The 68,737-nt window shown below is 51.3% G+C and overlaps 2 protein-coding genes across 2 annotated transcripts; both read right to left on the bottom strand.

The window, feature by feature from the left end:
• Nucleotides 1-27,912: 27,912 nt before the first annotated feature.
• On the bottom strand, nt 27,913-34,842 carry SRXN1 (sulfiredoxin 1). Its single transcript, XM_004318086.4, has 2 exons — nt 34,526-34,842; nt 27,913-30,253 (listed from the first exon to the last, which is right to left on the bottom strand). Exons 1-2 carry the CDS (start codon nt 34,733-34,735, stop codon nt 30,050-30,052), a joined length of 414 nt encoding a protein of 137 aa, XP_004318134.1. The 5' UTR covers nt 34,736-34,842; the 3' UTR covers nt 27,913-30,049.
• An 11,749-nt stretch (nt 34,843-46,591) lies between these two features.
• Nucleotides 46,592-58,265, bottom strand: SCRT2 (scratch family transcriptional repressor 2). The gene is made up of 2 exons (XM_033839036.1): nt 58,133-58,265; nt 46,592-47,382 (listed from the first exon to the last, which is right to left on the bottom strand). The coding sequence occupies exons 1-2, from the start codon at nt 58,263-58,265 to the stop codon at nt 46,592-46,594; spliced, it is 924 nt and encodes a 307-aa protein (XP_033694927.1).
• Nucleotides 58,266-68,737: the final 10,472 nt, after the last annotated feature.

Here is a 68,737-nt window from a genome sequence, read left to right as displayed (position 1 = left end):
ACAAGTTCGAATGCCCTGAGACTGCCATGCCGTGAGGAAGCCCAGGCCACATGAAGGTGCTTCTGATCGGCTGCACTATTCTTCCCATCCTCCCAGCCCAGGGGACAGATGTGTGAGTGAAAATGCCTTCGTATGATTCCATCCCCGGCTGTTGAATCACCCCCACCTTTGAGTCTTCCCAGTTGAAGCCTCAGACATCACAGAGCAGCGACGCATTCCCTGCTGTGCCCATTATTATGAATCCTGAACTATAGAATCTGTGAGCGTAATAAGAAAATGGGTGTTTTAAGACTAACTTGTAGGGTAATTTGTCCCATAGCAATGCTAATTGTCACTGCAGCTCACTGCAATGCCTCTTAAATATTATCTTCACACCTGAAAGTACCAAAATCCTGAAAATTTAATTGATTTTTTATTATTTGCTGTAATTATATTCTGTAAAGTTACCACCAACACTGAATTAGTGAATACGGAGCACAACACTCGTGGGGAAAAATAGAGGGTTAGTTTCCTGCAAGAGTCTAGTCCCATTTCCATCAACTGATCAATACATAACCTTGTTTTTATGTGTGTTTCTGTTTAAGGACACCTTATTTAATACATACTGTTGATTCTTTCACGTTAAAATTATGGACCACAGCATTATAACTCACACCTGAACAAAGCTCATCTAACACGCATGTTTTCTCTGTAAGACACCTCATAGCTTTCTTGAGCTTAGTAACACCAGACAGCCCTTCAGCAGCATGCTTGAGACCATTTTAAACAGAGAAATCACCAACGAAAAGCACAAAAATGTGCAAAGCGTGGCGCTAAATAGATCACAAACAGGACACTTGTTTACAGCATGGGAGTGGAAACAAGAAGGCATTGTCAGGGATCCACTTCAGCTGGGAATGTGGGTGTCGGTGACTCGAATTTTTCTTCGCTCTGCACATGTCCGTGAATGACCATGAAACCACTGAAGAGTATTCATTTTGCTCCCTAAATAAATTTTAGGGAGCAGGCAAATTCACAAATACGGAATCTCCAAATAATAAGGATTGACTGTATTATTTAACAAGTTTGGAGCTTGCAGTCCTGATTAATAATTGTAGAAAGTGAGGCAGTGAGCAGGTCGAGGCAAGTCCCAAGAGCCTTGCTTTTCTCATTGGTCAAATGTGGGTGATGATGCCTAACCTGTCGGGTTTGTGGAGGTAAGGGGTAGTAATAATAACAACCATTATTTACTGAGGGCCCATTTTACAGATGAGGAAACCCAGACCCAGCAAGGTGAAGGGACTTTGCCCAAGATCTTGCAAACTAGAACAGGCCAATCTGGATCTCAAACCCATTTCTGTCTGCGTCCCAAGCCCATGTTCTCTCCCACCTTGCTCCAGAGTTCTCAAGAGCCGGTGTTTACAAGACGCCTGGCATGTAGCCGATGCTTTGCTGATGAGCCTAAACTGGGGTCTGGGGCCTTTGAGGCAGTTTTGCAAAGGGAGGGGGAAAGCTGAGCCCTGGGGCAGGGTGGGGGCCAGAGTAGGAGCTGTTGAAGGAGGAAGGGAGCCAGTGTGGTAGGCAGGCAGGGCAGGCAGCTAGGAGGATCTTGAATCAGACCCCGTGGTCCCCTCCCACAGAGGGTTAAAGCAGCCCAGCCGCCTTCCGGCGGAGCGGAAATCAGATTTTGAGAGCTGAGTAGGGCTCCAGAGGGATGTTTTTCTTCTCCATTTGTCCGCTGTGGCTGGCCCATAAAATCCACCGGAACTCCATGCTGGACGGAGGAATTCCTGCTGAACAGGGACATGGAGAATGCAGGCAGCGGGGAGCCCTTATCAGGGCAGTGATCACCCCCATCTTCAAGGCTCCACCTCTGGATCAGGTGATCTCCTCTGGAGGCCTCGCGGGATTCCTTGGATGAGGGCACATACAAGGAAGAAGTGACACCTCCTCCCCCAAGTGAACTTGGGGGCTGAGGAGTAACAGCAGACAGGGAGGGATCAGGCTGTGGAAGGTCAACGGGGTGTGATCCAGATCCTCCCCTTCGATGCTGGGTGGCACTGAGCTAGTCTCTGACTGTTTCCTCTTCTGAGCACCCAGGGAGCCTGAGCAGTTGACCTCCACCTGTGGCTTCCCAGTCAGAGCTGACAGTTTGAGGTTCTTTCTATCTAGCAGGCGCCTTGCATGCATTTTCTCCCTTGAAGGCAGTGCAATTATTATCACTCCTATTTTATAATAAACGGAGGCTCAGAGAGGCAAGGTGGCCTGCCCAGTGTCACCCACTAGGAGTGGCAGTGCAAGACACAAACCCAGATCCCGTCGCTCAAGCATTCACTCTCCTGCCTCTCAATGTGAGCATCCCTAATTCTCCCTGTCCTGGGTTGCCCTCTCCTATTTCTCTTGGTTGACCCCCTCACTCTTTAAGACTCAGCTTATGCATTGCCTCCTCTAGGAAGCCTGCCATGATTTGCCAAGCTGGGTTGGGCCTCCTCTCTGGCTGCCTACACCCCTGAGAGATACCTGTTTTGGTCATTGGGCTGTGAGCCCTAGGTGAGCAAAATCACTTTTGTATAAACTTATTTATTTGTTTTTATTTTTGACTGTGTTGGGTCTTCGTTGCTGCGCGCGAATTTTCTCTAGTTGCAGCAAGCGGGGGCTACTCTTTGTTGCAGTGCGTGGGCTTCTTATTGCGGTGGCTTCTCTTGTTGGGGAGCACAGGCTCTAGGCGCGCGGGCTTCAGTAGTTGTGGCTCGTGGGCTCTAGAGCACAGGCTCAGTAGTTGTGGCGCACGGGCTTTTTTGCTCCGCGGCACGTGGTCTTCCCGGACCAGGGCTCGAACCCGTGTCCCCTGCCTTGGCAGGCGGGTTCTTAACCACTGCGCCACCAGGGAAGCCCACAAAATCACTTTTGATGTGGCTCTTCCCTGTGCTTCCTGCATCAGCCAGCACAAGAAACTTTCAATCTGCCATGAAGATGCTAAGTGATTGTGGTGGTTTTAGAATATGGCCCCATTGAGAGGTCGGGTCCATGTCCTTTCTACTTGAGTCTGGGTGGGCTTGTGACTGCTTTAACCAATAGAGCATGGCAGAAGTGGCTCTATGTGACTTCCGAGGCTGGGTCATGAAAGGCTCTGCAGCTTCAGCTTGTTTACTGGAACACCCATTCTTGGAGCCCTGAGCTGTTGAGTAAGAAGTCTGAATGCTCTGAGACCGCCATACGATGAGGAAGCCCAGCCCGCGTGAGGAGGTCACGTGCAGGTGCTCCTGCAGGCAGTCTTAGTCTTCAAGTCGTCCCAGTCCGGTGACCTCCAGATGATTCCAGCCCTCAATTGTTAATTCATATCGATCTCTGAGTCTTCCCAGCTGACGCTCAAGGTACCACACAGCAGAGACAAGCTATCCTCACCATACCTGCTCTGAATTCATGAGCATCACAAAATAGTAGTTGCTTTAAGCCACCGACTTTTGGGGCGGTTTGTTCTGCAGCAGTGGTAACTGGAATAGTGCTACCGTGCTGGGCAAGTCATCTTCATTTCTTGCCAGGATTATTGCAATGGTCCCCTCAAGAGCTGCCGGGTTCCTCCCTTTCCCCTCTGCCATGTGCTCTTGACACAGCAGCCAGGGAAGTCCTATAATGCACAAGTCAGATCGTGTCCCTCCTCTCCTCAAAACCTTCCCTTGGCTCCCAGCTCACTAGGAGCAAAAGCTGAATCTGTACAATGACCCACAGGCCCCATGTGATCTGTCCCCTCTCCTACCCTCTCTCTTACCACTGTGTCCTAACTCCTACGTTCTCCCCTCACTGACTTCTCTCCAGCCACACTGGCCTCTTGCTGCTTCTCATACACAAGACCCTCCACCTCAGTGTGTCCACATGCTGTGGACAGTGCTCCACTGCCTGGAACACTTCCTCCAGGTGCTGCCTGGTTCAGGTCTCTGCACAGATGTCACCTTCTCAGTGAGGCCTGCCCTGTTTAACACCATGACCTTCCATCCCCGCTCCCAAACCACTAGCCTTGCTCTCCTTTTTTATTTTGTCATGGTCCTTATAACTGCCAAACATACTATACATTTTACTTAGTGTGTTTTTTATTTATTGTCTTTTCTCCACCCCAGAATATCAACACTCTAGAGCAGGGATTACTGTTTACTTGTGAATGTATCCCCAGTGCCTAAAATAGTAGCTACCACTCAAGAGTGCTTTGCTGAGTGAATGAATGAGCTGCAGGAGGCCAGATATGGGGTTGTCCAGGTGGGGAAGCAGATGGGGCTCAGGAAGGAGCAGTAGTGGAGAGGCCAGGTTGAGTCAGTGTGGTCAGGCAGGAGGCCATTCCATGGAAGTGACAGCTTGCTGCCCCTCTGGGGAGTCCTGAGGATGGGAGAGTGCAGGACAAGGCTTTGAAGATGCAAATATGGGGCGTCTCCCGGGCCTCCCTCCTTCCTGGTCTGGTGTGCCTCCGGCCCTGCCAGTAAACAGGATCTCTGGGCAACTGCCTGAGAACACTGCCCAGCGCCCCAGAGGCCTTGATTTGCTCCTTCCTGCGCTATAAATCGGGTGCCTTCCAGCTGTGACATCCTGGATGCTGCTGGGGAAGTGAGGCAGGATAGATTGGCTGCAAAGAGCTGTGCGTGGCCTCGAGCAGGGCACTGCACCTCAATTTTCTTGTCAGCAAAATGGAAATGATAGGAGTATGGACTTCAGGGAGTGACCGTGAAGTCCAATGAGATGACGGCATGAAAGGCCCTGGTAGGGAATTCCTGGCGGTCCAGTGGTTAGGACTCCTCGCTTTTACTGCTGAGGGCCCGGGTTCAATCCCTGATCAGGGAACTAAGATCCCACAAGCTGTGAGGTGTGGCCAAAAAAAAAAAAAAAAAAAAGTCCCTGGTAAACAGAGGTGCTGCATGGACCCATGGTGTGTAAGAGGCACAGGGACCAAATCCCAGCTCCACCACTGAGCTCTGTCTCTTCACCTGTGAAACAGGGTTAAGTGAGTCATTAACTTGTAGGGTTTTTGAGAGATTCAAAATGTGGAGGAAATTCTAAGTGTTCAGTAGACATACAATAGTTGTTAGCTGTTATTAATGGTAATTATTCCAATAATGATAGAGATTAGAATGTTATTGAAAAGCCATTTGAGAGCCCAGAAACCTTGATTCACACCCCAGAGAGGACACAGCACAACTTCAGCCACGTGACTTTGTCTAGCCTAGGAGTGGGGTGTGGGGAGTTCAAATCCAAGCCTCACCACTCCCCAGCTATGGACATGTAGACATATTATTTAATTGTTCTAGGCCTCAGTTTCCCATCTGAGAATGGAGAATAATTGTACGTGCCTCTTACAATTGCCACAAGGATTGAGTGAGTTAAAATGTGCCCAGTACCTGGCCCTGTGCCCGGCACTTAGCAAGCAGCAAGAGGACCGTATGGGACAGTGTTATTCTGTTCATTCCACCAACGGGTAAACTGAGGCTCAGCCAGGAGAGCGCACTTGGTCCAAGTTATCAGTTGTGATGTTTATTGGGGCTGAATTGGGATTCGCTTCATGACAGCATTAGAAGCCCAAACCAGTGAACTCACTGTTTGTGAGCTATCCCCTTTAATCTCTTAGGGATTTTTTCAGTTAAATGGGAGTCCATGCCAATAACATTAGAAAAATAGATAAAGGAAAAACTCAACACTGAGAAAATCTCATCCATGAACTTCTTTCTAGAGAGCTGGGAAAACACTTAGTCCTGGTATTAAAAAGGTCTTGGGCTCCAGTTTGAGATGTACTAAGCAAGGTAATAGGGAGTCCTTGAAGATTCTTGAGCATGGGAAGAATGAACTTAAAGGATATGTATCTGGGAGTGCATTTGGATTAATTTAAGTTACTGAGGTCCGTACATTGCTGGTGGGGTGCAAACTGGCACAAATATCTATGGAGCGTGGTTGGATTCCACAAATATCCCAGATATATTTGTAGAGCTCTTCCTCAACGACAGGTGCTGAGCAGGGCTGATGACTTGCCTCTGCCCCACACGTGATCTGGAGAGGAGACAGACAATAAACGAACACACAACTTGATATACCGCACGTTGTGGAGGAAGAAATGTTATGAAGAAACCAAAGCAGGATAAAGAGAAGAGCCTGAGTGGGAGGGGTGGTGTTTGATTTGAGGCACAGATGGAGTAAGGAGGAGACATGGAGACGTGCAGGGAGAGAGCATTTCGGGTAGAGGAAAAGTTAAGTGCAAAGGCCCTGGGATGGGAGCGTGCTTGGGTGGTTCAAATTCCTGCCAGAAGTCCGGATGGGAACATGCCTAGTGTTTTCAAAACTCTGTGGGACAGAGAAGGAGAGGGGAGAAGGAACCAGGTGAGAGAGGTCATGGGATCAGACACATAGGGCTTCAGAGTCATTGCAAGAATGTTTTACTCTGAGTAATGTGGGAGACCGTCAGAGGCTTCTGAGCAAACGAGGAACAGGATCTCACTCAGGTTTTAAGGGGATGCTTCTGACTGCATGTGGAGAATGGACTGTGGGGGCCGGGGCAGAAGCTGGGAGCCCAGGGAGGAGGGTGACTGGTACCAGAATGGTGATGGTAGAGGTGGTGAGACGTGCTAAGATTCTGGGTCTGTTATGAAGAGATGGAGCTCAGGGTTGATTGAAGGGCTGGCAATATCTGTCAAAATTGCAAGTGCACATATCCTTTGACTAGCGTGTCTTCTTCTGGGACTTTTTCCTACATTCACACTTGCATATGGGGGAAGTGAACGTTAGCTGTGTGTAACAGGAGAACCGACCAGGCTGGATTCAGCCAAGTGTGGGTGGGGATGTGGAGATAGTGCTGGGGGAGTGGGTCCTGGAGCTGCCATCTGGAGAGCAATCTGTCATGGTAAATATATATCTGATATATATATATCAGAGTGTGTAAAAGATGGCCACCAATTCTTTGACATTGCTCCCATTGAGAGGTGATGTCTATGCACCTGCTCTCTGAATCTGTGCTGGCCCATGACTGTCTTCACCAGAAGAGATGTTGTGTCAGTTTTTAGGACCAGATCTTAAAAGACTAGCGGCTTCCATTTCCTCTTTCTTGGAATGATTACTTGGGGAGAAGCCAGCTGCTGTGAAAGAAGTCCAACCACTGTGAGACTGCCATGCTGCGAGGAAGTCCAGGTAGCTCTGGAGAGGTGTCCTTTAGTGTGAGATGCCAAGGGTGGGGAAGCAGAGAAAGAGAGAGAGATTGAGAGAGAGGGAAAGAGAGAGAGAGCAGCCAGGCATATGAAGGCTGCAGACATGAGACAAGATGCCATCTTGGAAGGGAACCTCCAGCCCCAGCTGTCTCAGCCGACACCATATGGTTCAGAGATGAGCTGCCTAGCCAAGCCCTTTGTGAATTCCTGACCCACAAAATCACAAACAAGACAAAGTGTTGTTTTAAGCCTCTAAGTTGAGGGTAATTTTTTTTGTGGTACAAAAGATAACCAGAATACATACACCCTATGAACGACTCCTATTTGTCCAGACAAAATTCTCATACCAGCCCATCCAAGGACATGGCAGTGCTGTTGCGGTGGTAGAGAGTTAGAAACCACCCAGGTGCTCATCACTGGAAAAGTAGAGAGGAAAATGTGGATGCAAACCAAGGAGTCTTAGTCAGCAATTAGAAGTCACAGGTCAAGCCACAAGCTGGATCGATATTAAACAGAGAATGAACACTAGAGCACAAATAAATTAAAAATGCATACACAGAAAGCAACAGTACACACGCAGGCACACTGTGTTCGTTATGTTCTACGAGAAGACTTACACCCCAAAGAACACACATGGAACCCATCAGAATGGGTCTACAGAGGTGCAGAAAATGGGAAGGGGAAATGGGATAAAAGGGAATAGAGGGAAAGAAATAAAACAAAGGAGGGGCACGTGGGGTCAAGATTGACAATCGGCCATGAACTGAGGAGTGTTTTTTTGTTTAACTCAACTCTACATTTGAAGCTTAAAATATAGTAATAAAAATAAACAAAATAAATGTCTATAAATAGGGATTGGTTGAATAAATTGCAGCACATTCACAGGATGACGAAGCCACGGAAAGGTTGGAGAAGCTTGCTATGTACTAATATTTAAAAATCACCAAAGTGGGACTTCCCTGGTGGCGCAGTGGTTAAGAATCCGCCTGCCTAATACAGCGGACACGGGTTCGATCCCTGGTCCAGGAAGATCCCACATGCCACGGAGCAACTAAGCCCGTGCGCCACAACTTCTGAGCCTGCACTCTAGAGCCTGTGAGTCACAACTGCTGAACCCACGCACCTAGAGCCCTTGCTCCACAACAAGAGAAGCCACCGCAATGAGAAGCCCGTGCACCGCCACGAAGAATAGCCTCCGTTCGCCGCAACTAGAGAAAACCCGCACGCGGCAACGAAGACCCAATGCAGCCAAAAATAAATAAATAAAATAAATAGGGCTTCCCTGGTGGCACAGTGGTTAAGAATCCGCCTGCCAACGCAGGGGACACGGGTTCAAGCCCTGGTCCAGGAAGATCCCACATGCTGTGGAGCAGCTAAGCCCGTGCGCCACAACTATTGAGCCTGCGCTCTAGAGCCCACGAGCCACAACTACTGAGCCCACGTGCTGCAACTACTGAAGCCCATGTGCCTAGAGCCTGTGCTCCGCAACAAGAGAAGCCACCACGGTGAGAAGCCGGCACACTGCAACAAAGAGTAGCGCCCGCTCGCCACAACCAGAGAAAGCCCATGCGCAGCAACAAAGACCCAATGCAGCCAAAATACATAAATAAATAAATTTTTTTAAAAAATTAAATAAATAAAAAATTTAAAAAACTTAAAAAAAAAGAATCGCCAAAGTGTATTGAATAGTGGAAAAAGTGATATAGAAGCGTGTGTATAATATGCCTCCATTTGTGGGGAGAAGTAAAAGTGTATGTATTTTCATATATGTTTATAAACGAATGGTATCTCCATGGAAGTATATTGCAGAAACTAATACAAGTGGATGCTTCTGGGGAAAAGGGCCAGGTATCAGGGGACAGGAGTGGATGACAGACTTCAGAAGAGCCGGCACCCAGGAGGTGTATTCAGAGAAAGAGTCACCACCCACACTGGAACCATCTTCTCCAGGCAGGCCTATGGCAGGTGTGGGGGCTTGGAGGGAAAGCAGAGCCCACCCTGACCTGCTCAGGGCTCTGACTCTGCCCCACCTATGACAGGACCTTGGCCAACAAGACCCTGTGTGGTTGGGCACTGCCCACCTCTGTGCCCTCACTGGCTGCCTCCCTCGCCTTCTCCACCACTCACCCGTCACTGCTCCCCTTCTCCACTCACCATCTCCAGCTCTGTTTTTATTTATTTATTTTTTCATTATTATTTTTTAAAATTTATTTATATTTGGCTGTGTTGGGTCTTCGTTGCTGTGTGCGGGCTTTCTCTAGTTGCGGCGAGCGGGGGTTACTCTTTGTCGCGGTGCACGGGCTTCTCATTGCAGTGGCTTCTCTCATTGAGGAGCATGGCTCTAGATGTGCGGACTTCAGTAGTTGTGGCTTGTGGGCTCTAGAGCACAGGCTCAGTAGTTGTGGTGCACGGGCTTAGTTGCTCCGTGGCATGTGGGATCTTCCCGGACCAGGGCTCGAACGTGTGTCCGCTGCATTGGCAGGCGGGTTCTTAACCACTGCGCCACCAGGGAAGCCCTCCAGCTGTGTTTTGAAACACTCAAAGAACTACAGAGAATAATATAACAAAACCCTACATTCTTATCACCCAGTTTAAGGAAGAAAATGTGAAACAAAATTGAGAACTGTTTTTCTTTTTCCGACTGCACCCTGTGGCTTGCAGGATCTATAGTTCCACAACGGGGGGTGGAACCCGTTTCCCTAGCAGTGGAAGCGTGGAGTCTTAACCACTGGACTGCCAGGGAAGTCCCAAGAGAGAGTAGTGGTTTTAAAATATGTCCGCGAATTCTTTGAAACTCTTTCCTTTAGAAGGGGGCACCTGATTCCCCATACCTTTGAGTGTGGGAGGGGCTTAGTGACTCCCTTCTGATGAAGAGAATGGGGTGGAAGTTGAGGCTAGGTCCTAAAAAGGATACAGCTTCAGCCCAGAGGTCTGTCTGTCAATGCTCTCTTTTGGAGTCCAGTCTCCATGCTGTGATGGCATCCAGGTCACATAGAGAGGAACCGAGTCCCTCTCTTCTCCTCTCCCTCCCACCCCTGGCCAACAACCAGCACCAACTTGCCAGCCATGCAAATGAGCCCCTTTGGCAGCAGACCCCCCAGCCCCAGTCAGGCCTTCAGATGACTGCAGCCCCAGTTGACATCCGAAGGAAAACTCCTGAGGACCAGCACCACCAGCTAAATCACTCCCCAATTCCTGACCCATGAAAGCTGTGAGATACAATAAATGACTACTGCTGTTTTAAAACGCCATGTTATGAGGTTATTTGTTACGCAGAATAGATAGCTAATACAGAAGGCCCCTGGTATCCCTTCCCAATAAAGAGGCTCCCTCTCCACTCCAAGGAAACGCCTCTATTGATATCTATTATTCCCAGGGATGTTTTAACTTTTACTATTGCATTGGTATAAATCCTTATAAAACGTGTAGGACGACTGTATTTCATTCTCAAAAGTGTCTAGAAAGTGTCCATGACATAATACGTACATTTGTATTTATAATATGTATCCTATCTCACTTGCCTTTTTTGCTTCCACGGCACGCTTTGGAGATGCATCTGTGTTGAGGCAGGCCGCTGCAAGTCCTTGTGGCTGCCGTACGGTGTTCTATTATATTAATAAACCACAGTGTATTATCCAGAGCTCCACGTCGGTAGACATTTGGGTTGTTTCTGGGTTTTGCTGTTACAAACAACAGTGTTCGTAACATCTAGTCACCCTCTACTCCTCTTCACGTAGCAACTTTTTTTTTTTTTGCGGTACGCGGGCCTCTCACTGTTGTGGCCTCTCCCATTCAGGAACACAGGCTCCGGATGCGCAGGCTCAGCGGCCATGGCTCACGGGCCCAGCCGCTCCGCGGCATGTGGGATCTTCCCGGAGCGGGGCACGAACCCGTGTCCCCTGCATCGGCAGGCGGACTCTCAACCACTGCGCCACCAGGGAAGCCCACGTGGCAACTTTTTGTTCTTTGAAATCTCAACTGTAATGTCACCTCGCTGGTCACCCCTCCTAGCTCTCGGGCTCTCTGTCCCCCCAGAGCTCCCCAAAGCTGGTCTCTATTGGTGCTCCCTCGATTTTTCCTTCTAGTACCTAGTGTGCTTGGTCAGCGTTCAGTTCTATGATCCTTTCCCTGAGCTGGAGAGCAGCTCCATGAGATGAGATTTCCTCCCCGTACCCGCACCCCCCCCCCCCACAACAAACCTAGCATAGGGCCTGAAACACAGTAGGTCCTCCGCAAAAAGTGGTGTATTAGGAATGGCTGAGAATAGCTTCCTCGCTTCGGGCCTGAGTTTCCCCATCTGCATGGTAAAAACATTAGATGAATTTTGGGGTGACTTTTATTCAGCTTTTGAGAGGGGCCTCAGTGGCCACAGCAAGGTAGAGAGGAGAGATCTTCAGCTTTCAGCAGAGCCCCTGTTCTTTCCCTATGTCCTAGCTTGGTCTCCACGGGAGATTTTGTTTGGAGGGGAATAGCTACCATTTACTGAGCCCTTACTACGTGATAGGCGTGTTCTAAGCTGGCACGTGCATTTTCTCATTTCAGCCACTCATTAACCCTCGGAAGTAGACACTATTATGCTCCTCTTGTTACAGAGAGGGTAAGCAACTTGTCGTGGGACTAGCAAATGAGGGAGTGAGATTTGAGCCAGAAGAGACTGGCTCTAGAGCCCGACTGTCTAACCACTGACCCACGCTGCCTCGGTGGTACCCCAGCTTTAGAGATGGGGTGGGGGCGGAGGAGGAGGAAGGAGAAGGACATGGAGAAAGGAAGGTAAAGGGAAGACTGACAGCCACTTTACTCTTCTGAAGGCCCTTGCCAGCGAGAGCATCCTGGTGTCCTCAGTTGCTTCCCCAGCCCCCTGTCCCTCAGCCCTGTTGGCTTTAAGACATCCTGCCTCCCCCCATGTGGCTCCCTAGCCCAGCTCCAGGCCCCAGTGGGGTCCTGCTGTGTTTCAGCAGCTCACAGCTCTCGCCCTGCATCTCCTTCCAGGTGCCTGGACACTAAACCCCGGAAGCTGAGGTCTGGAGTCACAGCCCAGCTCCAGCGAGGGACAGGAGGGTCTTTCCAAACCAGCACCTTGTACTTTCCCAGGAACATCAGAGGATGGAAATATGGTGAATTCAAAAGGGCGTCTGTCTCTCTGGACTCCTGGGCCCTGGGAGGGGTTGTAGAGCTGGGGTATGTGTTCATAGCTGCCTCAGCCTCAGGGGGTTCTGGTCCAGAATGGGTGGGCCCCTGGATCCGGATGGTACCTGCTCCCTGGAGGACAGCATCCCCAGGGACTAGGAGGGAGGTTCCTGAACGTGAGTCCTGAAGAGTCCCTGGCATCTTGAGATTCTGGTGTTCTTTTGCATGACTTCTGAGCCTGTCCGCCTAGCTGTCTTCCTTCTCTTCCTCCCTTTTTTCATTTATTTCCAAACTGTACGTGGTTCCAGGCACTGAACCTTCCTTTTATTCATTCAACAAATCTTTATTGAGGGCCTACTGTGTGCCAGGCACTGTTCAGGCACTGGGGAAACAGCCATGAGCAAAAGTGACAAATATCCTGACACCTAGGAAATGTGCCCTCTCTTTGTAACAGACAAATAAGAAAAGTAAGTAAGTCAGGAGAAAAGAAGAGAAGAAGGTACAAACCTTTGGGTAGGGTGGCCAGGAGAAGCCTCGGTGAGAAGTTGACAATTGAGAACAGACTTGAAGGAAGAGGAATCCAGGCAAAAGGAGTGGCCAGTGCAAAGGCCCTGAGGTGGCAGAGTGCCTGGGAGGCACAGCAAAGAGGCAGGTGTTGCTGCGGTGGAGTGAATGAGGGGAAGGGGAGGAGGGAACAAGGAGAAGGAAGTGGAGGAACAGATCTCTGAGGGCCTGGTGGTCCCTGAAAGGAGCGGGCATTTATTTTAACATTTTCCCCCAGTGGCACTTACATACTGGGAGTTTTGAGCAGAGACACAATCGGATTTAGACTTTGAGACAATCCTTCTGGCTACTGAGTGGAGGAGAGAAGGGAGTAGAGGCAGAGACCAGCGGAACCGATGCTGCAGTCCCTGTGGGAGATGAGGGAGGCTTGGCGTGTGATGGTGGGAGGAAGTGGCTGCACCCTGGATCTATTCTGTAGGTAGATCCAGCATGATTTGCTGACATCCACTGCTAAATGTGAGAGCAGGAGACAGGTCCAGAATGACTTTGAGCTTTTAGGTCTGATGGAAGGGAAGGAAGGCTGGGTTGGGGGAGGCTGGCTGCAGCGGGTCTGGGACAGATTTGGTCTGAGTCGCTGATAGACATCCTTGGGAAACATGGAGGCAGCACTTCAGGGGTGAGACCTGGTCTGGGGATACACGTTGGGCATCGAAAGACTGGATGAGAGCACTTAGAGGGAGGGAGTAGATAGAAAAGAAGAGGCTACAATGTAAGCACTTTCTACAAGGATGAAAGTATATGCAAGTACATCAGCTGTTTATTTGATTGAGATTTAGTTAGTAAATTGGTACTTACACAATTCTAAGTGTTTCTCAAGTAATAACTTATTTAATCTTCATAACTGTCCTGTGAGGTAGGTACTAGTAATATTACCACCATCTTACAGAGATTAAGAAATGGAGGCACAGAGAGGTTAAGTGACTTGCCTAAGGTCACAGAGCTGCTAGGAGGTGGACCCAGGCTTTGAATCCAACAATCAAAGTCCAGAGTCCTTGTGCTTTGCCACCACTGCATGCTGCTTGCACCACGATGTAGCAGTCCCATACAAGTGGGTGCCCACCATGGTTTCAGGTAGGGGGAAGAAGAGTGGGGATTGAGGAGAAAAATGGGGAAAAAAATACAATGAAGCCTGTGATGACAATGAGCTATGATTTGAGAAATGGGATTAACTCCGATCTCCGCACCGATACAAAAAGGAAGGAGAGGAGAAGTAGAAGTGGGGAGGGAGAAGAGGAGGCGGTGGGGGAGAGGGGAAGGAAAGGGGGAGGAGGAGAAGGAGAAGGGGAAAAGAAAAGAAAAAGGAGAGAAAGGAGAAGAAGGGGGAATGAGGAGGAGGAGGTGTTGGCAGAGGAGGAAGAGGAAGAAGGATAGAGAAGAAGGGAAAAGTATTTTATTTTATTTTTATTGTTTAATTAAAATTTTTTTACTTTTTATTTTATTAAAACTTTTAAAAATTTTAATACAACTTTTCAAGTTACACTCCATTTACAATTATTATAAAATATTGGCTATATTGCCCACGTTGTACAATACATCCTGGTTGTTTATCTTACGCCCAATAGCTCGTACCTCCCACTCTCCCACCCCTATTTTTAGCACCTCCCCCCCCAACCCCAGGAAAAAGTCTTTAGCTGGTCTCCTGGGGCATAATCATAATGACTCTGGGCACCTAAGGCCCTTCCCAGCTGGGCTTGGCTTCTTCAGTCTTGTTTCCTGACCCTTCCAACAGTGTTCCAGTCACCCCAGGTCATACCCTGTCCCCAGGACCCACTTGTCCCTACCTTTGAGCCTTTGCTTGTGCTGATTCCTCAGTCAAGAGTGCCCTTTCCTCATTGCAGCATTATTTATAGTAGCCAAGATGTGGAAACAACCTAAGTGTCCACTGATGGATGACTAAATAAAGAAAATGTGGTATACATATGATGGAATATTATTCAGCCATTAAAAAAGAATGAAATCTTGCCACTTGCAATAACATGGATGGACTTTGAGGGCATTATGCTAAGTGAAATAAGTCAGACAGAGAGAGAGACACATACCATGTGATCTCACTCATAGGTGTAATCTAAAAAAAACAAAAACCTAAAAAAGCTCATAGACACAGGGAACAGATTGGTGGTTGCCAGAGGCAAGAGGCTAAGGGGGTGGGTGTGGGAGAAATGGGTGAAGGAGGTCAAAGGGCACAAACTTCCAGTTAGGAAATAAATAAGTCCTGGGGATGTAATGTACAGCGTGGTGACTATAGTTAATAATACTGTATTGCATATTTGAAAGTTGCTAAGAGAGTAGACCTTAAAAGTTCTCATCACAAGAAAAAAGATTTTATAACTATGTTAAGGTGACAGACATTAACTAGACTTACTGTGATCATTTTGCAATGTATACACATATCAAATCATTATGCTGTACACCTGAAACTAATATAAAGTTATATGTCAAATACACCTCAATTAAAAAAAAATAAGGGTGATATCGATCACCTTTTTAAAAAATATATTTATTCATTTATTTGGCTGTGCCAGGGCTTCACTGCGGCACGTGGGATCTTCTTTTAGTTGCGGCACGCGGGATCTAGTTCCCTGACCAGGGTTCGAACCCGGGCCCCCTGCGTTGGGAGCATGGAGTCTTAACCACTGGACTACCAGGGAAGTTCCACCTCAATTTTTTAAATGAAAAAGAAAAAGGGAACTACAAAGCAGGAAAAAAAAAAAAAAAAAAAAGGATGCCCTTTCCCTCTTTCTTCATTTCAGGAACTCCTACACATCCATCAAATCCCACTAAAGGCTTTCTCCTAGGTGATACTTTTTCCTGCCTTCCACTCCTTTGGGCTCCCACAGCCCTTTGCACTTCTCTTTTCTGGTTTGGTTGGCTTACCTGCGGGTCTCCCCTGATGGCCAATGAGCCTCTGGAGGGCAGAAACTGGGTCTGGCTCATCTCTGTTAGTCCCCCTACCGAACCCAGAGCCTGGCACGTGGTGGGTACTCCATAAGGGCAGAGATCATCCTATTTCACCTTTATAGCTTCAGTGGCTGGTTGAGAGGAGGTGCTTGATACATGTTGTTGGACAGATAAATTAATGAATGAATGCTTGATGGAAGGGTGAATATTGACATCAGGCTACTTTTCCAATAGCAGCAAAATCTCAGTGCTGAGAAAACAATTCACAGCCCTCAATTCATAGCCTAGAATTCTGATTCCTAGGCCCTTCGTTCCTAGAGCTATAGAATGTTGTGGAAGAAGAGTCCCTTGCATCACTCCTTCCAGCTGGGCGACCTTGGACAAATTGCTTCATTCTGTGCCTCATCTGCCCAGAGGGGAAATAGTCACACCTTTCTCATGGGGCTGTTATGTGGATGAAATCTGACTGTGTGTACCAGGCACTTAGCACAGCATCTAGACACCAAGTATGCCCACTAAATGTTAGTTCTGCCAAGTCTCTACTTGACTTTTTATTTTGAAACAATTTCAGGCTTGCAGAAAGGTTGCAAAAATAGTACAAAGACTTCCTGTATGCCCTTCATGCAGGTTCCTCAAATGTTAACATTTTATTACCCTTGCTTTACCATTCTGTCTCTGCATACATTTTTGTCTGAACTGCTGGGAGTAAATCGCAGACGTGATGCCTCTTTACCTCTAAATGACTTTATGTGTATTTTCTAAAAATAAGGACATTCTCTTACAAAACCACAGTACAGATCCAAAAAACAGGACATTAACATTGATACAATACTATTGTCTACATTTAGACCTATTGAAATGTTGCCAATTATTCCACTAATGTCCTTTAAAGCAAACAAACAAAAAACTTTTTGTTCTGATCCAGCCTCCAATCAAGGATACATATTCTGTTTAGTTTTTATGACTCTTTAGTCTCTTTATGTGGAACAGCTCCTCAGTTTTTCTTTGACTTTTATGACCTTGACATCTTTTGAATGTGTATAGGCTACTTGTCTTGTAAATTGTCCCTCTATTTGGATTTTTTAAAAATCTTTCCTTATGATTGGATTCATGTTAAGTGCTTCAGGCAATAAGACCACAGAAGTGATGCTGTGTACTTCACAGAGCTCCTATCGGGGGCATATGATGTCAATTTGCCCCACTACTATCAATGTCCACTTTGATCACTTGGTTAAGGTGGGCTCTGCCGATTTTGCCCACTGCAGAGTTACTCTTTTTCCCTTCATCATTAATAAATATCTGTGGGGAGACACACTGAGACTCTGAAGATATTCTGCTTCTCTTCATACTTCTACCCACGTACATCCTAGCAGGATGATATATTTTGCATTAAATATAGTTCCTATTTGACCAAAGAAGACAGGAACATGGACCAATAATTCAACAGTACAAAAGAGTATGAGTCTCTCTCCTACCCCATCCCAGCCACCAGTTCCTCTCCCTTAGCCGTCCCTATTTCTGCTGTTTTTTGTGTCCTTCCAGAAGGGTTCTCTGCACACTATGCACTAGGCAGGCTAACACACACATGTACCTCTTTGAGAGCTAGATGCACACAGAATGTAGCTGAATACACACATTGCTCTGCATCTTGCTTTATTTCACTTAACGTTTTGGAGACCATTTTATATTTGCACATAAAGAAAGATCTCTTGCTAATTTTAGAACCTTATTTCCACCTGAGATGCAATCCCTTCATGTTCACAAATAAGGAAACCGAGACCCAGAGTGGGGAAGGAACAGGTCCCCAAAATTAGAAGGCGAAGCAAACCTGGAAAGCAGCCTGGGACCCCTCCACAGAAGAGTGGCCGGGTCTCCCCACTGGGGAGCCAGGCCTTCCAGAGGCTGCCCCAACGAGATGCCAGACCCAGGCTCACAGCCCCGTTCTCCTTCTTAGCTCTCGTTAGGGACTACCCTGCAGCTTCCTGCTGGGCCGGGCCTTGGGAGCCCCATTGATCCTCTGACAGCCCAAGACAGATCGTCGGGGAGTGTGTATTCAGGTGCAGGCTGAGCACATGGAGGCCAGATGAGAACGGGGTGGGGGGGGGTCAGGGGCCCACTTGGGTGGGGGAGAGGCCTGAGGAGGCAAGGAGAGAGGATCCCACAGACACCTGCCTCCTCTCTCCCTCCCCCTTTATCCTGCCCTCCTTGGGGTTGCTGCTCCCCCAGCCCCCTCTCACCAGGCAGTGCCGTCCAGGGGGACGGGGCAGGGCTCACCCACGTCCTCTCCTCTCCCTCTGGCCTGGATGTCGTGGAAAGAAGTTAGGATATGGAGTGAGCTCGGCTTGGTCTGATCGCAGCTCAGGCTCTCCTGTGAAAAGACAGCCTCAGTTTTCTCCAGGCAAGGAAGAGGGAACACGTTTTGCACGGTCCAGCAGGCAGTGCAGCAGGCTGGGTACTGTCTCCACAACTGCCCCATCGGCCTCTTAAAACGCCCGCTGCTCGTCCCTCTCTGGTTATGGAGACTCACCTTCCCTCCCCAAAGGAACGTGGAACTGGGCCAGGCCTGCTGACCCAAGAGGCCTCCTGGCACAAGTCCCCTGGGGCCGCTGAGTCTTTGTGTTCGCAGCCCTGGGCCGGTCTCTGCCCCTGAGGTTCAGGTGATGGGTGCTCACTCCCTGATGAGGCGGGCCCTCAGCCCTGCCTTTTCTCCTTTCTCCTTTGCAGAAATCTGCCCCCCTGTGGCTACCAGAAGGCAGTGTGGACCCCAGAGTGGAGGGTCTATCTAGATGCCCTGTGACCCCCAAAAGCCCTTTAGTTGGCACATGCATCCCAAGTGAGTACCTGAGCAGTGTGTGGTGTGCAAGGGGGTGGGGGGGATCGGGGTGGGGGACAGGCTGGAGGTGGAAGTGGACTGAGAGAGAGGGATGCAGGGAGAGGAGTGGGGCTCAGTGAGAGAAGAGGGGCTTCAAAGGAGACGTGAGTGCAGAGAGAGGAATGAGGATTCAGTGAAATACACAGGGACTTGGTGAGGGTGAGAGGGTCTCAGAGAGAGGCTGGGGGCACAGAGAGGAAGCTGGCAGGACAGAAGGAGGTGGGGCTCAGAAGGGGAGCTGTACACTGAGAGGGGAATGGGGCCTGGGGGCATGAAGGCTCAGGTAGGGGAACAAGGGACAAAGGGGAGAATCGATCTGGGGAGGGGTGGGTGCCCACCATCCACTGCAGCTCAGGGAGGAGGAGGCCGGGCCTGTGGACGGCGGCACCAGAACAAAGCCCCGGGGAGCAGCCCGTCCAGAAGCGCGCCTTCCCAGCTGACAGACCCTGAGCTAATTATCTTTAATGAGCAGCTGGGCCCCCTTTCCTGGGATTTGCATTTGCAGTGGTAATCAGCACAGCAGCACCTCTGTGGATGGCAGCCGGGACTAGCCTTCCGGGGGGGATGATTCCAGGAGCCGAGGTAAAGTCGCAGGAGGGGCTTCCCTGGCCTCGCGCAGGGCTGGGGAAGGTGTCATTTTGCCTCCCCTGCAGATTAGGGGATTTTGGAAGTCAACGTCCACTGGAGGCAGGGGCTGGCATCAATTATCCATCTCAGCCATGGCCAGGGGTGCGGGTCCTGGGGAGGGTACCGGGGTTGTAGCACTCACAAATCCTAGGATATTAGGCTTGGAGCCCCTTAGATAGTGCAGCTAGCCACCGTTGCAGAAATGAGGGAATGGGCCAGAGAGGGGCAGTGTGTTGCTCAAGGTCACACAGTACAACAGAAACGCTTGTGAGCCTGTCTGTGGCAGCCACTGTCCTAAGCCCGTTCCTGAATCCTCACTAGCAGCCCCATGCGTTGGTAAAAATAGTAGTCCTATTATTAACCCCATTTTACAGATGAGGACTGAGCAGTCACATAGCCTGGAGGCCTCACAGCTGGGATTTGAACCCAGTTATCCTGGCTGGTCCCTGCAAGGGTAGTAGGGCTCTCAGACCTGGGCTTCCCCTGACTGTGGGGGCTGACAGTGCCTCTCTCCCCCTCATTCCCCTCTCTGCAGGGATGCCAGTATGTTTTGTGCCCCTGGCAGGGTTGGGAGGTGAGACTTAAGTATAAATAAATAAACAGGGAGCAGATGGTGGTGGGGGGGGATGGGGGACAGGCAGGGGCAGGGCCAGGGCCTCCTACTTCTCCCTGGGAAAACATTACTGGGCCAGAGCAAATGGATTCCAGACTTAGGGCCTAAGAGCCCCCTCCTCAGCCCTGCTCTCTTGTCTGCTGGTCTGGGACCTGGCCCAGCCCTTGGGAGAAATGGTGGGCTGGGGCCCCGAATCCTAGGTTCTGCCCATCTCTCATTTCCTCTCTTCTTCCTGTGTGACCTTGAGAAAGTCATTTTACCTCTCTGCCTCCATTTCCCGATCTGTCAAATGAGTGGAAGGAGAATGAGTGGAAGGAGGTGGTCAAGTTTCTGCTCAAGGGCCACCTCCTCAGGGAAGCCTTCCTTGATTACCCTGGGAAGACTCTGTTAGAGCAACAGCTTAGAGTATCAAGGAGAATATGGGTATTTGTGTCTTTCATCCCACAACAATCTATTCAACAGATATTTGCTCACAGTCTACTATGTGCTGGACACTATGCTACCCCCAAGGCTGAGAGTTTTTCTCCATAGCTCCAGCAGCTGGCCCACGATAGCTACTAATAAACACCTGTTTTGTAAATGAATGAATGAGTGGGTGGATGAAAGTGGAGATGAAAAGCTGTGATGTTTCCCAAATATGGAAACTGCATCAGTGGGGTGATGGTGGGAGTGGACCAAAGATGATGTGGGTGAACAGCAACAAGGTATTAAATAACAAATTCACCATAAGAAAGTCATTTACTGTCTCCCAGATTTTCTAATAGGCCAAGGAGAAATTCTCCAAGGATGCTGGTAACACCTGCTCTCACTCTCTCTCTCTCTCTCTCTCTCACCTGGAGATAGCTGGACCCAGAACTTCTACAGGCAATGGTATTCAGCTAGAATTTGAGAACATTGTTTTGTTTCCATTTTACTCATTTTTGTCACTTTTTATTTGTGGTAAGGGATTCTGATTTTTCATTTATGTTTGGATAACGCTGGTGGGAATGCGAACTGGCCCTGGAGAAACTTTGGAGAAGTGTTGGCATTTTCTGATAAAGTGATTGTCTGGGACCAGGCTGGTGCTGGGGGCCTGGTGTCACGAGGGAACTTGTGACAGTGATGGAAACGTTCTCTGTTTTGATCGAGGTGGTGGTTACATGGGTGTGTATATTTGTTAAAATGTGTTGCACTGTACACTTTAAATGGATGCATTTTACTGTGTGTAAATTATACCTCAATAAAGTTGACTTAAAAACACATATATTGAATATATGTAAATTTCAGTCGGCCTCCCAAGGCTGACTGAAGATATTATGTACATAATATATATATTTAAGACATTAAGCACAGAAGCCCTGTGGGTGTGGCCAAGTCATGAAAGTTGTCCATCACACAGCACAGTTTGGGAAACATGGAGTCAGTGAATAAATGGATAGATAGAAGAAGACAGAATAGTGAACGAATGGGTAAATGAGCAAGTGAATGAATATCTACCCCATTTATGGTAATGAGTCCATTCTCCACAGCCCCAACATATCAGGTGGTCTTGATCAGGGGTTGTCCTTTCTCAGCTTGCCTAGCCCCTGTGACGGAGAGCTCACTACCTGATGACATAGCCCTTTCCAATGTCCGAACATTAGGACTATGTGAAAGACCTTTCCTCATATTAAGTTGGTCTTCCTGGTAACCCCCTGCTCTCTGTGGCTCCACAGACACATCTGCTCTCCTATCTGGGGACAACCCAAAGGCCCCCTACCCCAGTCTGCTCTTCTCTCAGCTTTTCACCCCAGATGCTTAGCTGCTCTGCATACTAGGTTCCGCTTGCACAGAGCTTACATCATAGAAGGGCAGTAGGACAAAGAACATGTACACAGGCAAATAAACAAAATAATTACAAACTATAAAGGAAAAAAGCAGGGTGAGAATATTGGGGAAACTATGGGGGAGATGAGGGAGCAAGGGAAGGCCCTCTAAGTATTTGATATTTGAGCTGAGTCCTAAAGGATGTGAAGAAGCCAGAAGAACCAGAGGAAGGGCATTCCAGGTAGAGGCAGGAGCAAGTGCAAATGCCCTGAGATCAGAAAGCAATTGGAAACGGTGAGGCAGCCAGCCTGGCTGGAGTGGGATGGGGGTTGTGGGGGGGTGGGAAGGGCAGGTCATTCAGGGCATTGATGGTGAGGAGCCTGGAATTGTTTTCTAAATTCGATCCTCAAATACTTTTAAGCAAATGGTGTTATAATATGACTTACATTTTAGTAGACAATAAATACATACTGAATCAAAAGTAACTGAAGACCCTTCCAGTTCCAGCAGTTCGGTACTTCCATAGTGATAATGATATGCCTTCAAAGGACAATGAGTGGCCTCCAGAATGGGTCTGACTAGGTTTGAATCTTGGTTCTGCTTCATCCTTGCTGTGTGACTGTGGGCAGGGGCCTCATCCCTCTGAGCCTCAGCTTCCTCATCTGCAAAGTGGGGATAATAGGTGTAGCCACCTCATGTGGTGGTTGTGAGGATTAAATGCCTTTACGTTTGGGAAGCATTTAAATAACATGGTAAGTGCTTTCATTTGTTAAATAAAACAAAAAAGGTGAGGACACGGAGAGCAAGATGATTAATCCTTTTTCAATCTCTTCCAGTCCTGGAGAGGGTCCTGGATTGGTGGAGGCGGGGTGGGTCTCTCAAACAGTTGCTACTGAGAGCTAGAGGAAGAGAAAGAGGGAGGGAGAGAGAGAGAGAGACATTGCACAGCCTCAGTCAGATATGGACAAAGTTAGTAACAGTGTTATATTTACACTGTTTACATTGACAGTCACATTTATTTATGTCACATGCTACTGATTTCCATTTAGTCCAGCTATCTCGTTTCCTTAAAAAATATTTGTTTGTTTAAGTAGAACAAAAGCAAATAGATTTAACAGTTCAAAAACAGTGGTCCCTGAAGGTGGTACTAAGCACTCCTGTCCCAAGTGGCCCAAATTGTGAAGGAGGCTCTTGACAGAATTTTAAGAAACATTTTTCTAACTTCATCTCCTTTGTGCCCTTGAGGAACTGGAGGCCCTGCTGTGTGTCCTGTGCTTGGCCGAGTCCCCCAGGACACCAGCAGCAGAGTGGGATTCACCCCGGGGACTGTGTCTACATTCTGGCCTGCAGTGAAGTTTCTGGAAAGGGCCGGTGGACTCTCAAATCTGGGGGTCTCCAGAGTCTTCCCTCTCACTCTCATCCCTCAGATCCAGTTCCATCCGTTGGAAAATTCTGGGGCTCCATCTTCAAATTACATCCAGATTCTGATCACTTCTCTCCACCCTGATCCAATCCACCAACCATCACCTGGGGCTCTGGTGACAGAGCAGCCTCCGCTTCACCCCCTTCCCATCCCTGCTCCACTCAGCAGCCAGAGCCACCCGGTCCCTCCTCTGCTCTAAGCCTCATGTGGCTCCCAGCCAAAGTCCCAGGCTGACGGTGCCCACCTCTCCCACCTCGTCAGCTGCCCAGCCCAGCCTTGTCCCATCCAGGCTGCCCCCACCACACTGGCTGCCTTGCTGTTTCTTGGGTCCTCCAAGCAGGCTCCCACCTCAGGGCTTTTGCACGTGCTATTCCTCCTGCTTGAAACACGCTTCCCTCTGACATCCACAGGGTTTCTTTCCTCTCTGTTCAGGTCGATGCCCCCTCCTCAGAGAAGTCCAATACCTTAATGAAGTTGATATTTCCCATCTCATTCTTTCTCCTTCCCCTGCTTTTCCCTCACAGCCCTTATCACTATCGGATATTGCAGTTTACATTTTACATATATTTCGTGTGTTTTTCTTGCTCTTCTCCCCTGAGTGGACTTCAAGAGAATGAGAGTTTCCATCTGTTTGGTACTCTGATGTTCCCAGCACCTGGAGCAGTGCCTGGTGCCCAGTAGGTGCATGGGAGAATGAACGTCCAGGGAGTGTGTGAAGGGTGGGGGGCAGTCACTCCCAGCCCCCTCCGTGGCCCCTTGGTCCCCTCTCTGGGCATGGCGTCCCTCTCTCCCTGCCCTCACCCCCTCAACCTGCAAGGGCAGCACAGGACAGCGAAGCTTCTGTCTCAGGGGAAAGGTTTTCAGATGCAGGCAGACCCTCCTTCAATTCCTCCTCCCCCTACAAGCCCAACAGGAACCAGCAGTTGCGGTGCCCTCCACGGAGAGTCCTCAAAAGACGGGGGGACTAGGGGCGGACACATGCTGGGTGCTCCTGGGCAAGCCAGGGACCTGCTCCCAGCCCTGTGTCCTCAACTGGAAGGAGGTAAGACCAATGAGCAATGAACAGCTCTTGGGGAGCCTATTTTACAGACAAGGAAACTGAGGCTCAAGAGGTGAATTTGTCTCTAGGACAACTGGAGCCAGGGTTCCCTTCTCTGTAGAAGGGGTGTGATAACTCCTCCCTCCTAAGTTTGCTGTGAGGATTAAACGAGTTCAATAAAGGCTTTAAGCCTTTAGTAGGGTCTGGCACACAGTAGGTGCTCAAGAAATGTTGGCTACTATTGCTGTCGTTCTGTGAGGTGAACGTGCTCACCAAGGTCCCATGGCCAGCAGGTGTTAAAGCCAAGATTTAAACGGAGGTCTGTCGAAAGTGACTCCCCCTCACAACCACAAAATAATAACAATAATAGTAATGGCAACAACAACAATAATAGTAACGCCATCACCAGCATTTTCCACCCCATGCTGTAGCTCTAAGATTGTCAGGTGGCAGCACCTGCCCCGCGCCCACACCCGGGACCACTGGCGCCGGTGCCTCCTGCACCCCGCCCTGCTCCCTCCCGAGGGACAGGTCAGCGGCCCGCACAACCTCCCGCTGGGGGCGCCCCCAGATCCCGCCGTCCGGGGAGCCCCCGCGGGGGAGGAGAGCCTGGCTCCGGGGCTCTGGAAGGAGCCGCGCGGCCTGGAAGACATTACACGGCTGTCGGCCGGGGGGCGTCGCGCGGAGTTCCGGAGGGGGTCCCGGCGGCAGCGCGCCGGGGGAGGGGACGGCCCCACCACAAAGCGCGCTTTGTTCTGCGCTCCCCCTGGGAGCTGGAACCAATGGATTGGCGGCAGCTGAGGTCATCTGTCAGGCAGCGCCGGGGGGTCAGGCCCGGGGAAGGGGCCGCCGGGGAGGGCGGGGCGGATGGGCCGGCGGGGGGTCCGTGTGTGCGGCCGATTAACCCGGCTGCACTCGCCAGGCCTCTGCGGCAGGTCGCTGCTACGCTTCGGGCCTCAGTTTACCCATCTGTCCAACAGGGAAGATAATTTCCTCTCTGTCCACCTGTCGGGACGACTGCATCCGGTATGGAAGTGATGATGACGGTATGATGATGATGGTGGTGGTGGTGGTGGCCTTTCTGTAATGAGCACTCCCTATGTTCCTGCTCGACGGAAGATCTGGAGTCGGGATGCGAACCCCAGAGGTTGCCTGGGAACATGGAAGCAAATGTGGCTTGTCTGGGAGGCAGGGAGGGACGCCTTGCAGCCCCTATCCGGACCAAGGCAGTCAAGGCCTCTCCCTGGTTCCCAGCTTTGACCCTGGATGCCAGACTTGGCCTACCTTTTGCCAGGGCTGACAGGTGGAGCCGCCCAGACCTAGCCCAGGGAGCCTCTGGAGCTCATCCTTGGGGGCCCCCTGGTCGTGGGTAGAGTAAGGCTGCACGCCCCTACCCTCTCCAAGACAGGTGTTTTTTCTGACTGGAGACAGATCTGGGTCTGACCACTTTACCCTCATAAAACTAGCTCCCATTTATTAATTCATTCACACCCCCATCTGCGTGTGCCTCAGCATTCCTGTCCACACAATGAGACAATTAGGATTCTAACCATTTGATACAGGGCCCCCTGGGGGATGAGGCCATCGAATCCCCAGAAATTGCCCGAAAGATTTGCGTGTGTGTGTCTTTCTGGAGAAAGGGCTCACGGATTTCTTTCAGATTCTCAACTGTGTTCATGACCCAGAACAGGTTAAGAAGCACCGGCTGGAGCGCAGGGACGGAAAGCTGCCCCCCAAACTCTGGGAAAGGCACTTGGAACAGCCAATCTGGAGAGCGATTTGCCAGCACCTATGCACCGGCTAGGCGGTCCCACCCCTACGTACACAGTTGAGTGAGCACAGAGTTGATGGCAGAAAGTGTTCACAGCAGCAAATAACAGTAACCCCCAAATGGCCATTAACAGGAGAATGACTAATACATGGTTATATACAGACCCTGGCATGCCATGCAGCAATTCAAAGAACGAGCTAGACCTATGTGGAATTTATTCATTTAACATAGTTGTTGAATAACTGCTATGTGTCAGGTGGTTCTTGGCACTGGGCCTACTGTCATAAGACAGATCAGGTCCTGCCTCAAGAACTTTCGTTCTAGTGGACGAGAGAGTCATAAACAGAAACAGAAGATAATTGCAGGGAGTGGGATAAATGCCATGAAAAAAATAAAACAGTGCAGTGATAAAATGATGGGGGAGGGGGCTGTTTTAGACAGTGTGGTCAGGAAGGCCCCTCTGAGGAAGCGACCAGAATGAGGGATACTCTGGGAGAAGAGCAAAGGCACTAATGGGGTGGATGGCTAAGTTGCATCACCAGGGAAGAAATGTGATCTGCAAAAGAAAGTAAAAAAAGAAAACATTCCTTACTTATACACACACACACACAACTACTAAGTTAGAAAAAGGTCTGGAAGGGTATACGCCAAATTCATGAACATAATTGCCAGGAGTAGGGAGGCACTAGGACACGTGGTGGGCTTCTGCTTGCTTCTCGTATCTTAGTTTGTTAGTATTTAATTATTTAGCATTTTGCTATCTTAACGTTTAAAAGGTGAATATATGCACATATAACTTGTGAAAATGAAACATTAAAAAAGTCTACCATGGTGAAAGGGTTGGTCCCAGGGCAGTAAGGGAAATAAGGGGTCCCTACACACTGCCTTTCACTGGACCCAAGTTCCCCGGGGCAGTAGTTTGTTTGGGGAGGGGACACACTTTTGGATCAGGGGGACCCCAGAAGAGGCATGTAGCTCAGCCTGGAGGATCTGGAAGCTTCTTGGAGGAGATGCCGCCTTTGCTGAGCTTGAGACAATTTGACACAGCACACCCAGTGTAGAGACCCTAGTCTCCTAAGACAGGCCTGGAGAGGTCATGATGTGTACAAGGCCACAGAGCAAGATTGGACAGGTAAGTAAACCTGAAACTCCAAACTCCCAGCCAGGTCTCCTTCTCCTACCTGAACCCCTGGCTTCTCTGGGCCGCTGATGGGCATCCCTCACAGCCAGACACCTTCCATCCATCCCCTTCCCACAGCAGTTGCTCAGCGGGCTGGAGGCCCAGCCTAGCTCGGGCAGGCCAGAAAGCAGCACCACCTGCTGGCCTAAGTGGGAAATGCAGCTCTCAGCCTCCACGGAGAGCAACCAGCAGGTTTCACCCTTCAAAACCCAGTTCCTCTTCCTCAAGAACGACAATCCCTCCCGCTCCAAGTGTGTTGTGCAGCCTCCTCCCAGTGCCTAGCAGTATGCCTAGCGCTGCCTCCTTGGGCCTTATCTGTATGAAGGGAAAGTCCTTTCAAGAAGGGGTAACCACTGTGCTACTCTACCTCAGTGGGTGCAGGTGTCTTACATGAAACAGTGGCACCTCATGACAGCGGCTTACAAAGCATGCCCTCAGCTTCCTCACCCTCACTACAAACCTCAGGGGTAAAGTCCATTAGACAGCTTGGAAAAAGCGCCAGGGAAGGGCCTGTCCAATTTCACATGGAATTGGTGCACAAGCTGGTTCCAGAACGAGGATCTCCTGGGACCCAGCTCTTTCTTCTCCATTGGAGGCGAAGGGGGCTGTCACCGTATTAGAAAATAATTGATGCCATCTAGATCAGTGGTTCTCACCTTGTGGTCCCTGAACAGCAGCATCAGCACCACCTGGGAATTTGGCAGGAAAGCAAATTCTCAGGCTCCATCCCAGAACTTCTGAATCAGCAACTCTGGGGGTATGGTCCAGCCATCTGTGCTTAGCAAACCCGTTTGAGAACCTGAACCATTGGTCTAAAGCAATTATGCCTCCCTTTTTTTTTTTTTTTTTTTTTATGCCTCCCTTTTTATTAAATAAACTTTTATTTGGGAATGATTTTCAATTTACAGAAAAGTTGCAAATATAGTACAGATAGTTCCCATACACTCTGCACCCAGCCTACCCCAATGACAACATTCATAAAATTATCTAAAATCCAGACCTCATTCAGATTTCCAGTTTTTCCATTAAGGTCCTTTTGTTGTTGTTTTTTCAAGATCCAATCCAGGATATCACACTGCGTTTATGACTACATACCTTTTAAATTCTATTGGTCATCTCAGTCATCTTTCCCTGGGACAGAGAATGGGTGGGAAAGCTGTTGTCTTTATTACTGAGCAGGAGAAACTGAAGCTTGAAAACAGCAAGTGACCTAGTTCCCTTAGCAGGGCAGTGAGAGCAAGGCCCACCTCACTCTGCACCCTTCCTCTATCTCTTCCCTTCCCCCCAGGACTCTGGATTTCAGAAGTCCCTTTGGAACGTCCCACCTCGCCTACCCATTCCCCCTAACCCACCAGTACAGATGATGAGAGATGCCCCTCCTAGAGTGGGCCCAGCCCTGGGAGAGACCACCCACTGCCCCATCACTTCCTTCCCTCTGCAGGGCCAGGACAGCGTCTAGTGTCTTAGTGACCTCAGCCTGGACAGAGCAAGGATCTGTACAGGAGAGAAAGGAACAGTGAGAAAGAAACACTGTTATTTGCTTATCCAAAGTCATCTGTGATAGGTGGAGAAAAATGCCACGAATCCTTTGTAGTTTCTCCCAGAGGTGTAGTCTGTTTCCCCAGCCCTTGAATCTAAGCCAAACTTTTGATTTGCTCTGACCAGAAGGACTTAGCAGAAGTGACGTTGTACCAATTCTGACCTAAAACTCAAAAAAGCCTTGGAGCTTCTCCTTTCTCTCCCCCTTCCTCTTACCCTCCCTCCACACACACACACACCTCCCTCCCTCTCCCTCTCCCTCTCTCTTTGAGCCCTGATGATATCATGAAAATAAGCCTGAACTAACCTGCTGGAGAGGACACATGGAGGAGAACCAAGTCACCCAGCCAATAGCCTACCTACTGCCAGACAAGTGAGTCAGGCTATCCGAGACCATCCAGCCCCATCTGGGGTGACAGCTGATTGCATACAACTCCATGAGTGACCCCAAGCAAGATCAGCAGAACTGCCCAGATGAGCCCAGCCCAAATTGCCAACCCAAAGAATTTTAGGCAAATAAACTTGTTTTTAGCTGCCAAGTTCTGGAATGGTTTGTTGCACAGCAACGGCTAACTGATACACAATTCCTCACTTCTCTCTTGCTAATGGGACTCCAATATTATTTAGAAGGCAGTGTGCCAGTTCTAGGAGATGGGATATGATTGATTTACTAAACTGTGACAGCTGTGTTCCTGCCGTCTTAGCTTTCTTTGCAGCTAGGGGTGGCAACTGTACCTGGTTTGGGCCAAGGAGACCTAAGTAGAAATACACAGGGGAAGAGAGCAGGAAACAGGCCTCTGAAAAAGGCCTGACTTTATGATAGAAGTTGACAGGTCCAGCTGGCTGGGCCCTTCTTCCTCCCCAACTCTGTTCTTCCTTGAACACAGTCATGATTGCTGGAGGTACAGCAGCCATCCTGTGACCATGAAGTGACGTGCAATGTGGGAAAAGCCAAAAGGATCACAGAGACGTGTGCCATAACTTTGCTGAGTTGTTAAACCAATACCATTAGCCAACTGTCTCCAGAATTCATGCTATGTGGAAAAACAAACTTCTCTGTGTTTAAGCCACTGGAACCTAGGCTTTCCTTTACTTGCAGATGAATGTATTCACACGATATGATATATAGAGACAGAAATGCAAAAGGATCCTTGTCCTTGGGAATCTGGAGCCAGCAGCAGGTGGCTCTCCAAACCCATCTCCTTTCTCATTTCACCCTCTCAATAATCCCTCAAGAGCAAACACATGACCCATTTTCCCCGAGGTGGGAAGTGGGGCTCCCACACTGTTCAGTCATGAGTCCAAGGTCTTGCAGCTAAGAAAGAGGGTGCTTCGAGTTAGACCTGCCCCCCAGGCACAAAGAGAATGCACCCCTGCTACACCTTTGCATGGTTCAGCCCACTGGAGGCCAGGTGCGTCTTCTGGGCTCGTGGCAGCGGTGGTAGGTGCCAAGGAGGCTGTTACTGCAAGTCCGGCGTGGAAGCACCCAGGTACACCCTCAGGTCCGAGAGGGTGGACTGGACAAGCTTGGCAGGGATGGTCTCTCGCTGCAGCTGCTGGTAGGCTGCATAGCGGTGGCAGCCCCCAAAGGAGTAGAAGTAGTCACCACCCTGAGCCCCTTTGATCCAGAGGACGTCGATGGGGGGCACGCTGTCTGGATCCTCCTGGAGAGAAGAGGGTGCAAGGTGAATGAGTGTGGCACAGTGCCGGACAGTTTGCAAAGCAGACTTTATTAACCTGGGCTGAGCTCCTCCAGGTGCTCACGCTGGCTCGTGCTGGCTTGTGAGAGGCAACTGTTACACAGAGGCAACTGTGAGTTGGTTGACAAAACCTTGGTACCATGAAAATCAGCCACAGTGAGAGTATTTACACCAGGGAAGTGGGCAGATGCTACAAATCAGGGCTCCCCACCCAGGTTGTTAACCATTCATCAGACCACATGTATATTATCTGTCACTGTTCTAGACTCTGGGAATAAGGTACAGACACAGCCCCTGCCTTCACGGGACTTTGGTCTAGTGGGGCTGATGGAATGGAGAAGTGAATGTTGGAGTGATAAATGCTATGAAGACAATAACGCAGGTTGACATGACAGGGATGGGGGTCCACAAGGCCTCTCAGAGTTGACAGTGGAGCAGAGACCTGAACACAGAGAAGTCCCCTGGGGAAGACAGAGAGGTGGAGTCATTTAAAGAAAGAGCCTGACTGCCAGGTTCAAATCTCAGGTCTGCCACTTACTTGCTCTGTGACCTTTGGCAATTCATATTTGTGCCTCAGTTGCCCGACCCATCAAATGGGGATGAAGATGACACACCCGCCTCATAGAACTGTTGGGTTTAGTGAGTTAATAGACATAAACTGCTTCAAACAACACCTGGCACATGGAACGTGATCAATAATACACACTGTGTATGAGCCGTGGGAAGGGCATTCCAGGCAGAGCGAACAGCAAATGCAAAAGGTCTGAGGCCAGAACAGGCTCACTGTATTGCAGGCAATGGCAAGGAGGCCAGTGTGATCAGAGTGGACTCGGGGGATTGAGAAGTAGAAGAGGTCAGAAAGGTAGCAGGGGGTAGGCCCTGGAGCGTTTCATTTATCTTATTTTTTTCTTCTAGTTTTATTGAGATATAATCGATATACAGCACTGTATAAGCTTCAGGTGTACAACAGAATGATTGGACTTACAAACATCATCAAGTGATGACTACAGTAAGTTTAGTGAACACCCGTCATCTCATATAGATACAAAATTAAAGAAATGGAAAAAAAATGTTTTCCTTGTGATGAAAACGCTTAGGATTTTACTCTCAACAACTTTCATATATAATGTACAGCAGTGTTCATTATGTTTGTCATGTTGTACATTACATCCCTGATGCTTATTTATCTTATAACAGAAGTTAGTACCTTTTTTTTTTTTTTTTTTTGGTGGTACGTGGGCCTCTCACTGTTGTGGCCTCTCCTGTTGCGGAGCACAGGCTCCGGACACACAGGCTCTGCGGCCATGGCTCACGGGCCTAGCCGCTCCGCGGCATGTGGGATCTTCCCGGACCGGGGCAGGAACCCGTGTCCCCCGCATCGACAGGCGGACTCTCAACCACTGCGCCACCAGGGAAGCCCAGAAGTTAGTGCCTTTTGACCACCTTCATACACTTCTCCCTCTCCTTACCCCCCTCCCCCCCCCAGTCAATCACAAAGCTGGTCTCTTTTCCTAAGAGTTTCTTTGTTTATTTGTTTTTGAAATATAATTGACCTACAATACTATGTTAGTTCCTGGTACACAGTGATTGGATATTTCTATACATTTCAAAACGATCACCATGATTAAGTCTAGTTAATCCTCTGTCACTACACAAAGACACTACATAGTTATTGACTATATTCCCCACACTGTACATTTCATACCCATGACTCATTTACTTTATAACTGAAAGTTTATACCTCTTAGGCCCTGGAGTGTTTTAAACAGGGGAGGGTGACATGATCTGAAGAACATTCTAGAAAGTTGTCCTGGGAAAGCAGGCTTGGTGAAGTGGACAAAGGCAAAAGCAGGGAAGACAGAGGCGAGGCCTCATCAGGTATTCACCAGAAGTGGCTGTCCTGGGTGGAGGCATGGAGGGGTCAGGGAGAGGTAGCCAGGTTTGGGACATGTTTAGGGGGAAGATCCCGGGGGAGGGGTGAATGCGAGGAGAAGAGAAGGAGGAGAATATGAGTTGACTTCCTGTTATGGGCCTGAGCATCTAGATGGAGAATGGGTAGTCCTCTATATAGGGAAAGGCTGGGGCAGGGAGGGATGGGGTAGGGGGAGACCGGATTAAGTGTGAGCTGCTAGAAGACCTCCCACCACGGGCTCTCGGGTGGTCTCTTATTAGGCTGCTTCGATGGATTCATTATTCCATTTATCCTAGAAATGATTTTCAAGCAGTAAGACCCAGCAATTGTAAGCTGGGGCTCTTGAACCAGGCACACCTGAATTTGAATCTCAGCTCCTACCCAGAGCGGTGGGGCGGGGGGTGGGGGGAGCGTGGGCAGGGGTGGTAAGCAAGCACCCTCAACACTGGGCATTGTTCCTCATCTGCAAGATGGGAACAGACACCCTACAGGCTGCTAATGAAGTCAGGGAGCTGATGCAAGTGAGGCGCGGAGCACAGCTTGCCCGGCAGTGGAGCAGCAAAGAGAGGCAGCTGTGCCAGGCAGGCCTTGTGCTGGGCACCAGGGGTGTGACGATGGGTGGGCAGAATAACGGCCCCCAAAGATGTCCATGTCCTAATCCCTGGAGCCTGTGAATACGTTACTCACGTGGCATAGGAACTTTGCAGATGGAATTAAGTTAAGGATCTTGAGATGAGGAGATTATCCTGGGTTATCCAGACAGGCCAAATGCAATCACCAGAGACCTTAAAGGTGGAAGAGAGAGGAACAAGAGAAGGTCTGATGTTGCTGGCTTTGAAGACGGAGGAGAGAGGTCATGAGCTGAAAATGTGGGCGGCCTCTAGAAGCTGGGAAAGACAAGGAAATGGATTCTCCCCTAGAGCCTCCGGAAAAGAATGCAGCCCCACTGATACCTTGATTTGAGCCTAGCGAGACCCATTTTGGTTCTGAACTATAGAACTATAAAATAATAAAATCTGTCTTTGTTTTAAGCCACTACGTTTCTGGTGTTTGTTACAGTAGCCATTGAAAACTAATACAAAGCATATCGTTCTGGCTTGGAAGACTGAGGTGTCTGAGGCCATTACAAGCCAGTAGTATCAGAGGTATGCTGGTGGGCATGCAGGTGGCTGGGGGCCCACAGGAAGCCCCTAACCCAGCAGGGGCCGTCAGGGAAGACACTGACACTGACAGGAAGAGCAAGAAGGAGTTAGAAACAGTAAAGAGATGAACGAGTTTTACTGGCAGGGGAAAAGCTTGTGCAAAGGCCCAGGAGTGGGAGAGTGCATCCCTGGCCAGATCCATCACAGACAGCCAGGCACCGTGCTAGTGTTATGGAAACAGTCAAGACAGGACAAAATCCCTGCTCCTGTGGAGTTCGCATGAGACGGGGAGGAGAGACAGTAAAACACAAACAAATGTAGAATATAACTCAGGTGGACATAAGTGCTTCAAGGAGAAATACCTCAGGTTAGGGGGAGAGCTATAGAGGCCTGGGCTGACGGGAGGTGGGCACCTGACCCAAACGAGGGAGCAAGCCCTGTGGCTACCTGGGAAGCAGTTCCAGGCAGTGGGAACAGCAGTGTGAACTCTAGGACTGAAAGACAATCGGGCTAGCAGTAGAGGTGTTTGGTAGGTCACACATGGCCACCTTCCAAGGGTCTGGGGGAGGAGGACAAGATGCCATGCAGGCCTAACCTGACACACATGTCCCCTCCTTCCCCCAAATTTTCTGCCAGCATCACCCCAGCCTTCTTGAGCACCCTCTCTGTGATGCAGTTGACTCCGTCCTCCCCAGTTCCAGTTCAAACAAGGCCCTCCCAGCAGCCAGGACACCCCCAATCCCACTGCCACTGCCTGAAGTGACCACATAGGTTATCTCAGGATAAGGTGGTGGCCATGCATCTGGGCACGGGGGACAGGCTGTGCCACTTTCTAAAGTGCCTGACCTTGGACAAGGTGCTTGAATCCTCTGTGTCTCATTTCCTCGTCTGTAAGAGGAACAGTAGTAGTATCTACCTCATAGGGTTGGCATGAAAAAGCTCAGGCACTTAAAACAGCTCCTGGCCACTTCAGGTACTACATAGGAATCAGGATCGTTATTTTATTCATCTCCAGTCTCCCTGCTCAATGACTAAATAGAGGCCCAGAGAGGCCCAGCCACTTGCTCAAGGTCACACAGCAAATGCCGTGCTCCGGCTGAGACTGAACCAGTCCCGTCTCGCGTCCAGCGCGACCTCCCTCCTTTGAAGCCCTCCCAGCGGCCGGCTTCCCCGGGGCCTCACCCGAATCGTGTCCACGAGGCTCTGCACCTTGGCTGGGTCCAGCACAGAAGGCAGCGGCCGGATGAGCACGCTGAGAGGCACGTTGTGCACCGCGGTGATACAGCCCGAGTGGATGCTGCCGCCCTGCGCGCCGCCGCTCTGCCCAGCTCCCTCGGGCGCCCCTCGGCCAGCTCCGGCTCTGCCCAGGGCTCCTCCCGCGCGGAGCCCCATCACGCAGCCGCCGCCGCCTGCGCGGTCTCGGGACGCGCCGCCTACTCTCAGGTCTTTAACCCCGGCCGGGCCGTACCATTCCGCACGGGTGGCGGGGGGCGCAGCCGCACAGAGCCTCTCTCCCCTGGCCCCACAGTGGTCTGGCCCACCCCGAGCGCCCCTGCGGGACCTTCGCTCGGCTCTCCCGGCGTTGCGGGACGCGTGCGGAGCTCTGGCTCTCCGCTGGGGGGCGCCTCGCCGCCTCCCCTTTGCCGCGCGGCGTCCCGGGAGTGGAAGCGCCGGGGGAGGCTGACTCAGGGTGAGTCTGCAGGTCGTGGGGCGGGAGGGGCGCGGGTGGCGCACAATTCGGGGTTAACTCAGGGTCACGGGTGGCGGGGGCGGGGGCGGGGACACGGGTTGGAGGGGGCTGGACCTGCCCAGCGAGGGTGAGTCGGCAAAACCTGGCTCTTGGCTGCCCAGCCTTTGGATCCCTAGCGGTAATAGTCGTGGAGGTGGTGATAATACCAATGACATTCGAAATACTACGAATCTGCTGAATCTGGTGCTGTGTCAGGCACTGTTCTAAACACTTTGCATGTACATTAACTTATTTAAACCTCAGAACAACCCTACAAGCTAGGTATGATTATTATTCCCATTTTACAGATGAGGAAACTGAGGCACAGCGAGGTTTTTTTTTTTTTTTTAAGTGATTTACCCAAGGTCATGGAGCTAGTAAGTGGCTGAACCAGGGTTCAAATCCAGGCAGTCAGGCTCCAGAGTGCTCTCTCTACCCACGGCTGGTTGCCTCGGTTCAGCAAAAGTAACTGTAACAAGGAGCCTTTGGAATCATGTTGACAGTGTGTGGGCACTGCCCTGGAGTTCCACAATAATAGTCTCGTTGTATCCTCACAGCGCCACTAGGAAGTAGGTGTGATTGTTGAAGCACTTGTCCAAGATAGGGCCACTGAAAATGAAAGTCAGATTATCTGAGCTCAGAGTCCCAGGCCACTAAACACCTGCTTACGGATGAGGACATCAAAGCTGCAAGGGGTGGTGGTGATGACTTAGGTCCAAACATGCTGATTGCCATCCCCACTCTTCTGGTTAAAACTCTCCATCCCCTTGAGCCCAGGTTCAGCACCCAGTGTCCTCTGGAGCCAGAGGAAGGTAGGCTCCTGGTTTAAATCTCAGGTGTTTATCAGCATCTATGGCAACATTACGGCTTTGGCACAGATTGACCTGGGTTCAGATCCCATCTGGCCACTCACTAGCTGTATGGTCTCAGGCAAGTTCCTCAACCTCTCTGAGCATCAGCCTTCTGTAAAATGGTTGTGAGGAGATTGTGAGGACACTCAGAGATAATGGCTGATAGAGGGCAGGGTTGGGGGTAAATCAGTGCTTACATAGTGGTAATCAAGGAAGGTGACTGGGGTACTTTCCTGGCCTTCCAGTGGTTAAGACTCTGCGGTTCCAATGCAAGGGGCGTGGGTTCGATCCCTGGTCAGGGAACTAAGATCCTACATGCTGCACTGTGAGGCCAAAAAAAAAAAAAAGTAAGGTGACTGGTTTCATTACAGACACCCAGAGTGCTGAAGAAGAGGCCATGTTGACTGAGAGCACCAGGAAAGGTTCCCTGGAGGCGTGGTATTCACATTGGAAAATGGCTTGGTCTTGGAGAGTGAGAGGGAAGAAGCAGGTGATGGTTTAGGGTATAGGATCTGGAGTCACTTGAATGGCATGGATTTAAATCCTGGCTGCATCACCAACTAGCTGTGTGACGTGTGTGTGTGTGTGTGTGTGTGTGTGTGTGTGTGTGTGTGTGTGTGTGTGGTGGGGTACTCAATTTCTTTGTGCCTCGGTTTCTTCTCTCAATTGCCAGGGAGAGTAAATGAGAATAACACATAAAGCGTTTAGAAAGGTACCAGGCATATAAAACGTGCTGAATAAAAGGTAGATAGGAGGGATATTCCAGCTAAACAGCTTGAGCAAAAGCGGGGAGGTGGCACAGCCCCAGACCTGGCTGAAGACAGGCAAGTCTGGTTTGGTGGTTCTTCTCACCCTGGTTGTCACATGCATGGGGAATGCATACTCGCCTTCTCAGCTGGAGAAAAACCAGAGAAGTTATCCCTGGGCGCGGGCTGGGTGGCTGTTGCACTGGTCAGTTGCGGACACTTTCTGAAGCCTCTGCAAAATGGGGTAAAGTTGTTGAGTGTGATTTGGGAAGAAGCACATAATAAGTGCTCTGTGAATTGTGCAATACCCCATTTTGCTGTTGAAGATCATTCATGTTGGGTTTTTAATCTCTTGCAAACCTTGGAATGCTGAGGCCATTATGAATTTGACTTGAACCTTTCTCTTTCTGCAGTTCCACAATATAACCCCTCTGAGCACCTAAACCATACTTTGTTTCAGGATGTAGAGCTAACACCCACACCTCAGTCGCAGAATTATTGAGAATTAGAGAATTTCATCAAGAGGGAAATTGTCCCTCTTAGAACCACTTCCTAACTTCAGAAGGTAGGAAGAGGCAGGGGGAACAGCTTCTAGGATGGAAAAATGGAGATCTGTCCTGAATCTCTCATCATGGTATGCCCAGTGAGACCCCCACTCCTGGCAACAAATTCTGTATATTGAGAGACCTATGATTCAACTCAAAATGGCTTAAGCATTAAGAAGACTTGTATTTTCACATAATTAAGATGTCTGGAGGTAGACATATCCAAGATTGGTGAAGAGGTAGTTGAACAATGTCAGGTTCTTTCCAGCTTTTTGTACCATCATCCTCCATATTCTGGTTTTTATCCTCAGCCTTGCCTCTCATGGTCCCAAGATGGTAGCTGTAGCTCCAAGCATCACATACAACAGCTTTCAAAGGTGGAAGTTAGGACATCGACATCCCTTTGTGCCTCTTTTTAAGAGTGAAGAAAGCTTTAGTGACCATCCCCTACCTGCCCACCCCCCTGCCCAGGAGCCTTTTCCTCATGTCTCATTGGCAAGATTATATCACCCATGCCTAAACCAATCCCTGGCAAGGGGAGTGGAATTACCCTGATTGGCTTAGCTTAACTGGCATCCACCTCTGTGCTCAAGAGGGTTTACCCTCCCCTGAAGTTCATGGCCTCTGATCCCTGAACAGAACTGGCAAGGCCTGGTGCTACAACCTAGTTTTCCTGTATGGTTCTTAGGCAGACCCCATGGAGGGGGAGAATTGAGGGGAAAGCAGACATGCCCAGTCAGCGGTTCTATTATATCGGCCCATTTGTCCCTAAACCAATGAGATGGAGATTTAAGCCTCGTGTTGGGATTAAGATGAGGTACCTTCCCCTGAGGCTAATGTAAGCCTGGGACTGGAAGCTGGAGAAATCCTGGGATCTACACAATATCCTTTTGTTTTAGTTTGAATTCTCCTAAAAGTAGGCCCTGAGACTAGGACTTGTGTGCAGGTAGTTATATTTGGGAGCTGCTCTAGTTATTATCACTGTAACATAAACTGATCCAAAATGTAGTGACATAAAACAACCATTTTATTATCCTCACAGATTCTGTGGGTCAGTTATTCAGACAGGGCACAGTGGGGACTGGTTGTCTCTTCTCTGAAACGTCTGGGCCATCAGCTGGGAGGTGACTCAGTAGCTGGGGGTGACTTGATGGCTGGGGCTGGAATCATCTGGAGGTGACTCCGCTTACACATGCATTGGACCATCCTGCCTATCAGCCAGAACACCTCCACGGGGCCTCTCCATGTGCCCTGGGCTTGCTCATAGCATGGCAGCTGGCTTCCAAGAATGAGTGTCACAAGAGAACCTGGCAGAAGTTTCATGGCCTTTTCCAGTCTAGTCTTGGAAGTCATATTGGCATCATTTCTGTGGCATTCTGTTTGTGGGAGCTGTCACAACACCACCACTACCCCCCACCAGGCTCAAGGGAAGGTACAGAGATTCCATCTCTTGATGGGAGGAGTAGCACGGTTCTAAAAGAGCTTGTTTCCACAAGGGAGATATTGTTGTGACCACCTTTGGAAGACAGTCTGCTGTAGGAAGTGATCCCAGGAAGGACTGGGGAAGGGAGAAATGCCAATACAGGGGATTCTGATGAGCAGGTTAACATGGTGGTTAAGTGGGGCTTACTCTTGCTGGAGACTCTGAGAGGAAGCATCATGCATCAGAATCATCCCTCTGACCGACAGGGGGGCTTATCCACTGACTCCTGTCCCTCACTGGTTGAGGGTGGCCTCGGGATGTTAAGCCTTTGCCATTTATGGGCTGCTCTATACTCGGACTGAGCAAGCACCTGAGGACCCGGAGGAAGCTTCCTGCTTCAGAGGTGGCCCGAGGGAATAAGGGGCAGGACATCGATAAATGCCTTTTCTGTCCAAACCAGCCAGAGTCCATGTTTGTGGTTTGCAGCCAAAGACCCTAGTTACCTGCTCTCCCCGTTCTGCTCCTGGGCTCCCTACTCTTCCCCTTCCCTTTCATTTTAGACAAAGAATCTTATACATCAGGTAATCAGGTATGCAGAGGACTTCCCTGAGTGTTTGGAAAGAGGAAAGGATTTCTGTGCCACAAAAGGAGCATTAAATCTTATATTTCTCTACCCCTAAAATGCTCTTGTCCGTTTCTACAGCTTGGCTTACAGAATTCTGCCATGTTGCTTGGTCCCATTCTCACTTTCTGTTTTCTCCTCCATCTCCTCTTTTTCCCCTCTACCAATCACTAAGTTCCTGTTCTTATTTTATGCAGAAAGTTTGCCTTTTTCTTCTGCAGCTTTGGTACCTGCTGAGTTTCTCCTTGGGGTCTTGAGGTGGCTTCACACTTTAACTGCTTCTCGTCATAATCACAAGATGACTGCCAGTGCCAACTGGGGCAGCCTCCTTCTTTGTTCCTGTCAGTCAGCTCAGGCTGCTATAACAAAATACCTTAGACTGGCTGGCTTAAACAACAAACATTTATTTATCACAATTCTACAGGCTGGAAGTCGGAGATCAAGGTGCTGGCGGATTTGGTATCTGGAGAGAGCCCACTTCATGGTTCATAGATGGCCATCTTCTTGCTGTGTTCTCACACAGTGGAAGGGGTGAGAGAGCTCTCTGGGGTCTCTTCTTATAAGGGCACTGATCCTATTCATGAGAGCTCCATCCTTATGACCTAATCACCTCCCCAAAGTCCTACCTCCAAATGCCATCACGTTGGATATTAGTCTTCAACCTATGAATTTTAGGGGGACATAAACATTCAGTCTATAGCAGTTCACATCCAGGAGAAGAGAGAGAGAACCTTTCCCATAGCGAGATGGAATTAAAGCTTTTCTCTTTGGTCTGACTGAGCTAGCTCGAATCACATAACTACCCAGGATTAATAATATTCTCCAGGAACACACCATGTTCCGAGATGCTTAAGTATGGGTGCTGGAACCTGTCTTCCCCTGGGATGACTGTGATTGGCTTGGAGGAGACCGGTCAGCCACACCCCTGGGGTCAGCCTCCTTTGAGGCCCCGAATGGGTTAAGTGATGGGTGGATGTCTGAACAAATGTGAGCTTTGTCGATGAGGAAAGGGCAGAGCAAAGACCTGGGTGTCAGTGGCACAGCCCCTTGGCCCACCTTTGATTTCAACTGAAGTTGTGGTGGGAAGGTCCATGCAAACCCAGACTCACCTAGCACCGCTGGCTTCCCAGCTCAAGCTTGCAGTGTCTTCCATATTTTCCATCCCTGTGGGAGTCTCCCAGGGGTGTTGGCTGATGGGGACAGGAGCTGGTGAATAAAAGCCAGTCTTCCATTGTCATAGGTGGAAAATTGTGAGAAGCGTGCCAGACCGTTTGGACCTTTCTGGACCCTCCTCAGAGAATAGCAGTATGCAGCCCCATTGCTCCAGCAACAACCCCCCTGGCACACCCTCTGTCTCATTCTTCTTGCCCCCTCAAGCTTGCTTCCTGGAATCACCTCCGAAATAAACCACTTGCACTCAAGCCTTTGCTACCGGGGAGCCAAAACTAAGGCAAAGGGGGAATTTCATGGGTCATCCCCAATAGTTCTGCACCTTGCCTGGGTTAAAATTACGGGCTTCCCTGGTGGCGCAGTGGTTGAGAGTCCGCCTGCCGATGCAGGGGACACGGGTTCGTGCCCCGGTCCAGGAAGATCCTACATGCCGCCGAGCGGCTAGGCCCGTGAGCCATGGCTGCTGAGCCTGTGCGTCTGGAGGCTGTGCTCCGCAACGGGAGAGGCCACAACAGTGAGAGGCCTGCGTACCGCAAAAAATAAAATAAAATAAAATAAAATAAAATAAAATTACACACATCTTATTAGACATGTGACCTTGGGCCAGGCCCCTGTCTGTGCCTTGGTTTCTTAACCTTCAAAATGGCCATCATAATGGCACCTAATTTGTAGCGTTGTTGAGAGAATGAAAAGAGGTGATGTAGGTAAAGTCCTTAGAACAGTGCCCAGCACACAGTAAGTGCTCAATAAATATGAGCTGTTTGATTACATTTTAAATTAATAATAGATCTCGAAGGTCTCTCTGTGTTTGCACTTCTAGACTAGTCTCAGTGTATTTGCCCAGACCCTTGCTTGCAGGTGAAGAAAGCCAACGTGAATTAGCTTAATGAAAATGGAACACTTGGTTATGCCCTTGACTGTGGGGTGAAGCTGGGCCTCAGGGGAAAGTGGGTTCAGAGACTTCTTTCTGTTGCTTGGCGAAGGGACTACCTCCCCATAACAGGAACGTGGCTGTCAACAGGAATTATATTTGGCTTTTAGTAAGAGAAGCCTGACAAGAGAGGCTTAAAACACCCTAATGTGTTTCCTCTCATGAAAGAGAAGCTGGAAGTAGGAAGTCCAGGGCTGGGGTGACTGCTCCACCGTCACTAGGGGCACAGGCCCTTTCTGTCAACTCCATCATTTTAGAGTAAGGTGTTTATTCTCAGCATCACCTCCTGGTTCAGGACTGCTGCTGAAGTGCCAGCCTGGAAGAAGGTGGAGAAATGGAAAGGCAAAGATATAACCCCCTCCTTTTTAGGGCGCTGTCTCAGAAGTTCCACATAACACTTTCCCTTGCATGTCATTGACCAGAATTTGGTCACATGGCCACCACTGGCTGCAAGGGCAACTGGGATATGTAGTCTTCATTCAATGTGGCAATGTGCTCAGCTAACAATGGAGTTCTCTTATAAGGAGGGAGAGAATGTATGCTGATAAGTAGCTAGCAATCTGAGCCACAGCTCTCAAGTTACAGGTCTTATGACTCAGAGAGGGAGAGAGGAAATTTCCAAGTTCTAGTCAGATGCTCACATCTGAACCAATCATCTATGGCTATGAGGGACAAAGACTTTTTTTTTAGGAATAAGCCACCGTTATTATGACTTAAATGTGTGTAGTTCATTAAAAAAATAATTACTGGTTATCAGCTATTGGCTAGGTACTGCACTAGACCCAGGAAATTTAATGATAAGCAAAAGACACTGTCAGTCTCTTTCTCATGAAGCTTTAATCTAATGGGGGAGGCAGAGAATAACCAAATAATCACACTGATTAAAGGGAAAGTGTGCATTGACGGTAAGTGCTGTGAACCAAGATCATGTGGTCCTTGGGGAAGTGATCATCCAGCTGAGAGATGAAGGATGAAAAGGCAATAACTAGTCAACAGTGGTGGTAATGGCAGTGCAAATGGAGTATGTTACTGGTGGTGAGAACAGCTTATGCAAAGCCCCTGTGGTAGGAGGGAGCAAAATTGCTAAACAGAGGTGGCTGGAACTCAAAGAGCAAAGGGGCTCATGGCTGAAGGTTCAGCTGGAGTGATGGAAAGAGATCAGGTAGGTCTTTGAAAGCTGGTTCCTCTCCGCCCGCGCCCCCCCCCCCCACACACACAGTAGGAAGTCATTGAAGCATTCAAACAGGGAAGGGGAATGGGAGTTACATGATCAGATCTGCATTTTTTAAAAGATCCCTGTGGTCACTGTGGAGAGAGGGAGGGAAGTGGTGGAGGTAGAATGGATCCAGAGAGACCAGTGAGAAGGCTGGTCCAGTTGTTCAGGTAAGAGATGATTGATGGTAGCTATGGACTAGGGTGGAGACTGAGAAGACGAAGAGGAAAAATAAACAGAACCTGATGGATTGGATGGAAGTGTAGGGAAGACAGATGCAGGAGAGAACCAAATCATGGCTTCAGACTTGGGCTGGCCTATGGTACTTTTGGGATATCCATGTGGCAGTGGTTTGCAGGCAGATTTGCGGCTCAGAGAGGAGGTCAGAAATGAAAATGTAAATGTAAATTACATTACATTTATCACAAATGTAAATTTGCGAGTCATCTGCATGTGGGTGAAAACTGAAGCCATGGGTGTGATGAGATTTCCTCATGAGAATACACAGTGAGAAGAGGAGTCTGGGAGAGAACCCTGAGGAGCACAAACCACCACAGAAGAAGGAACAGGAAGTGGGTTCCTTCCTTGGGCATAGGAGGGTGAGGCTGCAAAGATGCTGGACAGAGCAGCCAGACAGGGCAGAGGAGAGCCGGAGTTGCATCCTGGAGGGCTTCCTTTGAGAGAGCTGTGAAAAGCAGATTGGACGATATGCAAATTGAGGTGCTCTGGGCTGCAGGTAACAGGGACACAGGCTTTTGCATCTCTGCCCTGCTGTCTAGGCTGTGTGGGCTTCGTGCTAGGGCTGGTTCCCTTTAAGGTCACAAGATGACATATTAGATGTTTATAAAATGTTGATCTAGAGTGGGTTCTGTTCCCTGGACCTGAAACAAATGTAATTGATACAACAGCCAATCAGGGGCAGTGTGTAGCTACGGAGAACTGCGGGTGGATGGCTATGGAAGGCATCAGGTGTCTGGGCCCCTCAAACCTGCTTTGGAAACTTTGTAGGGGATTTCCACACTGCTGTCATTGCTGGAGACACCTGGCACATAGCTCAGGATGCAGCCAGCCTGTCCAGAGGTGTGTGAAAGGAAAGATGGACAGGTTCTAAAAGTGCAAGGAATTCCCTGGCAGTCCAGTGGTTAGGACTCTGTGCTCTCGCTGTCGAGGTTCGATCTGGGTTCGATCCCTGGTCTGGAACTAAGATCCCACAAGCCGTGCTGCGTGGCCAAAAAAAAAAAAAAAAAAAAAAATGCTGAGTGCACTGCCTACAAAAGGAAGAAAACCGAAAGGTGGCCCAAGGGGAGATGGAGTTCCATTCCCAAGCCCCCAGCCTGGCATCGGGCCCTCAAAGCACACAGCCCCCTCCCCCCACCCCGTGGGTCTGTGCTGGGGGTTGGAGTTAAGTGGCATGCTGCTAGTAGTCCCCAGGGAAGTTTTTAGTAAGGCAAAGGCAGGATTTGTATTTTGAAAGATCACCAAGCCCACTGGCAAGGAGGATGGACTGATTGTCCACTGTCTTCCTGAACAGTTTTGGTGACAGGTAGCTCACAGGCTCTAGGGGCAGCTCATTGTTTTGGGACAATGTTGCCTGCTGGACCAAAGTCAACCTTTTTGCATGCATGTACTCGCTGCTTGTATGACCACTAGTGCTGGCCAGAACCCCCACACCCAGAGCAGCAGAGGGTGAAGTGGGGAAGGATATAGGGGTTGTAAACTGGCTGTCGGGACCAATCTGACCCACGGTTATATTTGTTTGGCAGGTGCAGTTAATTTGAATTGCAGTTCTTTAAGGTGAGACCCGCTGTTTCCTGTCAGTCACAGGCACAACCGTCCCCTAATGTCTTAGGGCGACGTGCTTCATTCCCTTATGTTATTAACCTGGATCTTGAACCCTTTCAGTTTGCAACCCCAGTATTTGAGGACTGTTTAGGACTGAGGATGCCTGGGACCTCGTGGATGTCAAGGGACCCCTGGAACTGTGTGACTGCTGGTGGCAGCTACAGGCTGGTCAGACTACAGGGAGGGAAATTGAGTGGAAAAAAATCTGGCTGCCTCTCAGATGCCCCCCGCCCAAACCCGTCCCCATCACAAGGTCTAGAGGCACTGGTGAGTGGCCAAAGTCCCTTTAATATCCCTGAATTGCCTTACAGGTAATACTGCTGGAGGTGAGGAAGGGATGGGGGTCTGGGGTAGGAGACGGGGGAGGAGGAGGGAGGGAGAGCGCCAAGCGCTCATACAAAATATGGCCAAAAGGCTTAGCATGCATGGAAAATTATTGCTGTCGGAAGTTCCTATTTACAGGATCAACACCCTTCGTAATTGATTCTGAAACCCCTCTCCCTTTCCGCATCCCTGCTGCCTCGCTTCCCCGGGTGGGCCTGGAGCGGAGAAGCCCTAGAGAAGTGCCCCTGCTCCAGGGGCCCCTCCAGCCTCCACCCTCCTTCGCGGCTCAGGGGAGAGGGGGAGGGTCCGAGAGTCCGGGACTCCTGCCCCGAGCTGAGCGCCTAGAGATGGGGCAGAGGCGTGTGCTTAAAGCAGAGGGGGCCAGGGTCCGCGAGCGTGGAGGTGTGTGCTTCGGTCCTCGCCCGGGCATGCAGAAGCGCGGCGGGGGAGGTAGTGGCGGCCAATGGGGGCAGCTGGCAGCCCCGGCCCCTCTGCCCGGGAGAGTTGCATAGACGTGGCCGGGAGGGAGCGCTCCTCCCGTGGAGCGGACCGGGCCGGAGGCCCCAGCGGGTCCGGGGCTCAGTCGGTCCCTGGAACCTGGGGTCCCTCGAGAAGAGGAATAAATAGGAAACATATCGAGGAGGCTCCTCCCTCCGGTCTCCCTGGAGTGGGAATAGAAGGCTCAGGAGGATGAGGACCTGCCCCATGACTGGGCCTCCTGATGTCCCCCATCCCCCAGTTGAGGGTCATCAGGCTATCCCTCCCATTCTCGCGCCCCCTTCCCCAGCAAGTTCAGGCTCCGATGAGGGTGGGGCTTCTCCCTCACTCCCTGAAATGGGGTGTGTTGGGGTGGCGGGCAGCCCTCTATGGCCTTTGCTGCCCCTCTCCTTGCTTGGCTCCCTGACCTCCCAGTCCAGCTGGGAAAGCCAGACCATCCCTGGTGAGGCCAAGAGATTAAATAGAATAATAAATAGATAAATCAATAAATACACAAATAAATAAACTGGAGAGGCCCAGCTGGATGGGGAGAAGGGCATTTGTGAGGTGCCCCAGACCTCACCCCAACGAGTAAGGAGGGGTACCTGTAGTCCTGTGGGTGGGGAAAGTGCTCAGAGAATCTGGGGAGAGGCTGTCCTGGGGTGAGAGAGGGGCTACATTAGGGGGCAGGGCCCTGAACTGCCCCTCAAGTCTGCCCCAGGTCAGGTGAACTCAGAGGGATGAGAGCTGCTAGTGGAATGAGGGATCTGGAGAGAGTAGGGGTGGGGATGGGTGAGAAGGCCCCCCGAGGATGAAGAAGGTGGGGTGGTGGTGTGTGAATGGCTGGACCTAAAGCTGAGGTGAGGAGGGGATCAGGGACAGAGTGGGGACTCCAAGAGGAGTGAAGATTAGATCCCTCAGGCCTGTGTCCTGGTGTGGATGGGGCATCCACTGCAGGCGTGAGTCAAAGGGGGTTTAGGCCTTACATTGGGGGCTCCAGTAGAGAACCGGTCTGAGACTCAGCTCAGAAATGAGAGGAAAGATCTGCAAGTTAGAAGGGGAGAGGTGCAGAGTCTGGGGGGGGAAGGGGGGAGAAAATTCCGGCTCTAGGGCCCGGGAAAGGTGCGGACCTGGTGCCTGAGTTGGGAGCCTTGAGGGCGTGGACAAGGGGTCAAGGTCCGAATCTTGGTAGCCGGTAAGGACGATGTGGGTCGGGATGTACTGGGGAAGTCAGTGCCGGAAGCAAGTTCTGGGTTAGGGGTGGAGAGAAAAGTTCCGGTCTGGGAGCAGGGTCCCCACGAGGGGCGTGGGCAGGGGAACGCAGCTGGGGGACGCTGAGGGCGCAGGTGGGGGGGGCCCGGGAATGTCGGGAGGCTCAGCTGGCGAGGCCGGCGGGGGGTGGCGGGGGCGGCTCGGCCCCCTTGACGCAGGCGGCCTCGCAGTGCTTGTGGAGGTAGGACTTGAGCGCGAAGGTCTTGTCGCACTGGCGGCAGCGGTAGTGCTTGAAGGCCGAGTGCGTCTGCATGTGCGCGCGCAGGTTGGAGCGGTCGGCGAAGGCCTTGCCGCAGTGCGCGCAGCCGAACGGCTTCTCGCCCGTGTGAGAGCGCATGTGGCCCTGCAGAAGCCAGGGCCGCGAGAAGGCCTTGCCGCACACGCCGCACTTGTGGCGCAGGTTGTGCGTGAGCACGTGCATGGCCAGCGCAGGCATGGACACGTAAGCCTTGCCGCACGTCGGGCACTTGCGCGCCAGCTGGCTGTCCAGGCTGCGGTGCGTCTGCTTGTGGCGGCTCAGGTTCGACGACGTAGCGTACGTCTTGCCGCACTCGGCGCACGCGTGCCGGTGCCCGCCGCCCGCCGGCGTCCCCGCGCGTCCCGCGCGTCCCCCAGCGCTTCCGGCGTCCCCCGCGCCCCCGGCATCCCCGCCGCCCCCGCCGCGCCGCCGGCGCGAGCGCCCGTCCGAGATGAAGAAGGCGTCCATGGAGTAGCTGTCGGTCACGGCCGCCTCCCCGCGGAAGTAGCGCGCCGACAGGCTGGACTGCGGGCTCTCGGGGTCGCTGTACTCCTCCGGCGCCGCCGGCGGGTACGCGGGCTCCGCCGGCCCCAGGTCCAGGCCCGGCTTCTGGTCCGCATCGTAGCTGCTGGGGGGCAGGCAGTGCGGGGCGTAACCTGGAGGGGGCGAGACGGAAGCGGGGAAGGTGAGGCGCCTGGGAGGCGTCCACGTGGCCGCTGTAGGGAAGTGACGGCTGCTTGTACGATAGCAGTCGCTGTCCTGCGCCTGTGCTCTGGGGGTCAGGCTGCCGAGTTCGGATCCTTCCTCCGTGGGCCGCAATAAAAATCACCCCACCCCACCCTCGTGGAGTGCGGTGAGGTCAAGTTCTACTGGCTTTGTGTTGACTGTCAAATGCTCACAGCCACGCAAGGAAGGTATTATTATTGCACCCACTTTACAGATAGAGAAACTGAGGCGTATAGTCTAAGCCCACAACTAGTAATTGATGGAGCCAGGATCCAAACCTTGGCAGCCTGACGCTAAAGTCCAGGCTTTCTTTATTCCAGCAACATTCTGCCGGTTCCAGTCCTAGGACTTACCTGAATCTCAGTTTCCTCATCTGCAAAATGGAGCTTATGATCGGACACTCCTTCCCAGGGTCTTTGGAAGGACTGAGTAAAGTGATGAGAATGATGAATTAAGCACTTCCCGTGCGCCAAGCTCTGCCGCCATGCTTTACACATGTTAACTCATTCAATCATCACAGACCCTATGAAGTAGATCCTGTTATAATCCCCATTTTACATATAAGGAAACAGAGAGAGAGAGAGAGAACACACAGGAATTGCTATATAAATGTTAGCTATTATAATTATGCTTTTTACTTGCTTGAAAAAGCGACTTCACTGAGGATTATTTAATTGTCTGCCTCCCCCACCAGGCTGTGAGCTTCCCGGATGGGATCTGTGTGCCTGGCTCAAAGGAGGTGTGCAAAGAATATATGTTGTATGAAAGGATCACAATCCTGTTAGACCCACCTCCCAGGGTTGCTGGGGGATTTAAAAGAGGTCACGTATGTGGCATGTAGATGCTCCAAGAAGGGAACTTCCTCGTACTTGCTCTCAAGCCTGCTTTGCTCCCTGCTCCACTAGAAGCCTTCTGGAGTCCCCCCGTGAGATTCGTTCCCGCCCCCCCACCCCCCACCCCTCACTCCTCTCTAGAGTTGGACCAGAAATCCTTTCCATTTTGGGATCCAGTGACTGGTGGTGGGTGGGCCAGGGCATTCAACAGGGGCTTTCCAAGGGCAGGGGCCACCCTGATTTGTCTCTGCTTCCCTGGGCCTTGTGTGGTCCCAGCACCCTCCTTGAAGCCCCTGGGGCCTGGGCTCCCAGGAGAGTTTCTGTTGTAAGCAGGGAAGTGGATTCAGAGCTTTCGTCCCCTTAAACAGCCTGCCTGATTCAGCCTTCGTGCTTTTGCCTCTCATAGGGCACTTTGGGAATGTCACAGGGTGAAGTCTGTGTGCAGACTGTCCCCCAACCTGGAAGGCAATGGTGTACCCTTTCTTTCCCTCTGTCCCTTCAGCTGCCCACACAGGGTCCTCTGAACACAGAGATGATTGGGGATTGCGGGGGTGGAGGACTCAGTAGGGAGGGGCACTGTAGTCAGATGCAGAGAGGGCACTGGTGGTGGCAGCTTTATAATGGGGGGTGCTCAGCCTCTCAGCACCCCATCTTCCCCTCCTTTGGTCTGGAGGTACCCCTACCTCCCACTCCAGGAATCAGGCCTGGTACTAAAGCCCCAAAATGTTCAGGGAGTATTGTTTCAGACTGAGTTGAATACCTGTTGGGCATACCCAGACTCCCTCTTTCTCCTTCTGTATTTCTTCCTGTTGTAATTACTGATGATAATGGTAATACTAGCTGATATTTACAGAGCACTTCCTAAGTGCCAGGCTCTGTGCAAAGTACTTCACTCCCATCACCTCGCTGAATCATCGCAAAAATACCTGTGTTACAGATAAGGAAAACTGAGGTTCAGAGTGGTAGTGGTACTTGCTTGCTCAAGTGGTACTTGCTCAAGTGGTAGTGGTACCACTTGCTCAAGTGGTACCACTCTTGTACTGAGGTTCAGAGTGGTAGTGGTACTTGTTCCACCACTACCACTTGCTCAAGTGGTAGTGGTGGAACAAGAGTTGGAACCCACTGCACTGCTCCCCTTGTTTTCCACATGCTGGGAGGTCCCTGAGGAAGGGGCCATGGTTGGGTTGTTCACCTCCTATCCCCAGTGCCCCAGCTAGTGGACACTTGATAAGTATTTGTGAAATGGGTGGTGAATGGGAGATAAAGATTTGCCAGGCCAGCCTCAATCCCCGGCCCAGCAGGGTCTGCCATAGACCATTCTGTCTCCTTGGTCTTGGGACAACTTGATTCCCGACACTGATTGTAGCTGGGTGACCTGGAGCAAGTTGTGCATCTTTCTGCATCTCTGCTCCTTTCTCTGGGTATGGGGATAGTATAGAATGCATTTGGAGGGGGTCACTGATCATGTGGCCAGTGCCTTGCATGTGCTGTTATTCAGGAAGGATGGCATATTGGTTAAGAGCACAATTTTGGCACCAGACTACCTGGATTGGGTTCCAGTTTTACTATTCCCAGTTGTGTGATCTTGGACAAACTGACCTCTCTGTGCCTCTGTTTCCCCAGCTGTGAAATGGGGGAAAATAAAAGCACCTAACTCATACAGTTTGCAGTGCAGAGTCCGTGAATAAGCAAACAATAAGTGAAAAGTGAACAAATAATAACCAACGCTCCTGGAGCATTTATATATCAGATACTATTTAAAAGCTCTACACACGAATGCATCCCACCCTCATGACTCTAAGGTTGGTACCATCTTACAGATGAGGAAACTGACGCATAAGGTAGTTAGGTAACGTGCCCGAGGTTGCACAGCTAGTAACTGAGAGACAGGATTCCAACCCAGTGCCTGGCACATGTTGGCTGTTATTATGAATAATAATAACAAATCTCCCCGGATGGGTTTCTGTGCTGCAGTTTTCTTGGCAACTGCACAGACACATTTTGAAGCTCCAACCTGGGCCACTGTTTCCTCACCCAAGATGTGTAATTTCTGGTTCATGGTCTGGTGAGAAAAATTCTGGTGACCCACGTTGGTAGGAGCTCAATGGACCAGGCAGTCCTCGCTGCAGCAGGGCCCTCTTTCCGTGGTTCCCTCTGGTGGTGGCCTGTAGTACTGCAGCACCTTTCTCTTGTCGCTTGGAATCTCTATATATTGTAGAAATAGGGGCGCCTCAAACAAAGGCTCCTCCTCAGCTTAGGGACAGATGTGAAATTGCCTTCCAGACGGGAACTGTGGGGCCAGACATGATGGCCAGCAGCTGCGGAGTTTGGCATGGGTTGTGGGGTGGGCGTGGAGGGTTGTATGAGAATTTATGTGGTCATGTTGGCAGAGATGGTTCTAACTTACTTTGTGACCTTGGTCAGGTTGCTTAACCTTTCTGGACTCTGCCTCTACCAGAAGAAGGTTGACTGGGATGCTCTAAAAACACTCTTTGCGTCGTGGCTGAATAGACCCCTCAGTGATGCCCATTGTCCTGTCCCCCATCCCCCAACCCCCGTCAACTCCACCTCATTCTCAGATCCACAGACCTCTCCCTACCTATGTGACCTCGGGCAGGTTATTTAACCTTTTTGTGCCACATCTGTATAAAGGAACTCATAATAGGATTGAATGAATTAATGGTGTAAAATACTTAGTACAATGCCTAGCACACAGTAGCCTCTCAAGCTGTAGTTTTATTGTCTTTATTATTGTCACTACATCTCCTAGTGATATCCTTCTAATCTGCTAGAGAGTGAAGGGGACACACATGGGTATCTTAGGCTGCTGTGTGACCTTGGGCAAACAACCTCACCTCTCTGGGCCTCAACCCTGGAGAATCCTTTAGGACACTATAGGCAATGCTCTTCTGACTCTGTGCGTGGAACTCAGACAAGTTTTGGGTGCCTTCCTCTGCCTTACAGGTGACTGTAGAAGGCTGAGCTGCTGGTCCCCCAGCCAACAGGGTGAGAGAGGCCTCTCTTGTTTGGGTCCAGATAGAGGCAGGGAGGCCCCGGGACTCAGAGAGAAGAGACTTGGCTCTCATCCTGGCTCTTTTACTCATACTCCAGCTGTGTGACCATGGGCAAGTCACAAGGCCTCTCTGGGCTCCAGTGGCCCATCTGAGGGATAGGGAACAGAGCCACTCCTGTGACGTGGGGCTATAGGGAAGGCTTAGAAACACTTTGGAGATGTAGAGATGTCATGTACATGTCACCTGAGAATGACTTTTGGTTTTCCCTACTCAAAAGTCTTGATATTTTAGACTGAAGGTCCAGAATACATTTTTTAAAAATTCTGCAAGGGAAAAAAAATTCTGCAAGGGAATTTTATGAGAAATCAGGTGCTGGGTGCTTTGCAGACATTGTCTCTTCCAATTGTCTGACCCCTTGGGATGAGGGTGGGGGCATCTCTGAGAAGTACTTCTGCTCCTACTGCTTCCAGCTACCCCTGCGCCCTCTCCGTGTGCCAGGCACTGCGCCAAGCCCGGAGGCCCAGAGAGGGGAGAGGAGTTGCCAAGGTCACTGGAGGAGGAGTAAGACTCAAAACCCTCCAGAGTCTGTGTTTTTTTCCAAAACCCCTGAGCAGGCATGGAGACCTGCTAGGGGAGGGAAGATTTTCAATTGGTGGGAGGAAAGGGTGGTGGGTTTCTTCAAATACTACCACCCAGCTGGCCTGTGTCTGATGGGATGATGGGGAATTGGGGGTGGGGAGAAGCTATTCTTGTAGAAAATGCACCAGCCCTTTGTAAGTCTTTGTAAATGATCAATAAAAGTAATGACTAACAAACACTTATTGAGCACTTACTGTGTACAAGGCACCCTGCTTGGTGCTTTTCACATTAGCTTGTGTCTAAGGGAATGTGGTGGTCACTTGCCCCGGTGCCCTAGTTCTACGGAAGCTGAAGCCCTGAGAGGAGACTTTACCAGACCACAAAGCAAGTTCACACCAGAGCTAGGCTGGCCTCCTGACTCCCAGGCCAGTGTTCTTTTTCCCAGTCTCTCTCAGATTCCCAGTGTTGCAAACTTCCTCCAGGGAATTTCCAGCCCAAATCCCACTTCCCTGTCTCAAGATGAGCAGAAGAAGAGAGGGGCCTAGTAACGGGCCAGCTTCCCAGGTGGCCCACTTTCCTGAGGAGGGCCAGGCCCTGCTAGGTGGGGGGGCTGGAGGGGCTGCTGCATGAGTTTATTTAGAGCTGTGTCTTGCTGTGCCAGGGCCTCGGGCCTCGAGAATCAGCTCCAGCCAGCTGAGCAGAAAGCCAGGTCTGTCAGCAGCAAAGCAGGATAAAAATAGTTTCTCCTGTCTGCTCACAGAGCTGGGCAAAGGGGCTGGTACCTCCCCCTCCCCTTATTATAGCATCTTTGTTAGCGGTTCCCTGGGCACTGGACCAGAAATGACACCCACCTCCTCCAAGGGCCTGGCAGCTGGTACACCTGCCCACTGGGGAGGGGGGGGGTCCCTGAGTCCAGATGAGTGGTGGGCAGAGTGAGGTCTGGCCCAACATAACCAGGGCTGTAGGGTGCGGGGCTCGTGCCCACTGACTCAGACCCAGGGAGTGTTGAGAGGATTCCAGGGCCCCTCCCCACCATCCCTCCCTCCTGAAATCCCCCATATTCTGCTTTTTCCTGACTGTGACCCAATTCCCGTGGCCCACAGGGAGGTCCACAGCTCTGCGGGAATCAATAGGAAAGATTTTTCAAGGGGTTGTGGAGATAGGCATGGCGGCTACGGGTCTGGAGTTGCCCAGCACTGGTTGGTGGAGCAGGCTCCTGCTCCCTGCAGGGTGTCTCTGGGGCCCTTCTGGGCCTCCTCGAGACTGGCTGTCATGCATAACGCACATTGTCTCTCCAGACCCCCTGCTTTTCTGCCCTACCCTCTCTGTGCCCCAGAAGGTGCCCATGCCAACTTCCCTTCCTAGCCAAAGGCTGGCAGTGGACACTTCATCCCAGGGGAGCCCACAGCTGGAAGGAGGCCAAGAGTTCTGGGGGGCTCATCTCTCTCAGGAGCGTCTCGCATGCCCCCCAGAGGGCCTCCAGGCTGTGGGGATCCCTGGAACATGTAGATGAAGGACCCCAGGGAGGGGTGATGCGGTCTGCCATTTATGCCCTTGTCATCTCGGGCAAGTAATCTCTCTGGCCTCAGGTCTGCCTCTGGCAGTTGAAGCTAACCTTCCTCAGCACTCTGTTCTCACTGCCATTTGCCCACTGTGTGTGTGTGTGTGTGTGTGTGTGTGTGAGTGAGTGAGAGATGGGGATGTATAAATTGCTGTGCTGCCACAGGGACTTGATGTACTCTCCTGTCCTCTCTCAGAAGCCACAAACTGAGACTGTCTGAAGAGTGGACACTCCGTCTGGGCCCCTCATGTCCCCCTTGTGACCCCAGGCTTTAGGGAGGGCCAGGGGCCCCAGATTCAGTATCCCACATGGACCCTGTTGTTCCGCATTCCCAGTGACTAATTCTTAGGAAAATCAGATTTTTTGGGTCCCTAGAAGGTCAGAGCTGAAAGAGATCAAGTTTGACTGCTTCTTTTCATAAGAGAGAAACTGGGGCTCGGGTAAGGGAAGATTAGTTCAGAGCCACAGAGAAAGCTGATGGTGGCTCTAAGACGTGAACCAGCCAGCCTTGAGAATAGACCTGGACATGACCTTGGACTAGAAATTGGATCTGGATCCTGATCCTGGAGCCTGAACGTTGACCCGGACATGGATTGAAACTTGAACTTGGACATGGACTTGTTCTGAATTTTGGAGTGGACCTGTAACCTGGGACATTGACCTTGGACCTAGACTTTAGACCTTGTCCTAGACCTAAGATTGGACCTGGACATTGGACCTGGACATTGGACTGGATGTTGGACATGGACTTTGAACCTGGACCTCTGACATGTCTCTGATCTTGACCTTGGACCTGGACCAAGACCAAGATGCCCGGGGTAGAACACTCATATGGGCCTGCTGTGTGTCCTTGGGTACCTCCTCAGCCATCTCTGGGCTCCGTCTGCCAAGGGATTGGGGCTACCCTTTTGCATCCCTGCTCCGCAAATGGGCTTTCTGAAGTGTGGGGTAGATGTGTGGCAATTGGGGACTTTCAGCCAGGTTCCCAGGCCTGGCCTGGAGCGACTCCCCGGCGCCATCAGAGGGGGTAAGCAGAAGCGGGTGCTGGTATAATGTGGTCACTAGATAAGCCTATGGGCAGAAGTAGGAGCGCTTCCTCAGCTGCTGGGGAGGCTTAATGCAGCTGCAGAGGGCAGACAAGTGCGTTATTGGATTGGCATTGATCCCTCATCTGCCTGGGTCAGATGCACTCTGAAGGAGTTATGGGGGCAGGATGGGGTGGGGGTGCAGAGGAAGGAGGACCTGGCATCCAGCTGGACTTCAGAGTTAGGGTGTGAGGAGAGGTAGACGTCCACCGGTCCATGGAGACCACTGCTATGCAGAGGGATGGGCAGCAGCCTACACTGAGGTGGCCGAATCCCTAGCATTCCCCGGGATGGGGGCCTAGGCCTGTGAAGGGGCGGGCTTCGTAGAGTTGGAGGGCGAGGTTCTGAGAGGGTTAGGAGGATGTGAGTTGGCATCTCACCGCGAGACGGAATCTGTGCTCGGAATCACCCAAGGGAGAGGAGGGGAAGGGAAGGCTCCGTGGAGGCAGAAAGCAGTGGAGGACGCAGGAGGAGAGGAGGAGGCCTCGCACTGGAGAGGACGGCGGAATTAGATCTGCTCTCCCTTCTTCGGGGAGCTCCGCAGAGAGACCTGGAACCTTCCCCATTTGTGGGGCTTCTCCTTCCCTATTTAGGGGTTCTGTGCATTCAGGGGGAGGCTGGCAACCAGATGCACCTGCCACACCCTCTGGCCAGCCCATGGAGGCTGAGAGGAAGGGAGTAAGGAAGCAAAGAAGAGCGTTGCTGGGTGTGTGTGTGTGTGTGTGTGTGTGTGTGTGTGTGTGTGTAGGAGGAGGAGTCCTCCAGGAATTCTCCAGCACTCCCAGCCTTTCCCTGAGCTGGGGGTACACTCTTTAATTTGGGGTCCTGCATCTTCATCAGTTAGGAGCCTGTGGTTCCCCTGACCTCCACATTCATAGGCTCCCTTCCCCAGATTCCCCTCCCACCAGTCTCATCCTGACCCTGCAGGGATGGCTTGTAAGAGGATCTTTCTAATAACTGGAACTATCTCCAGCCCCAGGCCCTCCCCCTTCCCTCCCTCCTTTCTCCTCCCCCCCCTTCTCTCCCTCACTCTCCTCACCTCCCCCCCCTCCTCTCTTTCTCCTTGTTTACCCAGCACACTTACACACGCTGAGAGAGAAAAACGTCAGCTCAGCAATTTTTCACACTTCCCTCAAATGCTCAGCAAGGTTATTTCCGGCAGAACGGAGACAACGGACCGCTAGGAGCCGGCAGGCTCTCTGAGGACCCCCAGCACCCCTACCCACCCGTGCAGTGAGGGAGCCTTCACTTCCCAATCTGGCCACACCCCAGGGGTGGAAGAGGCCCCCGATAACAGAACAAGGCAGACCCTGTGTTCCCTGGCCATACCAGAGCTTGAAGGGTCACCCCCTGGTCTCCGACACTAACCATTTACTGCAGACACTGCCAGGGCACCCAGGTCAGGGTGCCTGTCCTCAGCATGGGGCAGCCTGCAGAGACTGAAGCCAAGAAAAACGCCTGGCCTCAGAAACTCTGCCACCCTCAGCCAGACATCAGATGGTAAATGGAGCCCTACAGAAACCCTGACAATGGCCCCCTGCATTCTCTTAGACCCACATCCAGTCATCTCCACTGCCTCCCAACCCAAACTTGACCTTCACAGAAGCTGAGCTTGTCAAAGTTGGAAGGATACTTAGATCATGCCATCTAAACTCTTTCACTGCTGAGGAGGCGGAGGACCAGAGAAGGGAAGGCACTTGCCCAAGGTCACAGAGCAAGTCAGAGATCTAAAGCCCAGGCCTCCCAGAGTTCCAGACCAGATATCAGACTATCAGGACAGCCTCAGGATTCCCCAGAGGGAGCTGGTCTGGAGCCCTTTGGGGAAAGGGCCAAGGACAGGGATGGTTCTAGGGTATCAAAGCTGGTAGAACATCCCTGCTGATGGCTTTGCCCTTACCCTGCTTCCCACCATTCACTCAGGGGCTCCTTTCAAAGCTTTTTTGGACTGAATTCAAGGCAAGGCGTTCCTGCCTCCCTCCTGAGGAACAGTCTGCAGTTTTGGCTGTGCATGAGAAATTCTCTGGGCTTCTCTAGGTTTTCTCAGCTGGCCTGGGACAGGACCAAGGGGGACTCGGCGGGCAGAAGCCCAGGGCTTTGTGTCAGTTCCCCAAGGGATCCACATCCCAGGCTTGCAGGCATTTCCATTTCTACCCAGGTCCCCAGCCCTGGCATGGCCCCAGGTCTACCCTCTGTCCTGCCAGCACTCAGATAAGCCCAGCCATATCCCTGGGCTTCAGTCCTCAACCCCAAGAGGTCCTGGGGTCAAGAAAAGAGGACAGTAGAATATGAGACATGTGGGCAAAGAAAAAGGGAGGTTGATTCTCTTGGGGATCTGGGGGAGGCCAGGAGATGAGGGGCTGTAGCTGTATCCCCGATCACTCCCTAATTTCTTTGACCTTGATGAGGTCACAGAGCCTTTTACCCAGCGCCCTCTTGCTACCTGGCTTGGCAGAGTGATGGAATGTGGGTGAAGTGCTTGGAAATCCCTGAGGCAGAAGCTCCCACCCTCCTGCCTTTGCCATCTCAGCTTCCCCCCTCTTCTTCAGTCCTTTCTTTTCTCCTTTTTCTCTCCCCTCCTCTCCCCTTCTCTCTCTCTCTCTCTCACACACACACCCCAAAGCTGATGCCACATGTGATGTCAGATTTCTTACTGCCAAAGGGATGCCCCCGCTCCAGACACCTGTCCTGGTGGGGACCATCAGAGGAGAACCCCTTTGTGATCCCCTTCATGGGGGATGGGGTCCACAGAAGCAGTCTCTGATTTTTCTCCACACCCTCCAGAGCTCACCCCCTTCTGGGCCTGAATGACCTCTCGTCCCCCAAACCCTTGTCCCTACAAGGCACTTGCTCTGAAAAGAAATAGAGTGTGTTGGGGGTAGGGGACTGACAAAAAACAGCAGGGCTGGCTCTGGAGGGGAGTGAGAAACTGGAGGGGGAGGGAGTGCAGCTCAGGAGACCAGGAGCCACTTTGGGGGAACCCCTCCTAGAAATTCCCTCTTCCTCTCAGTCCCCAGGACAGGCCCAGCCTTTGGCAGGCGTGCGGCTGAGGGTAACAAAAGAGTTGCCGAGAGAGGGGCCCGAGAACACTTGTCTGGCATCGCCAGGGGGAGTAGGCTTGAAGGGAGAGAGGGTGCCCCCAGCCACCCCCAGGGAACCAGCCCTATTTCCCCAGGGATTGGTAGTCCAGGCCGGTTTACCTTCCCCATCAAGGGAGCACTCTCGGGCAACCAGCCTCCTTCCCTCAACCACGGAGAGGGGACCCTCAGATTGCCTTATGCATTAGCCCCCCAGCACTAGCCCTTCATGGGCACCTCTCTCTCTCCATTCTCTCACCACCCCTCACTCTGGCACCAATCTAGGGCCACAACTTTCAAAGTCCGGGCAGGCGCTTGATGGCGGGATGGGCCGACCCTGCGACTTTCCCTTTGTACGGACCTGGCCCTTGCCCCGCCCGCCCAGCCCTTGGGAAGCCCGGGGGGCGCACACAGCCAGGGTCATCTCCTCCCGGGGTTCCCTACCGCGCGCACCCCTCCTCGTGGCCCGAGTTGGGGAGGGCCCGAACTCCCCTCCCCTCTTCTCCCCCACCCCCCCCGCCGGGTCCCACTCACCGTTGTCCTCGGGCGGCCCCCGGGCGCCAGGCAGCACGTAGGCGGTCTCCAAGGGGTGATAGGTGGGGGCCGGCACCCCGCTGCACTGGAAGCCGTCCCCTTTGATCTTCTTTACCAGGAAGGAGCGGGGCATGGTGCGACTGGCGGGGGGCTCGGCGGGGGCACTAGCGAGGGGCCCCGGTGGGGGCAGGCGGCCAGCCGGGCGCGATTGGCTGGCTGTGCGGGGTTTCAGCACTGGACAGCTCCCAGCGGGCTGGCGGGCGGGCGGCCGAGCGGAGCCGGCACCGGTGGCGGCGGCCCCGGCTCTGGCTCTGGCTCCCGCTCGGGCTTGGCGGCGGCGGCGCGCAGACAGGCGATCGCTGGAGCTGTGCTCAGCACTCCGGCTGCCGGCTTTATATGGGACGCAGGCTGGAGGAGATCAGGTGGTCCCCTAGCAATGGAACTGTTCAGCGCTCTAATCCATCAAATGTCCCCCAGGACAATCGCTCCGCACACGTTCCCCTGAACCGGCGGCGGTGGGGGCAGGCCAGGCTCAGGGAGCAGCGGGCAGGCAGGAGGGGAGAAAGTGAGGGTGAGAAAGGCGCAGAGATATGGAGAGACGGAGAAAGCGGGGGAGGGAGACAAGGGGGAGAGAGAGAGAAGAGATACATAGAGAAAGACAGAGACATACAGAGAAACGGAGACACACACACTGAAAGAGGTAGAAATAGGAGCAGAGAGACCAAGATAAGGACAAAAAGACACAAGATAGAAACAGAGAAAAGAAAGGCAGAGATGGAGAGAAGTAGCAACACACACACCCACGGGAGAAAAAGAGAGCTCCAGATACACAAAAACAAAGCACCCCAGGGATGCAAAGAAAGGGAAAGAAAAGTGCAAGACAGAGAGAGAAAGAGAGGGGAGAGGAGGTAGAGTGGTCTGAGCAGGCGGGGTTCAGGCACATGGGGACAGGGAAGGGAATGCAAAGAAAAGAGTGCGAGCTCGCCAGCGGCGATCCTCCTGCCTCCAGCCCTCTCCCTGTCCCCCAATTTTGAAGGGGCTAGTTTGGACACTCAGCTTTAACTAGGGGAAGTCATCCCCCCACCCCAGCTTGACCTCCCACTGAAGCCCCCTGTTGGGTTTGGGGTTTAACTTTCTTCTTCCAGAACTGATGGGGGGAGCAAGTGCCCGACGCCGATGCCCAGCCCCGCTCAGCCAGTCCTGTTCCGGTGCCTAGCTCAGGCGCGCGCTGCAAGAGGAAGTGAAAATCGTCCAGTAATTAATTTCCCTGCTGCCGGGGTGGGGGGGGTGGTGGTTTTGACACATCCGAGGCTGTGTCTTTCCCTGAAGCGGGGAGCAGACAATAGAGACACGTGGACTGGGAAGGGAGAGGGGGGAAGGGAGGGGGAGTGGGGCTCCCGCTGGAACTCTTCGCAGGTCAGCTCCTTTGTCTCCAGGAGGATCTGAGCAGACCCCCCCACCCCAATCCAGCCAAAACCTAGGGGAGCTCCCATATCTGGGCAGGACCAAGGAGCAGTAGAATGCAACCCCCTGACCAGAGAGGCTGCTTGGCAAAGTGCCATGGTGGTGGGCCGGCCTCAGCAAGTATGGGATGTCCAGAGCACAACAGTCCCGGAATCAGACTCTAGGAATGCCAAGATCTCATTGGTTAACAGCATTCTGCTTATGGGATGCCAGGCTGATGCAGTGTGTATGTGCTTTTGGGACTGGGTCATCCAATACCAGTTGGGAGACTAAGACCCATGGAGGCTGAGAGAGGCCATGGAGGTGCCCAGGATCCCATAGTGAGTCAGCAAAAATTCCCAGAGACACCCCCCGCCCCGGCTTTTGGGCCCTCACACAATCTTTCAGTTGTCACTTAGAAACCTCGGAATAAAATATGGGCCCCTGATCTTGCCGAGGGCCTGAATGATCTGGGGGGCCCTGCCCATCTTCTCAGCCATATTGCCCCATATTTTGCCCTCTGGGACTTTTTTTAACCTCAGTCACAGAGGGCTGAGGTGCCCACACCCTCTGATTCATGGCACATCCAGTATTCCCCACTCCAGCCGCACAAGCTGACTTCTAGCCTTGCAGGCTTCCTGCTCTCTCTTGGCCCCCACACTGGTTCCTCTGTTCAGAGGAACCCTCCCTTTCACCCTAGTGCACCCCTACTTGTCCTCAGGGCATAGCTGAGGCATCACTTCCTCTGTGAAGTGCCCCTGACTTCCTACATGGCAGGGCCAGCTTGCCCATTGGCCTCTGAGCTTTGTGACTCTGCCCTGCGTTTGGCTCGGCGTACTCTAACAGGCTGCAGTAGCGTATCCCAGCTCCCCTACTTACTAGCCATGAGATCTTGGGCAAGTTATTCAACTTCTCTGTGCCTCAGTTTCCCATGTTATAAAATGGGAATAATAATTGTTGTTAGTTCAGGGGTTGCTGAGAGCATTACAAGAGTTGCTGATTGCAAAAGGGCTTGGAATGGTGCCTGACATATAGTACATGCTCATTCCATGTGGATTCTATATGTACAGTTGCACCTGGAGCACCCAGGGTTCATCTAACACATGTTTGTGGGGTTGTGTGGAGTAAGTAGTGACCTAGACAGTCCTAGTCCCTCATCTCCTTGGAGGTGACATTCAAGGGACATAAAACTGGGTGGGGATGGAGAGCGCTGGTACCTAGACAGGGTGGCCAGCAAGGGTCACCTGGAAGAGGTGATATCTAAGCAGAGACGGGAGTGATGAGATGGAGCCAGCCATGGGAGGAGCCAGGGAAAGAGTGCTTCAGGCAGAGGCTTCACAAGTTCAAAGGCTCTGAGGCAAAAATGAGCTTGGGCCAGTTCGGGAACAGCAAGGAGTGGAAGGAGATGAGGTCAGGAAGTTGGCAGGGCCAGAACCCAGAAGGTGCTCAATAAATCATGAGTGAATGACGGTGGGGTGAGAGTCAGCCTTAAAAGGTGGACATATGGGTTGGAGAATTAACTTTTCACTGCTCACATAGAGGAAGTTGTTGATAGTTATTCGTGGTGTAGTCATATTTTTGAGTTTGTTCTGGGTACTGGGATCTCTGTCCCCTAGGGGTGCCTAGTCCAGTGGGGTAAATAAGACAAGTCGGTGCCCATGAGCTCCACTCCTCTACCTGCTCGATGATTCTATCCTTCCTACCTCTTCCGTAAGAGATGGGAAAACTGAGCCCAGAGAGCTTCCAGGACACTGAGGGTCCACAGTGACTTAGGGACGGAACTGGGGCTGGACTCTCCCTCACCAGGTGGGCAGGGTGGAGAGGTAATCCCCCCTTGAACTGACAGATGGAGGTGATGTATCCAAGGTCCCATAGCTCACTAGTGTCAGGTTGAAGGTCAGATACCAAGTCTCTGACCTCCAGCTGGTAGGTGGTATCAGCACCTTTAGCAGATAAGAAGAAACCCTCAGCCCAGAAGGTGAAGTTCAAAAATACCTACGGGGTCGGATGTCCTTAAGCATGGAAGAAATACACAACTTCTGGCATGGTTTCAGCACTAGGACGCCATGGAGGGCCTTCTATCTCCCAAACCTCCCCCAACACTGGCTCACTGGTTTCAGAAAGTCCACTGTTAGGAATTCATTTTTCCAAGTCACATCAAATAAGGAAAGAATTTTTTCCCCAGGGATGCTTGCTGTACCATCATAGACTGGAATAAAACCCCCAAGTTGGAGACAGTGAGGAGGGGTGTGAAGAAGACATCCCCTGGATGGAATATTCTGCAGCCATTAAAAATTATCATCTGGGGGAAGAGCTCATGGAATGATATTCAGTGAAAGATGCAGAATCTTGAAATCTCTCACAGCATGTTTACAACTATGGACCAAAGTAAAAATGAACATGCACAGAAAAGTGAAAGAAGGGTGGTGGAACTACGGGTGTTTCTCCACCTTCTTTTTGTGTTTTCCTAAAGACCATAAAATGTTTCAGTTCAAGAAACATTTATCTTGAGTACTTACTAAATGACTCCCTTACTTCTGAAGAGGAGAAATGATAAAGTTTCGTAAAACATGTCAGGATATTCATTCTTCTGACTTTATAGCATTGCCGATGGCAAATTTCCCCAACGACAACAATAATTATTATTATATCAACAGTGGCTCCGCATGCCTGGCACTGTTCTAAACGTCTACCCTTCACAGAAGCTGGCCTTGCCAGGGGCTTTCGATAGAGGGATTTGGAATCAGCCTGTTTCCAGTTCAAATCCATGCTCTGCCATTTCCCAGCTCTGTGATTCTCTGTGCCTCCCTTTCCTCTGTAACATGGAGATTTTAATAGGAACTATCTCCAATGTTGCAGTGATGATTAAATGATAATGTATCTGCAAAGTGTTTAGAGCAGTGCCTGGCACAGAGTAACCTGACTTGATAATTGTTGACTATTTTTTGTTTACATTTCATCATTCACCTAAGCCTCACCATGACCTCATGGGAGAAAGCTCTGTTATCAGCCCGATCGACAGACTGGGGTGAAATGACTGGCTCAAGGCCATATGGTTACTGTGCGGAGGAGCTGGGGAGGGTCTGACATCTATGTGGCCCGCTGCCTGCCTCCCCGGGAGTCCCAGTCTTGGCATAATGGGTTTAGCTGGTGAGAGCTGCAGGCTCGGCCCTCCCCAGTCTGCTCTGATATCCCTCAGATTTCAACCCTGCCCTGCCCATCACTAAGGAGGGCAGCTACTAGTGTCTGGGTGTGAATCTCAGTGCTGTGTAACCCCAGGTCGTTGGCAGAGCCGCCCTGAACCTCACTCTGCATATCTGTAAAGAGGGGACCAGACATCACATGTGCAGGCTTTGCTCCATAGTGTTAGGAGGAAGCACTGCTCTGGGAGTCAGGAGACTGATTCTAGGCTCGCCTCTGCTATCTCTGCTCCCTCTTCTGGGCTCCAGCTTTCTGGTCTGTTGAATGGGCATGGGACAAGATGGTCCCTGAGCTACTGTCCAGAGCCGATAATGGATTCTGTATGAATTCCAAGGAGGAGAGTGGCCACAAATGCATCCACTCCACGCTGATGGGGCTCTTTCTCTGGTAAGCTTCACTTACTCTGCCTGTTTCTCCAGTGTATTTCCCCAGGCCCTCCTCTTCTGAGCCAAAGGAAAGAGGGTAGGAAAAGCCTGAAACTGACTCTTCACGGCTCTGTATACCACAACTCAGAGACCACTTGCCCGAGGCCCTGTGGGGGGCCTCTGGAACCTGACAGCTGCTGTGTTCTCTCTCTGGTCATTTGGGTCCTCGGAAGCAGATTTGAAAACAGAGACGGAAGTGCGGGAGATTTACTGGGGACAACACCTGCAAGAAAAAGAGGTGTGCCTTCAGACCAGGGTGCAGGTCTGACACCTGTGAAAGGAGAGGTGGGAGACAGGGAGATTGGGGAAGAGGAGCCCCAGGCCGTGGTGCAGCTTGAAGGAGGACTGGCCAAGCCCACAGGGAGCTCCAGCCCCAAGATTTCCTGCAAAGGAGTCTCATGCTGGGCAGAATGTCCAGGCCCTGGTTCCCCACCGTGCCCAGTCATCAGCGGGGCGTCCTGGAAGGGGGTGGCCTCAGCTCAGACACTGTGGCCCATGGAGAGGGTGCTGCAGTGGGAGGCTGTCAGGGACTGCAGTCCGAGTGGCAGGCACCTCCCCACAGCCACCACGTGTTTTTCTTTCTTCATTTAATAAACACTTACAGCTCTGGGCTGCATGCCAGGTGCTCATCTACACACCTTACGAATATCGCCTTAGTTAGTCCTCACACTCGCCTTCTGACTCGACAGTACTGTCAGCCCCATTTTCAGGAGAGGAAACCGATCCCAGAGAGGTTAAGAAACCTGTTCAAGGTTTTACAGCCAGTAGGTGTTGAGCCATGGGTCCGACCCAGACAGTCTGCGCCAGAGGCTGTGCTCTCACCACTCTGCCACCCTGCCTCCTCTCCAGCTGCAAGGGTCCTGGCCACGATTTCTGGGAACCGTTCCATGATCCCTCCTCATTGGCTCAGGAACTTAGAGCCTCGACAGACTTCAGGACGGGGCCGGTTGGGGGTGTGTCAGAGTTCCAGACTCTGCCGGAGCTTCTACACTGTTCCCTCAAAGCCTCCCACCTCAAGGCCTTTGCATATACCGTTTCTGCTGCCAAGAGCACGCTTTCCTTCCCTCTTTGCCTAGTTAACCCCTCCTCCCATCGGTCCCCTGCTTGACTCCAAGATCTAGCCCAGGACAGAGATGATATGTGGTGGGAAAGAGCATGTTCTGAAGTCTCAGATGAGGGACTTCCCTGGTGGTCCCATGGTAAAGAATCCACCTTCCAATGCGGGGGATGCGGGTTCCATATCTGGTCAGGGAACTAAGATCCCACAGGCCGCGGGACAACTAAGCCTGTGCGCCACAACTATTGAGTTCGCGCGCCTCAACGAGAGAGCCTGTGTGCCGCAAACTACAGAGCCCACGTGCTCTGTAGCCCGCGCCACAACTAGAGAGAGGCCCAGGCGCCGCAAAGAAAAGATCCCATGTGCTGCGACTAAGACCCGACACAGCCAAAAATAAAAAAAATTAATTAATTAATTAACTAAAGTCCCAGATGATAATAATACTAGCTGACATTTATTGAGCACTTACTATGTGCCAGGAGCCGAATCCAACCCTTTATGTGGATTACCTCATTTAACCATCACAACAACCTTCGAGGTGGGGCCTGCTGCTATCCGCATTTTACAGATGAGGAAACCAAAGCTCAGAGAGGTAAGGTGACTTGCTCAAGGAGACCCAGCTAGGTGTCAGGATTCAAACCACGACCTTAAACCATATAATCCCTCTTTCTAAGAGGGGCAAAGGTGCCAAAGGGGGTCTCCCTCCCCCGCTCCCCCAGGGCTGAATGCCCCTTATGTGGGGGGTGGGGGCCCATATCTGCTCCATTCACTGCCACACGTTAGCACCTACACAGTGCTGGGCAAATAATAAGTGCTCAATAAATGTATATCTTGAATAAATGAATAAACTAATGAGTGTAAAACCTCCTTGTGACCCCCCCCCCCCACTCACCTTGGTTCTCTTTGTCCTGAGCTTAAGTTAATTTGTCAACCCTCAAGGTTTTCCTCTGCTTCGGGGGATAACTGAGTCCCTTCCCTGACTACCACAGTCCTTGACCTTCCCGCATAAAAGTGTCTTTCCTTCCAAGTTCCTGAACCCTGACAAGGTCACCCCTTAAGCAGCTGCCTGAAACCTCTAGAAAGGACTGGTTGCAGGAATCTGATCGCTGGGCTCCCTGCTGGGTCAGGGGGACTTGGGCCAAGCCCCCAGCATGGGTGAGGGATGGAGTGGCTAAACAGCCTTTCATGTTCAAGCAAGTGAGGCAGTTCAGAGTTTGGGCCTGGGTCACGCTGAGCCGAGTTTTAATCCCAGCTGTGCCTCTTCAAGCTGTGTAAATTCAGGCAAGTCACTTCACCTCTCTGTGCCTGTGTCACCTCTATAAACTGAGGCCATGATAGCACCTACTAAATAGGGCTCTATGAGGCCTGGAGCATAATTAGCCCTCGATACATAGACGCTGTACTTGAACAGCCTTCAGGATATCAGCATCATTCCCTGCCCATCCCTGTTTGTCAGTTGGGGGAACTGAGGCACGGAACAGACAAGTGCCTTCTTTGGGATTTTCAGGCTCCTGCCTGCCAGATCGAGGCTGGCTCCCTCACCCCACCGTGGCCTCTCCTGCCTCCCTCTCCTGCCCACCAGCCACGCTGAGAACCATCCCTGACAGATGCTGAGGTGGCTGTGGAAGCTGCAGAGTTGGTATTTCCCGGCTCCCAGGGCTCCTGGCGCAGAGGAATCAACCCCCCTCTGCACCCCCAGCTCTGCCCCCTGCTCCTGCCTCTGCTCATATACCAGCTGGGACCCATCAGATTCAGGAAAAAGCCAAGAGGTGGCCCAGGTGCATGGAAGCAGGAGGTTGTCAATATTCACCTGTGCCTGACCCCAGATGAGTGGACAAACTTCTGAGGAGTCAGAACACCCACATGCCCCCAGCGCACACCTTCCCAGCCTCCCCTCTTTCTCACCCCAGCTGTAGAGGGGTAGGGGAGCAGAGGGGTTAAAAGCGTGGATGGCCTGGCTTCAGATCCCTCCTCTGCTACTTACTGATGAGTTATGTACCCCGGGCAACTTACCTATCTTCTTTGTACCTCAGTTTCTTCAGTTGTTAAACGGGGATGCCGATACTAATGGTACGTCCCTCACAGAGCAGGTGGGAATTGAGAGACGTGTTTAGGACGCCAGTTCACACACAGTTGGTGCTCAGTAACGTCAGCCATTTTGAGCTTGGAGTCCACTCTCTTCCCATTGACCTCTTGGACCTTTCAGCCCAAAGGAGCGTCTCCTCTCTGATTCCTATTGCTCTAACAGTCAAGGCTCTGCAGTGAAATCCCACTGGCCTGGCGTACAGTAGGGGCTCATTAGAAGGTCTGTTTGGCTGTGATACGGCATGAACTCATGGAATCTTCATGACCACTTGTGGAGGTAGACAGTATGATGATACCCATTTTATAAAGGACCACATGGGCACAGAGAAGTTAAGAAATTGCCCCAAGGCTCACAACCAGTGAGTCTGCAGATACTTACTGAGCACCTACCCTGTGCCAAGCACTGTGCTCAGAGCTGGGGACGCAACAGTGAACAGGACAAAGACCTGCTGTCATGCAGCTCACGTCCATCCTACTGTGCCGACAGATAATAACAAATACATAGGTAGGCCAGCTTCCTGTCTACAAAATGCCAGGGAGACAAGTGACATGGGGCAGAGATAGAATGGGGTGGGGCTGTTTTAGTTGGGGTGGTTAAGGAAGACCTCTCTGAGGAGATGACGTTTGTATAGAGTCGAGGATGCAGCAGATGCTTGGTTGGGACACAGGTAATCCACGCTAGCGTTGCTGTGGCAGGTGCAGTCTGGAATCCTAGAGATCCCAGGACTGGTGGAACTTAGAGCCCGCTTGCCCAGGTCGGCTTCGAAGTGATAATGATTACCCCTGCCCCAGTTGGCCCACCTCTGTGAAGCAGTTAAAAGAACAGGGCAAATGACTTGGGTTCTCTGAGGCTCGCTTTTCTTATCTGTAAAATGGGCACTGACAAGCACAGCACACACTGAGGAGAGAGGAGATGCTTAACAGAGACAATCCAAGGAAAGTGCCAAGCATAGAGCCAGACGCAGAAGAAGCACCCGGTCCTTGGTGGCTGGAGTGGACAGGTGACCTTCCTTTCAACTGCCCAGAACCTTCCAACACCCTTGCCTGATGAGTCCCCTCCTCCCACTAGAGAGTCCATACTGATCTCCCACTTCCTCTGCAGCTGGGGCAGTCATGTGGCCCAGCCTAGCCCCATGCCGTGCTGGCTAGAGTGTGGCAGCCTCTACACTGAGTGTCCAGAAGCAGCAGGGACAAAGGTCCAGGTGTCAGCATCCAGGGCTGGTGTCGGCAGCATGAGCTCTGGCCTTGGGGCCCCATTAGCAGGGATGTCTCCCTCTGGCCAGGCCTTTGACCTAATTTTTTTTGTTTTGTTTTTGCGTATGAAGCCTCCATCCCGATGTCTGTGCCTCTCGGAGATTCTTCAAGCACGTTTGCTGCCGTAGATCCTTGATGACTCAGCAGCCCATGCCATTGTCTGGAAACTCCAGTAGCAATATTTTTCTCAGACTGAGTGGAATACCACAGATTCCAGCCTTCTGGTGCAGGATGGCCCCTCGCGGGTATGCAGACACCCAGTTCTTTCCACTGTCCTCACTCCAAGGACAGGGGCCTGGGGCTGCTCACACTGGTGTTCGCAGCTCCTAGCACACCGTGACTCAGAGGAAAGTCTCAGTTACATGTTCACGGTCTGAACAGATAAGTGGTACAGGATATGGTTTCCACACATCTGCGCATTCGTGGTTACTTCCCCGCACCCTGTTCCAGTTTTCTGATGTTTTTCTGAAAGTGTAGCGCCCAGAACGGAACACAGAGCTCCAGAAATATATGAGCAGAGCTGAGCAGAAAGGGACTGTCACCTCTTCACTCTAGATATTGGACTTCTAATAACTTGTCCAGACATTTCATAAGCTTTTTGGTGACTGTTTGCCCTGGTGACATACATTAAGCTATGATCGAGTGTTCTGTTTTTATGCCCCTTCCCTGTACTGTTGCTAAACCTCATTTTACTACCCCTTCTCCCTTAATCTCATGCTGACGATGGCATTGTCCCCTTCCCCGCCCCCAGGAATGGCAAGTTGATTACAGCTCAAGAGCCCACTTTGGTTGGTAGCCATAGCCCAAAGCATAGTGTTGAGATAGATTCTAGAACTGAGCTTGGGCTCAGTGTGAAAGACTGCTGTAATTGATTAATGATGTCTGCCAGGATATGGGAAGGGAAGTGCTAATTTATTTGAGACGTACTTGTCATTCCCCATCACAGGTGCTTCTAACCTGGGGACCATAGAAAGAATTCAGGAGGCCCACCATTAGCTTGGACAGGAAAAGGATTGCACCTTTAATTTCACTAGCCTCTTTCTGGAATTTATCACTCCTTCAATGATGAATGCAGGCCACAGACCATAGTGGCATTAGCAGGACCTGTAAATTGTCACTAATAGAAATCACAGATATTTT

The sequence above is a fragment of the Tursiops truncatus genome, chromosome 15 (assembly GCF_011762595.2).
Source record: "Tursiops truncatus isolate mTurTru1 chromosome 15, mTurTru1.mat.Y, whole genome shotgun sequence".
In the NCBI taxonomy this organism is placed as follows: domain Eukaryota; kingdom Metazoa; phylum Chordata; class Mammalia; order Artiodactyla; family Delphinidae; genus Tursiops; species Tursiops truncatus.
This window is presented reverse-complemented; position numbering and strand designations above follow the sequence as displayed.

What these genes read in the sequence shown, in the direction of transcription:
- SRXN1 (XM_004318086.4), bottom strand. Translation starts at nt 34,735, where the DNA reads ATGGGGCTCCGCGCGGGAGGAGCCCTGGGCAGAGCCGGAGCTGGCCGA. An exon ending in GCCTCGTGGACACGATTCGG is followed by an intron (nt 30,254 to 34,525) that starts GTGAGGCCCCGG and finishes TCTTCTCTCCAG; the next exon opens with GAGGATCCAGACAGCGTGCC.
- SCRT2 (XM_033839036.1), bottom strand. Translation starts at nt 58,265, where the DNA reads ATGCCCCGCTCCTTCCTGGTAAAGAAGATCAAAGGGGACGGCTTCCAG. An exon ending in GGGGCCGCCCGAGGACAACG is followed by an intron (nt 47,383 to 58,132) that starts GTGAGTGGGACC and finishes CGCCCCCTCCAG; the next exon opens with GTTACGCCCCGCACTGCCTG.